The 70,628-nt window shown below is 51.7% G+C and overlaps 1 protein-coding gene across 1 annotated transcript; it reads left to right on the top strand.

The window, feature by feature from the left end:
• The first annotated feature begins 41,151 nt into the window (after positions 1 to 41,151).
• LOC119950905 (peptidase inhibitor 16-like) lies at positions 41,152 to 68,043 on the top strand. Its single transcript, XM_038773822.1, has 10 exons — positions 41,152 to 41,204; positions 53,667 to 53,792; positions 54,856 to 55,018; positions 56,460 to 56,584; positions 56,705 to 56,784; positions 57,190 to 57,308; positions 58,666 to 58,701; positions 63,830 to 63,919; positions 66,054 to 66,152; positions 67,727 to 68,043. Exons 2-10 carry the CDS (start codon positions 53,781 to 53,783, stop codon positions 67,768 to 67,770), a joined length of 768 nt encoding a protein of 255 aa, XP_038629750.1. The 5' UTR covers positions 41,152 to 41,204; positions 53,667 to 53,780; the 3' UTR covers positions 67,771 to 68,043.
• The last annotated feature ends 2,585 nt before the right edge of the window (positions 68,044 to 70,628 follow it).

The raw sequence follows: 70,628 nt of genomic DNA, 5'->3' as shown, positions 1-70,628 counted from the left end.
GCAAGATCAAAAACAATAAAATCTTGAGGTGGAGGATCGACCTCTCCACCTACAATTACGAGATTTTGTATCGCCCTGGTAAGCTCAACGAGCCCCCCGATGCCCTATCCCGAGGTACATGTGCCAGCGCACAAGTGGACTGACTCCACACCCTGCATAATGATCACAGTCACCCAGGGGTCACCCGCTTTTATCACTTCATAAAGGCCCGCAATCTACCCTACTCCATCGAGGAAGTCAGGGCTATCACCAGAGGCTGCCAGGTCTGTGCGGAGTGTAAACCACATTTCTACCGGCCAGACCGTGCATGCCTGGTGAAGGCCTCCCGCCCCTTGGACGTGGACTTCAAAGGGCCCCTCCCCTCCACCGACTGCAACACGTATTTTCTCAATGTGGTCGGCGAGTACTTGAGTTTCCCCTTCGCCATCCCATGCCCTGATATGATGTCTGCCACCATCATCAAAGCCCTCAACACCATCTTCGCTCTCTTCGGCTTCCCCGCCTACATCCACAGCGACCGGGGATCGTCATTTATGAGCGATGAGCTGCGCCAGTACCTGCTCAGCAGGGGCATTGCCTCGAGCAGGATGACCAGCTACAACCCCAGGGTAAACGGGCAGGTGGAGCGGGAGAATGGGACGGTCTGGAGGGCCGTCCAGCTGGCCCTACGGTCCAGAAATCTCCCGGCCTCCCGCTGGCAGGAGGTCCTTCCCGATGCCCTGCACTCCATTCGGTCGCTCCTGTGAACTGCGACTAACAAAACCCCCCATGAACTCTCTTTGCCTTCCCCAGGAAGTCCACCTCCGGGGTTTCATTCCCAACGTGGCTGGCAGCTCCAGGACCCGTTCTCCTCCGTAAACACGTGCGGCTATACAAGGCAAACCCATTGGTTGAGAGGGTACAGCTACTCCATGCAAAACCGCAGTACGCCTACGTAGCGTACCCCGACGGCCACCAAGACACAGTCTCCCTTTGGGACCTGGCACCGGTTGGGTCCCCCGCACACCCCCCCCCCCCCCCCCCTCTGCCCCAGCACCCCCCCTTCCTTACTGCGGCGCATCCTGCCACAGGAATGTCCGTCCTCCCCTTGGTCCCACCCGGGGATGAAGAGGATGTCGACACGTTCCCAGAGTTACCGATGACCGAGCCGACGTCTGACTCGCCACCAACACTGCGGCGCTCTCAACGCCCGATTGTCTAAATTTGTAACCTCCTCTGAAATTTTAATGACAACCTGTATGTAAATAGTTTTCCACTACCCCGCTGGACTCATTTTTAACAGGGGGTGAATGTGGTAGTCACTACTGTTTTATTATATTGTATGTGCTGCACTGCATACGAGGGTATTATGGTAAGGCCCCTGTACTACAGGTACGGGGGTAGATCCCTGCCTGCTGGCTCCGCCCAGTAGGCGGAGTATAAATGTATGTGCTCTCTGAACTGCAGCCATTTCGGCAGCTGCTGTAGGAGGCCACACATCTCAGTGTAATAAAGCCTCGATTACTCTCTACTCTCGTCTCATCGCAATTGATAGTGCCTCACTGTGTGTTAGGTTCAATAAATCAAATTGAACTAAGTTCGAGGTCTGGAGTCTATTTCAGTTATAGCTGCATCCGGTTGCAGATCGTGTTATCTCAGTGTGCTCTACACGACATGGTACCAGTGGACTGCTATCCTTAGGTGGTTTACCTCAACTGTTCTGTGAATACCAGCAAAGGCATCCCGGCACAATGGGGAAGATCCAGCCTTCTCAACAGCTGCGGACCTCCGGCAATCTCAGTGCAACTGGCGGACTTTCAAACAAAGGTTTCTGCTGTACATCGAAGTCTCAGACCTCGAGGGTGAGTCTGATACAAGAAAGATCGCACTTCTCCTCTCAACTGCAGGATCCAGCAAGGTTTACAGAATTCTGATCCTGGCAGCATTATGGATCCAGAGGACGATTGCATGGAGTCCCCATACCATGTGGGCATCATTACCACACGTGAACATGCCTCACCGACATCATCATGGAGCCTGCCCATCCTCACTGTGGATTCTGCGGGTGAATGACGTGCGGTGATGCGAGTAAATCAATGCTCGATCCAGTTCAAGCTGGACACAGGGGCTTCTGCCAATCTCCTCTCACAGGCAGATTTCAACCACATCAAGAAGCCACCCAAGCTCCTTCCAGCAGCCTGCCAGCTCCTGGACTATAACGACAATGCCATCACAGCACTGGGATCCTGCCATCTGCTCGTCTCCAACAGGAGCATTCACGCAAGGCTAAGGTTTGAAATCGTCAAGCCAGACAGGGCCTCCCTGCTTGGCGCACATGCCTGCAAGCTGCTAAACCTTGTGCAGTGGGTCTACACAATGACCTCCACCAATGTGGATCTTCAGGCCGGCATTGACGACATCCTAGCTCAGTATCCGGCTGTGTTTGATGGGATGGGCACTCTGCCATATTGGTACAAGTTAGATGCATCACGTGGATTCTGGCAAATCCAGCTGGATGAGTCCAGCAGAAGGCTCTGCACCTTCAACACACCGTTTGGCAGAACTGCTATAATCGTAAGCCATCCGGCATTGTTCCGGCCTCGGAGATCTTCCATAGAATCATGCAGCAGATGATGGAGGGCATTGAAGGGATTCGTGTGTATGTGGACGACGTTATCATTCGGTCCACAACCCACGAAGAGCACATCTCTCGTCTCCAGCAGGTATTCCGCCATGTTCATGCCAATGGCCTCAAGCTGAATAGGGCAATGTGTTACTTTGGCATGTCAACATTGAAGTTCTTGGGTGACCAGTGTTGCTATCTTTTAGTGGCTATAAATAGGGCGGTCAATAAGGTCGCCTTTCTTAATCTTAATTATGTGTGTGCTTTCAGAGTCGCCAGGTATCTCTCGATAACGCCACAAGGTTCAACCGAATACCGATCAAAGAGGCAATCCACCAGTTAGTTAGTTCAAAGTCAATGGTACTTTATTTACACACAGTATGATTTACTCATGCACAATAATACTACAAACTAAACTATCTCTATCACTAACACCTATACTTAACTTCGGGTACCCGCTTAGGTCAGAAGAACAGTGTCCGTTGTTTGGATCTGAGGCTGTTGGGTTCGAAGAGGTAACAGGAGTACAGCTAAGGTTGTCCACCTGGTAGCGAGCGTTGACCTTGAACTTACTGGCTTCTAGTGGTGCAGGTGGAGGGGTCTCTCCAGTTGAGAGCCGATTCCAAGAAAGGGAACACATGGCGAGGGTTCCTTCTTATACTTGGGGGCTTTGCCCGCTTTTAGGCGGGCCTTAAACTTGGACCCAATTAATTGGGCCGCTTCTCGATCACTGCCATCGATCTAGGCCAATAAAGGGGCTGGTGCCTTGATGGCTGGGCGTGTCCTAAGCGGCCGTTGGCCTTGCTTTGTTTGTGTCTCCTTGCTGGTGTAGTGGCGCCGGAATGTCTGGTACAGTATCGGCTACCTGAGCACCAGCCTTTGTTCATCGGAGATGGGCCATCAATGTACAAATCGGCCAAGAGTTTCGATTCTGTCTGCAGTCTGTCTTTTAAATACACATTCAGGCTCTGTGCCTGCTTGTTACTTTGCATTGTCCATTTTCCCTGTATGATTTGCGAGTGTCCATTTTGTATTCTGGAAGTGGCCATCCCAGGTGGCTACACTCCCTCCTTATGATCCTCAACGCAAAGCGTGAAGGATCACGTTACTGAATCTTCGTTGTTCTCTGCCTAAGTCGAATACCCGCAATCAAGGACAGGTCCTATCCTACTCTGTCCTATGGATTTGAACCTTTACCTAAATTGCTTTTATTTACATCATATCATTATAAAATTCTAAGGGGCACTATAACATTCAAGCATGCATTACATTTATTTTTCTTTTAAACACGGGAACCTCTAACTATCTTTCTCTAAACTATCTTCAGGCTGTTTAGCCAATAAAAAGAATTTACAAACAGAATAAAACTATACAATAGCAGCGTTACATTTCTCTGTATCTTGGCGGTCAAGTACAGAAAATTCAAATCCTTTCTTTTATTAGAGCAAAACAAAAAATAATCGATGCGCTTTATTTATTTAGAGAGAGTGGGGGGGGGGGGTTTGCTGGAATCCGAAAATAGGGGGTCTGAGTGTATATACCGGAGTGCGGGAGGCTTTCCTTCGCCATTTCCGAAGTCTGTGTCTGAACGACACTGCAGAGTATCGCTATCACTAATGGGGCTTCCACGATGTATGAAAGGGAATACCATTTTATAAGGTTGTCATACCAGGTTGGCGTGTCAGTGGCTGTCTCTGGGTGTGGTGTGTGGCAGGGTTGGGAAACATTCTCAGCCTGTGGAGTAGGGGTCAGGGGGTGTCGTGTCTGCGCGCAACTGTAGTGATCCCACGAAAATTAAAATGTCGGTCATGATGTCTGTCTTCACGTTCTCTTTTTCCTTCTCGGTCTTCCTCTGTCTTCTGTTGTTTTGGATTTCCTGTGGACACAAGCGTAATATCTGTTATTACCTTGTTTAAGATCTCGTATGTCTGTCTGTCTGCTTTTATCATCAATTGCCCATTAAAAATGTCACCATATGCGACTCCCTCATTTTTTTTAAAAAACCAAATATTTTTGGGGACAAGACATCCGAAAAGAAAATACTGCCACAGCGCGAGCAGTCTCGCAGCCTGTGTGATACTGTCACAGTGCGAGCAGTCTCGCAGCCTGTGTGATACTGTCACAGTGCGAGCAGTCTCGCAGCCTGTGTGATACTGTCACAGTGCGAGCAGTCTCGCAGCCTGTGTGATACTGTCACAGTGCGAGCAGTCTCGCAGCCTGTGTGATACTGTCACAGTGCGAGCAGTCTCGCAGCCTGTGTGATTGATGCGGTGAGTGGATGGACAATGAAATGAAAATGAAATGAAAATGGCTTATTGTCACGAGTAGGCTTCAATGAAGTTACTGTAAAAAGCCCCTAGTCGCCACATTCCGGCGCCTGTCCGGGGAGGCTGGTACGGGAATCGAACCGTGCTGCTGGCCTGCTTGGTCTGCTTTAAAAGCCAGCGATTTAGCCGAGTGAGCTAAACCAGCCCCTTTTTTGGGGACAAAGGGTCCTGTATTGTGCTTGGTGGTAATGATCTCACACTCATGTGGGATGCCTGCGTACTGTAAATTGTCTGCTAGAAACGTGTGTGTCTTAGTCCGTTTAACCGTAATGTCCCGTCCTTGTAGGAGTAGGGTCCATCGTGCTGCGCGAATTTGGCTGACTTTGCCGTCCTTTAGTCTACCGTCTAGTAGACGTTGGGTTGGGGCGTGCTCTGTTAAAATGGTTACGGGGTTGAGTCCTGTTATGTATGCAAAGTACTGAATAGCCCAAAAACTGCGAGCAAGTGCCTTTCGCAGGCAGAAAATCCTTGCTCTACCGGATCGAGAACTCGTGAGGCGTATGCTACGGGGCCTAAATGATTGTGTCTTTCCTGAACGAGCATGGCCAAAAGGGTTCGGTCGGTGGTTGCAACTTCTATTGCGTATGGGGCGAGAGTATCTGGTACCTGTAAAGCGGGAGCTGTGCTCAGGGTTTTAATGCATCCACGGCATCCGTGTGCTGTGGAAGCCATTTCCATGGGCTTGCTCTTTTACGAGCACGGAAAGAGGGGCCGCCTTTGTGACAAAACCGTCTATGAGGTTCCTGCAGTAGCCAACCAGTCCTAGAAATGACCAGAGGGCTGTAACATTATCGGGCAAGGTAATTTGACAATGGAGTCAATGCGTTTCTGCTCAATCTCACATTTGCCATGGGTGAATACTGTGCATAAATAAATGACCTTTTTCTGGAGAATCTGGGCCTTTTTGGGGTTAACTTTACATCCGATTTCGTTAAGGAGTCCTAATAATTCGGAGAGAAGCGAAATGTGCTCTCCCTTAGTGTCCGCCTGTAGGAGTAAATCGTCTACATACTGGACGAGGCAATCGGGTCGGAAAAATTTAGCTAATCCATTTGCCAGCTGTCGATGGAAAATGGAGGGGGAGTTGTGGATTATGATTAGACAACGGGCCGCGGGGCGTGTGGTTGGGGGGGGGGGTTTGAGAGGGATATGGGGGGGTGAGGGTCTGTGAGTTGCGGGGGGTGTATGGGGGGAGGGGGTATCCGCACATGTGTCATGGGGAACTGCAACTAAGCAGGGTCTCACTTCCTCGCCCGCTGTCAAACTCCGCCTCGGTGACCTCCCTTTCCTCTGGGCCGCTGACCACGTCCAATGCCCTCTGCTCGGGATGGTGAGGGGCCGCAGTTTTGCTTGTTCCCCTCTGGTCTTCTCCCACTCCCGGCGGTTGTGCGTGGTCTTCTCCTAGGAGGGGCAGGGGGGAGGGGGGGGGGGGGGGGGCGGGGAACACAAAAAACAACACTGTCAGACGTGCCGACGCATGCAGCCCAGTGGTTGGGTAGATGGTGGCCTCAGTGGCTAGGGCATGGCAGCTGGCATGGGTGCTGGCATGTGGGGCAGGATGTGGGTGTCTCCTGGGTGGGAGGGACTGGGTTGCGGGTGTGTGGGGGAGGGGTTAGTGCCAGGGGCACGGAGCAGGCAACTCACCTTGCCGGCCCTGCAGAGGTCATGAAGTTTCTTGCGGCATTGCATGCTAGTTTGGGCGACGTTGCCCACTGCGCTGACTGACTCTGCCACCTGTCTCCAGTATCATGTGAGAGTATCTTTAAGAAATGGTGTTTATCAAATAGCTGCAGTGATGTCAGAGTGCGGGTGGAGCTGGGCTGTCTGTTTTACTTTTGCTTTCGGTTGGCAGCTACAGGGTGTGTTTTAGTTTCATTTTGCAGATTAGGAGCTGCATCCAGCAAAACAAGGTATAATTCTGATTTCTCTCTGTATGAAAAGAATGCCTTCAGATCATTTGCTAATTTAACAGTGATAACTGCTCTCAGTAGAGAATTTAAACCTGATGTCTTTCTGTCAAAATGGTCTTTTGTCTTATGGATGTTGCAAGGAAATATTATGGGTTACTTATAGAGTACTGTATTCTTTGGGGGGAGTATTTGAGTTGATAGTTGCTAAGATGTTTACTGTGTGTGTTTAAAAATGTTAACTGGATTCAGAGAATAAACATTGTTTTTGTTCAAACATACTTTAGCTCTCTGTTGCATCACACCTGTAAAGTAGGCTCCTGTGCCCCCAATAACCACAATCTATTCAAAGTTATGGGTCAGGTGAACTCCATGATACACTTTGGGGTTCTCTAAACCCTGGCCTGTAATACCAGGCATGGCGAACGGCAGCACCTGGCGGCCTTCCTGGGTCATCCTTCTCTTCTCCACGGTGTCCATGAGAATCTCCAGCTCAGTGTCCCTGAACCGTGGCTGCTCTCCTTGCAGCCATCCTGTTGGCTGGGGCGGTGTGTGTGGGGGGAGGATTGTTTAAGTGCGGCTGCGGCGTGTGAGCCTCATTTAGATTTAGATTTAGAACAGTACAGCACAGAACAGGCCCTTCGGCCCTCGATGTTGTGCCGAGCCATGATCACCCTACTCAAACCCACGTATCCACCCTATACCCGTAACCCAACAACTCCCCCTTAACCTTACTTTTTAGGACACTACGGGCAATTTAGCATGGCCAATCCACCTAACCCGCACATCTTTGGACTGTGGGAGGAAACCGGAGCACCCGGAGGAAACCCACGCACACACGGGGAGGACGTGCAGACTCCGTACAGACAGTGACCCAGCCGGGAATCGAACCTGGGACCCTGGAGCTGTGAAGCATTGATGCTAACCACCGTGCTACCCTGCTGCCTCATGTGCGTCAATCACGGACCCGGCTAATCCGGCACCATTTTCTGTGGAATTGACTGCGTTCCACGTGGTGACGGTGCGAGCCCATTTAAAGTAGCTGAATCGGGGCAACCGTTTTTACTGTCGCAAAACACTACGGCTCCCACGCCGGCATCGTCACTGAGCCTCAGAATCGGAGAAAACAGCCCAATGTGTGTGAGAGAGAGGCTGCCCGCCTGGGGATTGGTTTAAGAGCTGCTCTTCCGCGCTAGCGGGGAGCTGGCGGGCGCGGTCTGGGCGAATCAGCTGGCAGGCCAGCCAGTTCTGGCGTGAAGCCCGGGGGGCATCATTAAGTGCCCTAATTAACATGAGATACCGGTGACGGCCTTCACTGTGTCAGCTGTCGGGAAACACCCGGTGATTTCCACCCTCCATCAAACTTAGAACGAATTTGGTTAGATCGCATGGCCTTGTGAGGGGCAGGTCATGTCTCACAAGCCTCATTGAATTCGTTGAGGATGTGACTAGATGAAGGTTGGGCAGTGGATGTGGTGTATATAGGTTTCAGTAAGGCATTTGGTAAGGTTCCCCATTGTAGGCTCATTCAGAAAGTTAGGGAGCATGGGATACAGGGAAATTTGGCTGATTGGATACAGAATTGTCTGGCTGGAAGAAGACAGCGAGTGGTAGTGGATGGAAAGTATTCCGCCTGGAGGTCGGTGACCAGTGGTGTCCCGCAAGGATCTGTTCTGGGACCTCTGCTCTTTGTGCTTTTGAGAAATGACTTGGATGAGGAAGTGGAAGGGCGAGTTAGTAAGTTTGCCGATGACACAAAGGTTGGGGAGTTGCAGGTAGTGTTGAGGGTTGTTGCAGGCTACAACAGAACATTGACAAGATGCAGAGCTGGGATGAGAAGTGGCAGATGGAGTTCAACCTTGATAAATGTGAAGCGATTCATTTTGGAAGGTCGAATTTGAATGCTGACTACAGGGTTAAAGGCAGGATTCTTGGAAGTGTGGAGGAACAGAGGGATTTGGGGTCCATGTACATAGATTCCTCAAAGTTGCCACCCAGGTTGATAGAGTTGTTGAGAAGGCATATGGTGTGTTGGCTTTCATTAACAGGGGGATTGAGTTTAAGAGCCGTGAGGTTTTGCTGCAGCTTTATAAAACTCTAGTTAGACCACATTTGGAATATTGTGTCCAGTTCTGGTCGCCTCATTATTGGAAGATGTGGATGCTTTGGAGAGGGTGCAGAGATTTACCAGGATGCTGCCTGGACTGGAGGGCATGTCTTATGAAGAAAGGTTGAGGGGGCTGGAGCTTTTCTCACTGGAGCGAAGAAGGCAGAGAGGTGACTTGATAGAAGTGCACAAGGTGATGAGAGGCATGGATTGAGTGGATAGTCAGAGACTTTTCCCCAGGGTGGAAATGGCTGTCACGAGAGGACATAATTTTAAGGTGATTGGAGGAAGGTATAGGAGAGATGTCAGAAGTAGGTTCGTCACTCAGAGAGTGGTGGGTGTGTGGAATGCACTGCCAGCAGAGGTGGTGGAGTCAGAGTCATTAGGGATATTTAAGTGACTCTTACACAGCACATAGACAGCAGTAAATTGAAGGGGTGTAGGTTAGGTTGATCTTAGATTAGGATAAATGGTTGGCACAACATTGTGGGCTGAAGGGCTTGCACTATGCTGTACTGTTCTATGTTCTATCGCGCCCTCAGGTCTCTCTCTCTCCCTCTCGCTCTCCCCCTCCCTCTCTCTCTCTCCCTCCCTCACTCCTCCCTCGCTCCCCCTCTCTGTCGTTCTATTTTTTCTCTCATTGTATCTGTCTCTCTCTCTCCCTATCTCTCTCTCTCCCTCCCCCTCTCTCTCTCCCCCCGTCGTTCTCTTTTTCTCTCATTGTCTCTGTCTCTCTCTCTCTCTGTTTCTCTCTCTGTCTCTCTATCTCCCTCTTTCTGTCTCTCTCTGCCTCTCTTTCTGTCTCTCGCTCTGTCTCTCTCTCTCTCTCTCTCCCTGTCTCTCTCTCCTGTCTCCCTCCCTCTGTCTGTCTCTCCCTGCCTCTCTCTCTGTCTCTCTCTCTCCGTGTCTCTCTCTGCCTCTCTCTCTGTCTCTTGCTCTGTCTCTCTCTCTCTTCCCCTGTCTCTCTCCCTCTGTCTGTCTCGCTCTCTCTGTGTCTTTGTCTCTCTCTCTGGCTCTCTCCCTCTCTCTGAATCTCTCAGTCTCTGTCTCTTTCCCTGACTCTCTCTGTCTCCCTCTCTGACGCTCTCTCTGTCTCTGTTTCTCCCTCCCTCTGTCTCTCTCTCTCTCTGTTTCTCTCTCTCTCTGTTTCTCTGTCTCTGTCTCACTCTCTCTTTGTCTCTCTGTCTGTCTCTCTCTCTGTCTGTCTCTCCCTCTCTCTCCCTCTGTCTCTGTCGCTCTCTCTGTGTGTCTCTCCATCTCCCTGTCTCTCACTCTATCTCTGTCTCGTTCCCTTGGTCTCTCTCACTCTCTCTCTCCATCTCTCAAGCTCTCTTTCACTATTTTTTTCTTGTTGTTTCTGTGTCTCTCTTCGTTGCTCTCTCTCTCTGTCTCCCTTGCTGACTCTCTCTCTGTCCCTGCGCTCTCTGTTTCTTTCTCCCTCTCTCTCTGTCTCTCACTGCATCTCTCAGTCTCACTCTCCCTGTCTCTCATAGAACATACAGTGCAGAAGGAGGCCATTCGGCCCATTGAGTCTGCACCGACCCACTTAAGCCCTCACTTCCACCCTATCCCCATAACCCAATTACCCCTTCTAATCTTTTTGGTCACTAAGAGCAATTTAGCATGGCCAATCCACCTAACCTGCATGTCTTTGGACTCTCTCTGTCTCTCTCTCTGTTTCTCGCTCTATCTCTGTCTCTCTCCCTGTCTCTCTCCCTCTGTCTCTCTCCCTCTGTCTGTCTCTCTCTCTGTCTTTGTCTCTCTCTATCTCTCGCTCTGTCTCTCCCTGTCTCTCTCCCTCTGTCTGTCTCGCTCTCTGTCTTTGTCTCTCTCTCTGGCTCTCTCCCTCTCTCTGAATCTCTTAGTCTCTGTCTCTCCCTGCCTCTCTCTCCTGTTTCTCTCCCTCTGTCTCTGTCGCTCTCTGTGTGTTTCTCTTTGTCTCTGTCTCACTCTCTCTTTGTCACTCTGTCTGTCTCTCTCTGTTCCTGTCTCACTTCTGTCTCTCTGTCTCTCCCTCTCTCCGTCTCTCTCCCTCTGTCTCTGTCTGTCTCTCGCTCTGTCTCTCTCTCTCTCCCTGTCACTCTCTCCTGTCTCTCTCCCTCTGTCTCTGTCGCTCTCTGTGTGTTTCTCTGTCTCTGTCTCACTCTCTCTTTGTCACTCTGTCTGTCTCTCTCTGTGTCTCTCCCACTGCCTGTCTCTCCCTCTCTCTCCGCCTCTCTCCCTCTGTCTCTGACTCTCTCTCTCCCTGTCACTCTCTCCTGTCTCTCTCCCTCTGTCTCTCTCTCTGTGTCTCTCTCCGTGTCTGTCTCTCCCTCTCTCTTTCCCTGTCTCTCTCCCTCTGTCTCTCTCTGTCTCTCGCTCTGTCTTTCTCTCACCCTGTCTCTCTCTCTCTCTCTGTCTCTCTCCCTCTGTATCTCTGTGTATCTCTGTATCTCTCTCTCTGTCTCCCTCCCAGCTCTCACTCCTCCCCCTGGAGAGTTCTGCACAGCAGCGAGGGTTCATAGAGAGGTGTAGTTGGGTGGATCACAGGGTCAGTGACGGGTCGTCCCTTATCTCACCTTTCACTGTGGTATTGTTCTGTGAGTCACTGCAGGCCCCCTCCCCATATTAAGTGGCACAGTAATGGTACACACGCCCAGCAGATAAATGTCAGTGTTTACAAAGCAGACCAACCAGCTCCCACACCCTCCTCACCTCTGACATCCCTCCCATCAACATTCCTTCTGTTCCTGTCTCACTTCTGTCTTCATTCAGTTTACCCTGTCCCCCTGAATCACCCTCAATCCCTGTGGGAGCGAGATCCACATTTCCCCCCACTCTGTGGAAGGGAATTCCACATTCCCCCCAATCCCTGTGGGAGTGAGCTCACAATTTCCATCCACGCTCTCTGTGGGAGTGAAATCCACATTCTCCCCACTTCCCATGGGAGAGAAATCCACATTCTCCCCACGCCCCGTGGGAGCAAAATCCACATTCTCCCCACTCCCCGTGGGAGCAAAATCCACATTCTCCCCACTCCCCGTGGGAGCGAAATCCACATTCTCCCCACTCCCCGTGGCAGCGAAATCCACATTCTCCCCACTCCCCGTGGCAGCGAAATCCACATTCTCTCCACTCCCCGTGGGAGCGAAATCCACATTCTCCCCACTCCCCGTGGGAGCGAAATCCACATTCTCCCCACTCCCCGTGGGAGCGAAATCCACATTCTCCCCACTCCCCATGGGAGCAAAATCCACATTCTCCCCACTCCCCGTGGGAGTGAAATCCACATTCTCCCCACTCCCTGTGGCAGCAAAATCCACATTCTCCCCACTCCCCGTGGGAGCAAAATCCACATTCTCCCCACTCCCCGTGAGAGTGAAATCCACATTTTCCCCACTCCCCGTGGGAGTGAAATCCACATTCTCCCCACTCCCCATGGGAGTGAAATCCACATTCTCCCCACTCCCTGTGGCAGCAAAATCCACATTCTCCCCACTCCCCGTGGGAGCGAAATCCACATTCTCCCCACTCCCCGTGGGAGCGAAATCCACATTCTCCCCACTCCCTGTGGCAGCAAAATCCACATTCTCCCCTCTCCCCATGGCAGCGAAATCCACGTTCTCCCCACTCCCTGTGGGAGCGAAATCCACATTCCCACCCACTCTCTGTAGGAGCGAGTTCCACATTCCCACCCACTCTCTGTAGGAGCGAGTTCCACATTCCCGCCCACTCTCTGTGGGAGCGAGTTCCACATTCCCACCCACTCTCTGTGGGAGCGAGATCCACATTCCCACCCACTCTCTGTGGGAGCGAGTTCCACATTCCCACCCACTCTCTGTGGGAGCGAGTTCCACATTCCCACCCACTCTCTGTGGGAGCGAGATCCACATTCCCACCCACTCTCTGTGGGAGCGAGTTCCACATTCCCACCCACTCTCTGTGGGAGCGAGATCCACATTCCCACCCACTCTCTGTGGGAGCGAGTTCCACATTCCCACCCACTCTCTGTGGGAGCGAGCTCCACATTCCCGCCCACTCTCTGTGGGAGCGAGTTCCACATTCCCGCCCACTCTCTGTGGGAGCCAGATCCACATTCCCACCCACTCTCTGTGGGAGCGAGTTCCACATTCCCGCCCACTCTCTGTGGGAGCGAGTTCCACATTCCCACCCACTCTCTGTGGGAGCGAGATCCACATTCCCACCCACTCTCTGTGGGAGCGAGTTCCACATTCCCACCCACTCTCTGTGGGAGCGAGTTCCACATTCCCACCCACTCTCTGTGGGAGCGAGATCCACATTCCCACCCACTCTCTGTGGGAGCGAGATCCACATTTCCCCCCCGTTCCACGTGGATATCAGGTTCACATTCCTCCCAACTACTTGAGGGATTGAGTTCCACATTCTCCCACCCCACTCCCTTTGGGGGCGACTTCCACATTTTTCACCCCAACTCCCTGTGGGAATGAGTTCCACTTTCCTCCCCACTCGCTGTGGGAGCGTGTTCCACAGGGCGGCACGGTAGCACAGTGTTTTGCTCTGTTTCTTCACAGCTCTGGGGTCGCAGGTTCGATTCCTGGCTTGGGTCACTGTCTGTGCCGGATCAGCATATTCTCCCCGTGTGTGCGTGGATTTCCTCCGGATGCTCCGGTTTCCTCCCACAGTCCAAAGATATATAGGTTAGGTGCATTAGCCATGCTAAATTGCCCTTAGTGTCCAAAAAGGTTAGGAGGGGTTACTGGGTTACGGGGATGGGGTGGAGGTGAGGGCTTGAGTGGGACGCTCTTGACCTCCGGAGGTGAACATGGAGTGAGTGGTCACACATTTGGTGGCTCCTGCTCCATGGTGGACATTTTGGACCTTTTCCCCGGCTAATGGCAGAGCTGAGTGATGGTATTTCATAGAAATTTCATAGAATTTACAGTACAGAAGGAGGCCATTCGGCCCATCGAGTCTGTACCGGCTCCTGGAAAGAGCACCCTACCCAAGGTTAACACCTCCACCCGATCCCCATAACCCAGTAACCCCACCCAACACTAAGGGCAATTTTGGACACTAAGGGCAATTTATCATGGCCAATCCACCTAACCTGCACATCTTTGGACTGTGGGAGGAAACCGGAGCATCCGGAGGAAACCCACGCGCACACGGGGAGGATGTGCAGACTCCACACAGACAGTGAGCCAAGCCGGAATCGAACCTGGGACCCTGGAGCTGTGAAGCGATTATGCTATCCACAATGCTACCGTGCTATAAAGTGCAGGAGAGGTGGAAGAACAGAGTACCCCATCGGTGTATGGAATCGTGGACCAGAAGTGGTCTAAAAAGAAGAGATCGTTTGTCGAAAATTGGTGTGGAGCCTGTGACACAGGGGAATATGGCGGAAGCTCAGGGTTCGGTGCTGCCGGCCCAGTGGTCGATGGAGAAACTTGTGGCCTTTCTCCATGAGAAATTTGCTCAGTAGAGGAAGGAATATCTGGGAGACCTGGCCAGGGTGGTGGATCTGATAAAGGCGGGGATTGATCGCATGGAGCAGGGACTGGAAACCCAGGGCCAAGCAATCCAGAAGGTGGACGAGGTGGTGGCTGATGTGTTGGGTACTCTGGATCTGTGGAGACTGCGTTTACCTTACCTTACCTTAACATAGATAGGCTACCAACACTTGTAGAAGTACAACTCTATTTTATTTAACTAAGAGCTGTTAAACATACTTGCACTGTGGGTCGACACTATGAAATGAAAATGAAAACCGCTTACTGTCACAAGTAGGCTTCAATGAAGTTACTGTGAAAAGCCCCTAGTCGCCACATTCCGGCGCCTGTCCGGGGAGGCTGGTACGGGAATTGAACTGTGCTGCTGGCCTGCTTTAAAAGCCAGCAATTTAGCCCAGTGAGCTAAACCAGCCCCTGTTATGTTAGATTGGCTGAAGACCTATGTCCAAGCTGACCAGCCTATACTGCTAGCACATGGTGGATGTTTGCGCTACTGACTGCGGGCTCTGTCTGTCTCAGAGGCTGCATCCCGAATGAGCGGGAAAACTAGTGCCCTCTGGCTTTATAGTGAGCATGCCCCAACTGGTGATAGGCTGCTGTGTTGTGTGTGTTGATTGGTCTTGCAGTGTGTCAGTCAGTGTGTGTCTCTGCACCATCATATACTTGTGTGTATATTATGACATCCTCCCTTTTTTTTAAAAATGTGTGTTCGTGGCAATAGATAATGTAGTATGTGAATGTTCCTAACTATGTGGGGCATATGTGAGCATATTTACAGGACTACATACAGAAACTAGGATGGTGTCTAGTGCAGATGGACAGTATGTAACACAAAGCATAACTAGAATAACAGTATGTACAAACCAGTGAGTTAATGAACAGGGTATCGAAACAATCAGCTCATGAGTTCAAAGAGTCCATGAATTTAGGCAGTTCATAAATTCAGTCTCTGTGGTGGGCGACGAATTCTGGTTGACCGCCTCAAGGGTGGGTCAGGGGCCGCCTGTTCTGGAATGGGCGGGACTGTGTCAGTCTCAGTGGGTGGCAGAGCGAAAGGGAGATCTGCAAACTCCGTGACGGGCTCGTTGTGAGGGCGAGGCAGGACATGACGATCTGGCGGCGAGCGAGGAAGGAGTCGTAGTGCCCGCCTATTCGGTGAAGAAGCGAGCCGTCTTGTAGACGAACCAAAAATGACCTGGGGGCCATTTGTCTGAGTACCACAGCGGCGGCGGACCAACCCCCTTCGGGACGTTAGACAAGAACCTTGTCATCAGGAGCCAGAGCAGGGAGATCCGTGGCACGGGCGTCGTACGCCGACTTGTGTTGGGCCCGAGACAACTGCATTCGACGAAGGACCGGAAGGTTGTCCAAGTCCGGGACATGAATGGCCGGCACCGTTGTTCGCAACGTGCGGTTCATCAACAATTGAGCCGGTGACAGGCCAGAGGACAATGGAGCTGACCTGTAAGCAAGCAGGGCGAGGTAAAAGTCGGATCCCGCCTTGCACAAGAATCGTTTGACAATGTGCACCCCCTTCTCAGCTTTGCCATTGGACTGGGGGTAATGGGGACTGGATGTGACATGCGTGAAGTTATATCGTTTGGCAAAATTGGCCCACTCCTGACTGGCAAAACACGGGCCATTGTCGGACATGACCGTGAGCGGGATGCCATGACGAGCAAAGGTTTCCTTGCACACACGGATGACCACTGTTGATGTGAGGTCGTGTGGCCTAACTACCTCCGGGTAGTTGGAGAAATAGTCCACTATGAGGACGTAGTCCCAGCCTAGTGCATGGAACAGGTCGATGCCCACCTTGGTCCAGGGGGATGACACCAGCTCATGGGGCTGCAAGGTCTCCCTTGGCTGAGCCGGCTGGAATCGCTGGCATGTCGGGCAGTTGAGAACGGCGTTGGCAATGTCCTGGTTGATGCCAGGCCAGTACACTGCCTCACGGGCCCGTCAGCAGCAGTTCTCCACTCCCAGGTGACCCTCATGGAGCTGCTCAAGGACGAGGTCCCGCATGCTGTGCGGAATGACGATCCTGTCCAACTTTAGTAGAATTCCATCTACCACCGCCAGGCCATCTTTAATGTTGTAGAATTGTGGGCATTGGCCCTTGAGCCACCCGTCTGTCAGGTGGCGCATGGCACATTGGAGCAGGGGATCGTTGACCGTCTCACGACGAATCTGGATGAGTCGTTCATCCGTGGTGGGCAGATTGGATGCGGCGAATGCCACCTGAGCATCAATTTGGCACACGAAGCCCGACGGGTCGCAGGGTGTGGTAACAGATCAGGACAGTGCATCGGCGACGATGAGCTCCTTACCCAGGGTGTAGACGAGTTCGAAGTCGTACCGCGTGAGTTTAAGGAGAATGCGCTGCAGGTGCGGCGCCATGTCGTTAAGGTCTTTTTGAATGATGTTGATCTGTGGTCTGTCTCGACTGTGAACTTTGGGAGCCCATAGACATAGTCATGGAATTTGACTACTCCGTAAGAAGGCCCAGGCACTCTTTTTCAATTTGCGCATAGCGCTGTTCGGTGGGCATCATTGCACGTGACACATATGCGACAGGAGCCCATGATGAGGCCTCATCACGTTGAAGGAGCACTGCTCCAATGCCGGACTGACTGGCATCCGTGGAGATCTTTGTTTCTTTGGCCGGATCGAAAAATGCCAACACCGGGGCCTTGGTCAGCTTCGCCCTGAGTTCTCGCCATTCCTGTTCGTGGGCGGGGAGCCATTGGAACTCGTTTGTCTTCTTGACCAGGCTCCTGAGAGCCGTGGTGTGGGAGGCGAGGTTAGGGATGAACTTCCCCAGGAAGTTGACCATGCCCAGGAAGCGGAGGACCACCTTCTTGTCCTCCGGTGTCTTCATGGCATTAATGGCCGATACCTTGTCAGCATCTGGCTGCACGCCAAACTGTGAAATGTGGTCTCCGAGGAATTTAATTTCTGTTTGACCAAAGGAGCATTTGGCCCTGTTGAGGTGGAGGCCATGCTCATGGATTCGCCGGAAGACGCGTTGGAGGCGATCAATGTGCTGCTGTGGGGTGGTAGATCAGACGATTATGTCGTCCACATATACGCAAACCCCTTAGATGCCCTCCATCTATAATTCCATAATTCTGTGGAACACTTCCGATGCTGAGATGATGCCAAACGGCATCCGGTTGTAACAATACCGGCCAAAAGGGGTATTAAAGGTGCAGAGTTTCCGACTGGATGCGTCGAGTTGGATCTGCCAGAACCCCTTGGATGCGTTTAGCTTGGTGAAAAATTTGGAGCGAGCCATCTCGCAGGCGAGTTCGTTCTTCAGGCTTTGGAATGGGATAGTGTTCTCTCATAATATTGCGGTTGAGGTCCTTGGGATCAATGCATATTCGTAATTCGCCGGATGTGTTTTTTCACGCACACCATAGAGCTGACCCAGTCGGTTCTGTAACTTTAGATATTACGCCTTGGTCCTGGAGGTCCTGCAGCTGCTGCTTGAGGCGGTCCTTGAGGGGTGCTGGGACCCTGCGAGGTGCGTGCACCACAGGCGTGGCATTTGGTTTTAACAAGATTTTATAAGTGTATGGGAGTGTGCCCATGCCCTCGAATACACCGTGATATCGGGTGATGATGGCGTTCAGCTGTGTCCAAGTCACCGTCCTGAGATGCGGAAGCGTCAGCGGGTGACAGGGAGTGAACCCTTTGGACCAGGTTTAGGAGTTTGCACGCCTGAGCACCGAGCAGGGAGGCTTTAGTGGATCCCTCTATTTCGAATGGCAGGGTAGCCTTTAATGAACGGTGCAACACTACAAGTTGGCAAGAGCCACTGGCAGCAATGGCATTGCCATTATAGTCCAGAAGCTGGCAGGCTGATGGCAGGATGGTAGGCTTGACATGGAGGCTTTCGAGGTCACGCCATCCATATCTTCAACTCTCTCACATTCGCTGAAGGTGAAGACAAGTCCAAGTTCAAGACAGTCCTGCTCAAATTCGACAGTCACTGTGACATCGAGGTAAATGAAAGTTTTGAGTGCTACGTCTTTCAACAGCGTCTCCAGGGTAAGGATAAACCTTTTCAATCTTTCCTCACCCACCTTCACATCCTTGCGCAGTCCTGCAATTACGGCTCCACCTCCGATTCGATGATCCGTGACCCGATCGTTTTTGGTGTTCAGTCAGACCCCCTACGCCAACAACTCCTCAAAGTTAAACAGCTCACCCTTGCGATTGCCATCGAGACCTGGGTTCTGCATGAACACGCCACTAACCGATGTCAAGTCCAAGGATGTCAGGCAGGCCTTTAGGGAGCTAGGATGGAAGCTCAGAGCGAGAACAAACAGAGTTGTTATCTCTGGGTTGTTGCCCGTGCCACGTGATAGTGAGATGAGGAATAGGGAGAGAGAGCAATTAAACACGTGGCTACAGGGATGGTGCAGGCGGGAGGGATTCAGATTTCTGGATAACTGGGGCTCTTTCTGGGGAAGGTGGGACCTCTATAGACAGGATGGTCTACATCTGAACCTGAGGGGCACCAATATCCTGGGGGGGAGATTTGTTAGTGCTCTTTGGGGGGGGTTTAAACTAATTCAGCAGGGGCATGGGAACCTGGATTGTAGTTTTGGGGTACGGGAGATTGAGAGTATAAAGGTCAGGAGCACAGATTTGACTTCGCAGGAGGGTGCCAGTGTTCAGGTAGGTGGTTTGAAGTGTGTCTACTTCAATGCCAGGAGTATACGAAATAAGGTAGGGGAACTGGCAGCATGGGTTGGTACCTGGGACTTCGATGTTGTGGCCATTTCAGAGACATGGATAGAGCAGGGACAGGAATGGTTGTTGCAGGTTCCGGGGTTTAGGTGTTTTAGTAAGCTCAGAGAAGGGGGCAAAAGAGGGGGAGGTGTGGCGCTGCTAGTCAAGGACAGTATTACGGTGGCGGAAAGGATGCTAGATGGGGACTCTTCTTCTGAGGTAGTATGGGCTGAGGTTAGAAACAGGAAAGGAGAGGTCACCCTGTTGGGAGTTTTCTATAGGCCACCTAATAGTTCTAGGGATGTAGAGGAAAGGATGGCGAAGATGATTCTGGAAAAGAGCGAAAGTAACAGGGTAGTTGTTATGGGAGACTTTAACTTTCCAAATATTGACAGGAAAAGATATAGTTCGAGTACATTAGATGGGTCATTCTTTGTACAATGTGTGCAGGAGGGTTTCCTGACACAATATGTTGACAGGCCAACAAGAGGCGAGGCCACATTGGATTTGGTTTTGGGTAATGAACCAGGCCAGGTGTTAGATCTGGAGGTAGGTGAGCACTTTGGAAACAGTGACCACAATTCGGTGACCTTTACGTTAGTGATGGAAAGGGATAAGTATACCCCGCAGGGCAAGAGTTATAGCTGGGGGAAGGGCAATTATGATGCCATTAGACATGACTTAGGATGTGTTGGTTGGAGAAGTAGGCTGCAAGGGTTGGGCACACTGGATATGTGGAGCTTGTTCAAGGGACAGCTATTGCATGTTCTTGATAAGTACGTACCAGTCAGGCAGGGAGGAAGGGGTCGAGCGAGGGAACCGTGGTTTACCAAAGAAGTGGAATCTCTTGTTAAGAGGAAGAAGGAGGCCTATGTGAAGATGAGGCGTGAAGTTTCAGTTGGGGCGCTTGATAGTTACAAGGAAGCGAGGAAGGATCTAAAGAGAGAGCTGAGACGAGCAAGGAGGGGACATGAGAAGTCTTTGGTAGGTAGGATCAAGGAAAACCCAAAAGCTTTCTATAGGTATGTCAGGAATAAAAGAATGACTAGGGTAAGAGTAGGGCCAGTCAAGGACAGTGGTGGGAAGTTGTGTGTGGAGGCTGAGGAGATAAGCGAGATACTAAATGAATACTTTTCGTCAGTATTCACTCAAGAAAAAGATAATATTGTGGAGGAGAATGCTGAGACCCAGGCTATTAGAATAGATGGCATTGAGGTGCGTAGGGAAGAAGTGTTGGCAATTCTGGACAAGGTGAAAATAGATAAGTCCCCGGGGCCGGATGGGATTTATCCTAGGATTCTCTGGGAAGCCAGGGAAGAGATTGCTGAGCCTTTGGCTTTGATTTTTAGGTCATCATTGGCTACAGGAATAGTGCCAGAGGACTGGAGGATAGCAAATGTGGTCCCTTTGTTCAAGAAGGGGAGTAGAGATAACCCCGGTAACTATAGGCCGGTGAGCCTAACGTCTGTGGTGGGTAAAGTCTTGGAGAGGATTATAAAAGATACGATTTATAATCATCTAGATAGGAATAATATGATTAGGGACAGTCAGCATGGTTTTGTGAAGGGTAGGTCATGCCTCACAAACCTTATCGAGTTCTTTGAGAAGGTGACTGAACAGGTAGACGAGGGTAGAGCAGTTGATGTGGTGTATATGGATTTCAGTAAAGCGTTTGATAAGGTTCCCCACGGTCGGCTATTGCAGAAAATACGGAGGCTGGGGATTGAGGGTGATTTAGAGATGTGGATCAGAAATTGGCTAGTTGAATGAAGACAGAGAGTGGTAGTTCATGGGAAATGTTCAGAATGGAGTTCAGTTATGAGTGGCGTACCACAAGGATCTGTTCTGGGGCCGTTGCTGTTTGTCATTTTTATAAATGACCTAGAGGAGGGCGCAGAAGGATGGGTGAGTAAATTTGCAGACGACACTAAAGTCGGTGGAGTTGTAGACAGTGCGGAAGGATGTTGCAGGTTACAGAGGGACATAGATAAGCTGCAGAGCTGGGCTGAGAGGTGGCAAATGGAGTTTAATGTGGAGAAGTGTGAGGTGATTCACTTTGGAAAGAATAACAGGAATGCGGAATATTTGGCTAATGGTAAAATTCTTGATAGTGTGGATGAGCAGAGGGATCTCGGTGTCCATGTACATAGATCCCTGAAAGTTGCCACCCAGGTTGATAGGGTTGTGAAGAAGGCCTATGGTGTGTTGGCCTTTATTGGTAGAGGGATTGAGTTCCGGAGCCATGAGGTCATGTTGCAGTTGTACAAAACTCTAGTACGGCCGCATTTGGAGTATTGCATACAGTTCTGGTCGCCTCATTATAGGAAGGACGTGGAAGCTTTGGAACGGGTGCAGAGGAGATTTACCAGGATGTTGCCTGGTATGGAGGGAAAATCTTATGAGGAAAGGCTGATGGACTTGAGGTTGTTTTCGTTAGAGAGAAGAAGGTTAAGAGGTGACTTAATAGAGGCATACAAAATGATCAGAGGGTTAGATAGGGTGGACAGCGAGAGCCTTCTCCCGCGGATGGAGGTGGCTAGCACGAGGGGACATAGCCTTAAATTGAGGGGTAATAGTTATAGGAAAGAGGTCAGAGGTGGGTTTTTTACGCAAAGAGTGGTGAGGCCGTGGAATGCCCTACCTGCAACAGTAGTGAACTCGCCAACATTGAGGGCATTTAAAAGTTTATTGGATAAGCATATGGATGATAAGGGCATAGTGTAGGTTAGATGGCCTTTAGATTTTTTCCATGTCGGTGCAACATCGAGGGCCGAAGGGCCTGTACTGCGCTGTATCGTTCTATGTTCTATGTTCTATGTATAGCTGAAATCATTGTTTAAAGATTTTCCAGTTGGCACCGAGGTTACCGGTGATGCGGAGTGGCAGTGGGGGCGGACGCTGTCCATACTACCGGATGGCTGATTGCTGGTCGAAGGCAGATCACTTGAAGGTAGGTTTATTAAACTCTAACATCACGTACTGATACCATGATGTGTTGGGTACTCTGGATCTGTGGAGACTGCGTTTACCTTAGCAGTAACATAGACAGGCTACCAACACTTGTAGGAGTACAGCTCTATTTTATTTAACTAAGAGCTGTTAAACATACTTTCACTGTGGGTCGACACTATGTTAGACTGATTGAAGATCTATGCCTAACCTGACCAGCCTACACTGCTAGCACATGGTAGATGTTTGTGCTACTGACTGCGGGCTCTGTCTGTCTCAGAGGCTGCATCCCGAATGAGCGGGAAAACTAGTGCCCTCTGGCTTTATAGTGACCGTGCCCTAACTGGTGATTGGCTGCTGTGTTGTGTGTGTTGATTGGTCTTGCTGTGTGTCAATCAGTGTGTGTGTCTGCACCATCATATACTGATGTGTATATTATGACAGTGGCTGAGCACGATGACCAGTTCGCCGCGATGGCGGCGGAGATGGGGCTGATGAGGGACCATCAGAAGAGGCTGCTGGATAAAGTGGAGGATCTGGAGAACAGATTGAGTAGACAGAATCTGAGGATTGTGGCCTGCCGGGGGGCAGCGAGGGAACGGACGCAGGTGCATATGTGGCATGTATGTTTGAGAAGTTGCGAGGAGAAGGGGCGTTTGCTCGGCCCTTGAATGTGGACAGGGCGCACAGTGTTTAGCTCACTGGGCTAAATCGCTGGCTTTGAAAGCAGACCAAGCAGGCCAGTAGCACGGTTCGATTCCCGTACCAGCCTCCCCGGACAGGCGCCGGAACGTGGCGACTAGGGGCTTTTCACAGTAACTTCATTGAAGCCTACTCGTGAATAAGCGATTTTCATTTCATTTCATTTCAGTGTGCTTATGAGGAAGCAGCAGAGGAACGAGCCGCCTCGGGCGATGTTGGTACGAATGCACCGGTTCCTGGACAAGGAACAGATCTTAAGATGGGCCAGGCAGACGAGGCGCTGCATAGGGGAAGGCAGCGAGCTGCATGTCTACCAGGACCTGGATGCGGAGCTGGCCAAAAGAAGGGCAAGTTTCAATAAGGCGAAATCGGCCCTCTTTAAGAAGGGGGTGAAGTTCGGCATGCTGAACCCAACTTGTGTGGGTCACTTGCGAGGGCCAAGAACTTTACTTTGGATCACCAGATGAAGATTATCAGGGACAAGGGACTGGCAGGAGATGGAGGGCATTGAACTTGGGTGCAAGTTGTTGTGTTTTAGAACTTCTTCTGGTTTTGTATGTATCGTTTTGCACTAAGTTTGGAGCCATTGCTCAGTTTTGTTTGCGGGTTAACGTTGTTCTTAATGGGGGATGGTGGGTGGAATTTTTCTTCTTTGTGTTTGTTGGGGATTGTAATGTATGCTCGAGTGGGGGGGGGGTTGGAGATCAGTGGGGGTAGGATGCTAGGTGCCATGGGTTGGGGCTATCAAGTTAGCTGGGTGGGCTAGCTCACGGAATCACAGTGGGGGGGGGGGGGGGGCGAGCAGGTGATAAGTTTGCTGATGGGGCTTGAGTTGTTATTTTGTTAGGGCTTGGGGGGGGGGGAGGAGGGAGAGGGAGGGGGGTATAGACCTACTGACAGGGGAAGTATTGACAAATGGCGACCTGGAATGTGAGAGGGATGAATGGGCCGGTCAAGAGGGTTCGCACATCTGAAGAGTTTAAAGGCGGACGTGACAATGCTACAAGAGACACACCTGAGGGTGGAGGATCAGACTAGGATAAGGAAGGGGTGAGTTGGGCAGGTATTTCATTCGGGGCGAGACTCTAAAATTAGGGGGGGTAGTGATTTTGATTAATAAGCGGATGTCATTTAAAGTGGGAAGTATAGTGGCGGACTCGGGGGGCCATTTACGATAGGAAGTTGGAGGGGATGCCGGTGGTACTGGTGAACATTTATGCACCAAATTGGGACCACGCGGAGTTCATGAGGCGGGGGTTGGGGAAGATTCCTGATCTGGACTCACATCGGCTGATTATGGGGGGGGGGGGGGGACGACTACTTTAATACGGTTATAGATCCAAAGCTGGATTAGTTGTGTTCAAAGACAGGGAGGGTGCCAGCTGCTGCAAAGGGACGGCCGAGATCGAAGGAGTTTTATTTTTTCTCCCATGTCCGCAAAGTGTTCTCCCGGGTCGACTTTTTCGTTTTGGATAGAGTTTTCCTGGCAGGGGTGGTAGACACCGAGTACTCAGTGATTGTAGTGTCAGACCGTGCCCCGCACTGGGTGAATGTATGGGTGAGCATGGAGGGGGGCCAGTGCCCGCACTGGAGATTGGATGTAGGACTGCTAGTGGATGAGGAGGTGTGTGGGCGGGTAAGGGAGGCCATCCAGAACTATGTGGAGATAAATGACACGGGGGAAGCGTCGGCAGCAACGGGTTGGGAGGCGTTGAAGGTAGTGGTGAGGGGGAGTTTATTTTGATACGGGCACACAGGGAGAAAGTTCAGCGGGTGGAGATGGACAGAGTGATTAGGGAGATTCTCTAGGTAGGCAGGAGGTATTCGTAGGCCCCAGAAACAAGACTGTTGAAAGAGCCATGATGTGGAGATGCCGGTGTTGGACTGGGGTGAGCACAGTAAGAAGTCTTACAACACCAGGTTAAAGTCCAACAGGTTTGTTTCAAACACGAGCTTTCGGAGCACGGCTCCTTCTTCAGGTGAATGGAAAGGCTTGTTCCAGAAATGTTTATATAGACACAGTCAGAGATGCCCCGGAATGTGAGCACCTGCAGGCAATCAAATCATCAAAGATGCAGAGAGAGAGGTAACTCCAGGTTAAAGAGGTGTGAATTGTCCCAAGCCAGTTCAGTCGGTAGGCCTCTGCAAGTCCAGGCTTGTTGGTGGGGGCCGAATGTAATGCGACATGAATCCCAGATCCCGGTTGAGTCCGCATTCATGCGTGCGGAACTTAGCTATAAGTTTTTGCTCAGCAATTTTGCGTTGTCGCGTCTCCTGAAGGCCTCCTTGTAGAATGCTGACCCGGAGATCAGAGGCTGAATGTCCTTGACTGCTGAAGTGTTCCCCAACTGGAAGGGAACAGTCCTGCCTGTTGATAGTCGCACGATGCCCGTTTATTCGTTGTCGCAGTGTCTGCATGGTCTCGCCAATGTACCACGCTTCGGGACATCCTTTCCTGCAGCGTATGAGGTAGACTACATTGGTCGAGTCGCACGAGTATGCGCCGCGTACCTGGTGGGTGGTGTTTCCACGTGTAATGGTGGTGTCCATGTCGATGATCTGGCATGTCTTGCAGAGATTACCCTGGCAGGGTTTTGTGGTGTTGTGGTTGCTGTTCTGAAGGCTGGGTAATTTGCTGCAAACAATGGTTTGTTTGAGGTTGCGCGGTTGTTTGAAGGCCAGTAGTGGGGGTGTGGGGATGACCTTGGCAAGATGTCCATCCTCGCTGATGATGTGTTGGAGGCTGCGAAGAAGATGTCGTAGTTTCTCCGCCCCAGGAAAGTACTGGACGACGAAGGGTACTCTGTCAGTGGTGTCCCGTGTTTGTCTTCTGAGGAGGTCGGTGCGGTTTTTTGCTGTGGCGCGGTGGAACTGTCGATCAATGAGTCGAGCGCCATATCCCGTTCGTACGAGGGCATCTTTCAGCATCTGTAGGTGTCTGTTGCGCTCCTCCTTGTCTGAGCAGATCCTGTATATACGGAGGGCTTGTCCATAGGGGATGGCTTCTTTAATGTGTTTCGGGTGAAAGCTGGAGAAGTGGAGCATCGTGAGATTATCTGTGGGCTTGCGGTAAACCGAGGTGCTGAGGTGACCGTCCTTGATGGAGACGAGTGTGTCCAAGAATGGAACTGAATTTGGAGAATAGTCCATGGTGAGTTTGATGGTGGGATGGAACTTATTGATGTCATCGTGTAGTCGTTTCAGTGATGTCTCGCCGTGGGTCCAAAGGAAAAAAATGTCATCGATGTATCTGGTGTATAGCATCGGTTGAAAGTCCTGTGTGGTGAGGAAGTCCTGTTCAAACTTGTGCATGAAGATGTTGGCATATTGAGGTGCAAATTTGGTCCCCATGGCTGTTCCGTGCGTCTGGATGAAGAATTTGTTGTCGAAGGTGAAGACGTTGTGGTCTAGAATGAAACGGATGAGTTGCAGAATTGCGTCTGGAGATTGGCAGTTGTCGGTGTTGAGGACTGAGGCTGTTGCAGCAATGCCGTCGTCATGGGGGATGCTGGTGTAGAGTGCCGAGACATCCATTGTGACGAGGAATGTTCCTGGTTCAACTGGTCCATGGGTGCTGAGTTTCTGTAGGAAGTCCGTCGTGTCGCGACAGAAGCTGGGTGTACCTTGTACGATGGGTTTCAAGATGCCCTCGATGTGGCCAGAGAGGTTCTCACACAGGGTCCCATTGCCTGAAACGATAGGACGGCCTGGTGTGTTGGCCTTGTGTATTTTCGGGAGGCAGTAGAGATCTCCAATGCGGGGATTACGTGGGATGAGAGCACGTAGGGTGTTCTGAAGGTCTGGATCTAAGGTCTTGATCAGTCTGCTGAGTTGGCGGATGTGTTCCTTGGTTGGATCTGCGGGTAACTGCCTGTAGTGTTCCTGGTTGTCGAGTTGTCGGTATACTTCTTTGCAGTAGTCTGTTCTGTTCAGTATGACGGTGGCCCCTCCTTTGTCTGCTGGTTTGATGACGATGTTGCGGTTGGTCTTGAGAGTGCGGATGGCGTTGCGTTGTGCTTGGGTGACGTTTGAGGCTGCCTTGTGATTGCGAGTGATGAATCTGGCATTGACACGACTTCTGACGGCTTGAGCATACATGTCGAGTCTAGGGCAGCTGCCTTCCGGAGGGGTCCAATTTGACTCTTTCCTTTTCGGTTGCTGCACTGCAGATCTCGCGGTCTGCTGTTCCGGTTCATTGGTCGTGTCCCTGGGTTCGCTGTCGGCCTCTTGGGGTCTGTGGAAGAATTCCCGGAGCCTCATTCGCCTGATGAATTCCTCCGTATCTGCCGCGAGACTGATGGGGTCCATTTTGGTGGTGGTGCAGAAATTGAGCCCTCTGCTGAGGACTTCGATTTTGTCTGGTTGAAGGGTGTAGTCTGACAAGTTGACAATGGATTTCCCTGTATTGTTTTCGACTGTTGTACCGGGAGAAGCTTGATTGCTGCTGGTGGTGATGCCAAGTTTCTCAAGCTTCCTGTTCTTGGTGTGCATGTAGGTGGCATAGTATTGCTGTCTCATCTGTTTGGCGGTGTTCCGCAGCTGGTCTGCTGTGTCCTGAGCGCAAGTTGAGAATATGGCCTCTCTCTTGGTTTCCAGGTTGCGTCGACTGCTGTAGAGTTGGTGTACGAGGTGTTTGAGGAGTGTGACAGAGGTGCGGTGGCAGAGTCTTTCAGCGTAGTCTGTGTTGTAAGTCGACTTGAGTGGGTTTTTGATCTGTAGTCCTGTACCCCTGTAGTCCCGGGGCATCTCTGACTGTGTCTATATAAACATTTCTGGAACAAGCCTTTCCATTCACCTGAAGAAGGAGCCGTGCTCCGAAAGCTCGTGTTTGAAACAAACCTGTTGGACTTTAACCTGGTGTTGTAAGACTTCTTACTGTTGAAAGAGCGGCAGCAGTTGCAGATGGAGTTTAGTCTGCTATCTACAGGGAAGGTGATGGGGCAGTTGAAGAAGGCGAGAGGGGCGGTGTATGAGTATGGGGAGAAGGCCAGAAGGATGTTAGCACACCAGCTCAGGAAACGGGAGATGGCGAGAGGGATTGGAAGGGTGAAAGACAGAGGGGGGAACACGGTCTTGGACCCAGCGGGGTGAACGGAGTGTTCAGGGAATTTTATAGTCGGCTGTACGAGTCGGAACCACCAGCCGGGGTGGTGGGGATGAGGCAGTTTTTGGAAGGACTGGAGTTTCTGAGGGTGGAAGAAGAGTTGGTGGAGGGCCTGTGCGGAGTCTGCACGTTCTCCCCGTGTCTGCGTGGGTTTCTTCCAGGGGCTCCGGTTTCCTCCCACAGTCCAAAGACGTGCCAGGATGGCCAGGCTCGTGATCAGGGGCCACCGATTAGCGGGCGCGCGCGATCTGGGGAGGGCCAATATCTTGGGGCCGGTCCGCTATGTGGGTCCGCCATTTGCGCTGGACCGCGCATGCGTGAACCTCCGGCCAGAAGTGTAGGGCCCCGTATCAGCAGCCAGAGCTGCATGGACTACTCCCTGCTGGCCCCCTGCAAAACAGACAATCACTCTGGACTTTCTCCAGGTAAGTCCAGAGTGATTTGCGCCCGTTTTCCCGCGGGCGGGTGAACATAGGCCCATTATCAGAGAATTCCACCCCTATTTTCCCTGTAAAGAGCGGAACAGCTCCCACTCGAGAGAGATTACTCTCCCAGATCTTAAACAGTTAAACAGATGTCAGTCACTCTCCAGTGGGAGATTTTTCAGGTGGGTCACTCAAAGCTCAACCATCTACTTGTTCAGCGCGAACCCTTGTCATTTTCGAGATCCTAATAGAGTGTCTAGGACTTTAAACTTGCCCAATATAAAAATTCACAGTTTATATTTTAGTGGGGTTTTATTATAAACATTTCGAAACATAAAACAGAGTTACAGAGTCTTTAAATAAAAGCTGCCAACAGTTCATTATTATCTGTTAACGGGCAGCACGGTGGCGCAGTGGGTTAGCATTGTGGCTTCACGACGCCGAGGTCCCAGGTTCGATCCTGGCTCTGGGTTACTGTCCGTGTGGAGTTTGCACATTCTACCCGTGTTTGCGTGGGTTTCGCCCCCACAACCCAAAGATGTGCCAGCTAGGTGGATTGGCCACGCTAAATTGGCCCTTAATTGGAAAACATGAATTGGGTACTCTAAATTTAAAAAAAAAAATTATTATCTGTTAACTGATTATCTTCATTAAGAGAAAGATATATTTAAACATGGAAATCCGAAAGTATCTCTACCTAAAAGAGTAATAGACACATGGGAGGAGTTGTTTGGGAACAGAAATCTGACTCCTCTCTCTTGCCTTCTGGAGAACTGCAGGAAAGGAGTAACGAACCGTTCTGAATCTGTTCCTTATATAAATGTTTCTTTCTACTTCTGTAACAGTCCGATGGTCCCTCATCTCAATAATTTTTTAAAAAAATTTAGAGTACCCAATTCTTTTTTCCAATTGGCCAATCCGCCTACCCTGCACATCTTTGGGTTGTGGGGGCGAAACCCATGCAAACACAGGGAGAATGTGCAAACTCCACACGGACAGTGACCCAGAGCTGTGATCGAACCTGGGACCTCAGCGCCATGAGGCAGCAGGGCTAACCCACTGCGCCACCGTGCTGCCCTTCCTCATCTCAATAATGAGCAGTTACCTCATAGTGAGCACAGTAAGAAGTCTTACAACACCAGGTTAAAGTCCAACAGGTTTGTTTCAAACACGAGCTTTCGGAGCACGGCTCCTTCTTCAGGTGAATGAGTCTCCACATCATGACCTCATAGTGAAGCAGCAATGTTTGCAGTTTCACTTCACCTTATTGGCAGTCCCGTGTTTTCAAAATCGATTCATGTTTCTTTTAATGTTGGTTTGAGTGTCAAATATTTTAACATATGTTCAGTCACTAGTTCATTCTAAGGGTGACTTTATTCCGTTACCTCTGATGTATCAAGAGTTTTAAATATATACTTGGACAGAAAGTTATGATTGAGAGTGGCTCTATTTTGTTGTGTCCAAAAAATATATAGTAGAACGTAAAGTCACTTAAATAGTTCTATTCTGTTATCTCTTATCTAGACTCTTTCATTCAGCTATAGTTAAAGCTGCAGTGAGGTAATTCAAAGGGATTTATGTTCCGTTAAACCAAGGACCTTTTAAGTTAGGTATGTTATTTTGTTTTTATTGAGGCTACTGAATAGGTTGAGGGTGAGATACATGTCTTCTTCAATGTGTCTAATGGATTCTGAAAAGATACGTGTGGTCCAGTGATTTTGCTTGGATTAAGCACACTGTGTATCAGTTTTAACTCCTGATTCCGACCAAAGCTTCTTTGTTTTAATCTGAATCCTGTAGTCGGTGTGATATTCATCACATCCCCCTCTTGATGGACTTAAATTTCCTTTGAATTACTGAGTTGTTCTTACTCAAGCCCGTCCTCTTGTCTACACTAACATTAACTTCCTCCTCCTCTACCAAAGGAGAGCCTTCAGTCAGGACGGATAGTATATTGTGCATTCGTTTGGCGGGCTATCTTGGAATCCATTCTCAGTTCCTTTTTATATCGGAAGAAAATAGTCTCTGAGGAATTCCTCACATTCATTAAGGATTCCACGGGTGTGGTGAACCACTGTGTACACCTGTATTAGGGGATGTAAGGTAGGACCTGTACTACAGGTTCGCCAGTAGCCCCTGCCGGCTGGCTCCGCCCACTAGGAGCTGTATAAATATGCGTGTCCTCCATTGATCTGCCATTTCGCCAGCTGCAGCAGGAGGTCACGCATCTGACTGCAATAAAGCCCCAGTTGTACCCAATCTGAGTTTGCGCAATTGATCGTGCATCAACGGGTTTGCATTGAAAATCGTTGTTGGTCCATAAGGTATAATGATTCCATTTTCTGTAGAAAAGATGGTAACATTTGTTTTGCTGACCACTGTAGGAATTTCATTTGTCTGGTTGTAGTCAATGTATTTTTGTGTTCTGTTTCATGGCGGTTACAGCAGTGACTATATTTTGCATGTGGCCTAGCCTAGTAGAGCTGATTTTAATATTCCCACTTACATTTTTTTCTTGGATTTTATCTCAGCCTCTATTTCCTTTTCAGTTTGGTTGACCTCTTTTTGCATTTGGTCCATTAAATCATTGCAACTTATCCTAAATTTAACCGAACTGTTAAGGGTTAATATACTCGGCCCGGATTCTTTTTAGAGAGAGATCTCTGAGCAGCTGAAGGGTGCCCCCAGTGAAGAAATTAGAAAGTGTGAATGGCAGATCAAAGGTGAGCAGTGTGGTAAAGGCCAACTAGGAACAGGAAACAGGCGGCCCAAGCAGGGTGGGGAAGGGGGGGAACAATGGTGAGGGAAAATAAATCAATGGAAGAAATAAAGATAAATTAATAGAAATAAAACTGGGGTGAAGGGGAGGAAAAAGCTCACAGTCTGAAGCTGTTGAACGCAACACCCCACCCCACTTGGGCAATCTAGTTGTACTTCGACACACTGCTCCCCTTTGGCCTGCCATTCACACATTCTAATCTCTTTATGTGCCACTATCCGCACCGTAAGAAGTCGTACAACACCAGGTTAAAGTCCAACATGTTTGTTTCAAACACTAGCTTTTGGAGCACTGCTCCTTCCTCAGGTGAATGAGGCATCTTTGACTTTGTCTATATAAATGTTTCTGGAACATACCTCTTCATTCACCTGAGGAAGGAGCAGTGCTCCGAAAGCTAGTGTTTGAAACACACATGTTGGACTTTAACCTGGTGCTGTGAGACTTCTTACTCTATTATCAGCACCCGTCTTAGCCTTAATCATTCTTATTTACATTCCCTTTGTCTTTCTGTCCACAACATCTTTGTAAATCTGTACCCATCGCTGGCCCTCTATCCAGCCCCACCACTCCACACCGCCCCACCCACCCCCACAACTGCATATATCTGACTCCAATTCCAGTTCTGTCCAGCTTTGACAAACAGCCATCCAGACTCAGAACATTATCTCCTTTCTTTCTCCACAGAGGCTGTCAGACCTTCTGCGATTGTCCAGCATTTTCTGTTCTTGTTTCCTTTTTTAGACTGTGTGTAGGAGGTGCTGATGGTATTGGTCTCATTCCTATATAGCCACAGTCATAGTTTAGGTGTCTGATTAGTTCCGTATTTTCTGGTTTAAGAGGCTTGGAAGGTGAGAAGCCTCCAAATGTCTGGAGATTCTGCACTGAATAATTGGGATACCGAGGTAGAATAGATTTGGTTTGTACTCCCTTCTGAGATGCATACGGTCATTCAGTCTATCGGGTCTGCACCAACCCTCGGAAAAACACTCCACCAAGCTCACTCCCCTGCCCCTATCCCAATAGCCCTTAACACGTCTTTTTTGGACACTAAGGGGCAACTTAGCATGGCCAATCCACCTAACCTTCACATCTATGGACTGTGGGAGGAAACCCACATAGACACTGGGGAGAACATGCAAACTCCACACAGTCACCTAAGGCCGGAATTGAACCCGGGCCCTGGTGCTGTGAGGCAGCAGGGCTAACCACTGTGCGGCCACACCGGTGTTGTGATATTCTCGAACATAAGCTCATTCAGGTTGGCTGAGAGATTTCCCTTGGAGCTCTGCTCGATATTCAGCCTTCAGCCAAACTCCAGAGTTTGCTGCTGTACTTGGTGGTCATCCTCTACCAATCCCCATGTGGCACTTCAAGGATTCACTTTGTCCTTTCCTTGGGGAATGGAAGGATAACAGAAACCTCTCCAGGAGAATTCTGGGTGGGATTCTCTTAGCCTGGGATCGGGCCGCAGAATCCCCGCGACTGGCGCGAATCGCGCCATGCTGCCGGCACGCGATTCTAAGCAAAGCGTGATTGGCGTGGCGCCAGTTGGGGGCTGCTCTACGCAGCCGGCCGGCCAATTCTCGTCCCAGGATGGGGCGAACGGCCGTCGTGAAACCGCTGAGTCCCCCCGGCGCGTCCACACCTGCTCTCAGCCGGCGGGAACTCGGCGTGGAAGGGTCGGGGGGCGGCCTGTGGCAGGGGAGGGGGTGTCCGACCCCGGGGGGGGGGGGGCCTCCGATGTGGAGGGACTCCGCGATCGGGACCTACCTATCGGCGGGCCGGCCTCTCTGGCTGGGGGCTTCGTTTCTTCCGCGCTGGCCCCTGTAGTCCTGCGCTATGTTGCGTCGGGGCCGGTGTGTTGAAGGAAGGCACTGCGCATGCGCGTGTTGGCGCCGGCATCACTATGCATGTGCACTTTGGTGCCAGCGCCAACGCGCGCATGCACGGTTCCCGCGGCGCCCAGTTCACGCCGGGATCAGCAGCTGGAGCGGCGTGTACCGCTCCAGTGCCGTGCTGGCCCCTTTTGTGGGCCTAAATTAGTCGTCGGGTCGGCCCGTTCACACCGTCGTAAAACGTGATGGCGTTTACGAAGGTGTGGTCACTCTGCCGTGGAATTAGAGAATCCCGCCCTCGATATCACATTTATCATCTTTAAATTTCAGATGTAAGGCATTCATGTTTTTATTTCATTCTGGCCATTCTCTTGGTGACAAATTAAACATTTGGAATGGATTATCCGTTGTCATAGATTCATAGAATTTACACTGCAGAAGGAGGCCATTTGGCCCATTGAGTCTGCACTGGCCCTTGGAAAGAGCACCCCACTAAAGCCCACACCTCCACCTTATCCCCGTAACCCAGTAACCCCACCTAACCTTTTTTTGGACACTAAGGGGCAGCAGGGTAGCATGGTGGTTAGCATAAATGCTTCACAGCTCCAGGGTCCCAGGTTCGATTCCCGGCTGGGTCACTGTCTGTGTGGAGTCTGCACGTCCTCCCCCTGTTTGCGTGGGTTTCCTCCGGGTGCTCCGGTTTCCTCCTACAGTCCAAAGATGTGCGGGTTAGGTGGATTGGCCATGCTAAATTGCCCGTAGTGTCCTAATAAAAGTAAGGTTAAGGGGGGGCTGTTGGGTTACGGGTTACGGGTATAGGGTGGATACGTGGGTTTGAGTAGGGTGATCATGGCTCGGCACAACATTGAGGGCCGAAGGGCCTGTTCTGTGCTGTACTGTTCTATGTTCTATGTTCTAAGGGCATTTTAGCATGGGCAATCCACCTAACAGCACATCTTTGGACTGTGGGAGGAAACCGGAGCACCCGGAGGAAACCCACGCACACAGGGGGAGGACGTGCAGACTCCACACAGACAGTGATCCAAGCCGGGAATCAAACTTGGGACCCTGGAGCTGTGAAGCAACTGTGCTAACCACTGAGCTACAGTGGCGCCCAGAAATTCCATGTTGGGATTCTCCATTGTGCCGGCAGCCCGGAGTGTTCACGACGGCGTGGGGCTGCCCACAATGTGAAACCCCATTGGCCGGCTGGCGAGACGAAGAATCCCAGGGGCACGCTGCACCAGAAAAATGGGGCAGGATTCTCCTGCAATTGGCGGGGCGGCCCGTACCTGCGCCAAGAATGGCGTGAATCACTCCGGCGTCGGGCCGCCCGGAAGTTGCGGAATCCTCTGCACTTCCGGGGGCAAACCTGGCGCTGGAGGGGTTGCTGCCGCGCCAACCAGCGCCGAAGGGCCGGCGCCGGCTGGAGTGAGTTGGCGCATGCGCAGGACCGCTGACGTGTTTCCTGCACATCGCAGGGGGGATCTACTCCATGCCGGCCATGGCGGAGCCCTACAGAGGCCAGCACGGAGGGGAAGGAGTGCCCCCACGGCGCAGACCCGCCCACAGATTGGTGGGCCCTGATCGCGGGCCAGGCCACCGTGGGAGCCGCCTCCGGGGTCAGATCCCCTTCGCTGTGTCGAGGACCCCACTAGACGGCTGACAAGCCAGGTCCCGCCTCTATAGACCATGTCCATTTCACGCTGGCAGGACTGGCTGAAAATGGCCCATCGGGGCCCGGAGAATTGCCAGGGGGGCCGCTGCCAACGGCCCCCAACCGGCACGGCACGATCCCCGCCCCCGCCCAGAAACCGGAGCCGGAGAATGCGGGGGACGGAGAATCCGTCCTTGGTAAGTTTCATGGCCGGGATTCTCAGCTACCCGGCGGGGCGGGTTGTGCCGGCGCTGAGGAGTGGTGTGAACCACTCCGTGTCGGGCTGCCCGGTAGGTATGGAATCCTCCGCACCTTCAGGGGCTAGGCCAGCGCTGGCGGGGTTGGCGCCGTGTCAACCGGTGACGAAGGACCTCCGCCAGCCGGCGGCGTTGGCGCATGCGCGGGAGCACCAGCGTGTGCTGCCGTCATCCCAGCGCATGCGCAGGGGGTTCATCTCCGCACCGGGCATGGCGGAGTCCACAGCAGCCGGCGCGGAGGAAAGAGTGCCCCGACGGCACAGGCCCGCCCGCGGATCGGTGGGACCCGATCGCGGGCCAGGCCACTGTGGGGGCACCCCCGGGGCCAGATCTCCTCCCCCCCCCCCCCCCCCCCCCCCGAGGATCCCGGAGGCCACCCGCAGAGCCAGGTCCCGCCGGTAAGTACCAGGTCTAATTTACGGCGGCGGGACTGGCCTAAAACGGGCGGCCGTTCAGCCCATCGCGGGCCGGAGCATCGCCGGGGGGGGGGGGGGAGGGCGCTACCAGCTGCCGCCGACCGGCGTGGCACAATTCCTGCTCTGGCGCCGGAGAATTCGGCAGCTGGCGGGGGCGGCATTCATGCTGCCCATCGGCGATTCTCCAGCCCGGCAGGGGGGGGGTTGGAGAATCCCGTCCATGATGTTTTGGTCTGTTTACCTCAAAAGGAACATATGGACATAAGAATTGGAGCAGGCGTAGGCAATTCAGTCCTTCGAGCCTGCTCCCCCATTCATCAGATCATGGCTGATCTCTTCCTGGTCTCAAATCCACCCCCCCCCTCCCTGTTCCCCATATCCCTTTAAACCCATTTTTCTTATCAGAAATATATCTATCTGCTTCTTGAAACCATTTAATGATTCAGATTCCACCATACTATGGGGCAGCGAGTTCCACAAATTCACCACCCTCTACGAAAAGTAGCTCCTCCTCAACTCTGTCTACAAGATGTGGCCGTCGCTGGTTAGGCCGTTATTGCCCATCCCTAGTTGCCCTTCAGAGGGTGGTGGTGAGCTGACTCCTTGAACCGCTGCAGTCCCTGGGGTGTAGGTACACCCACGATGTTGGAGAGGGAGTTCCAGGATTTTACCCCAGCGACAGTGAAGGAACGGTGATATATTTCCAAGTCAGGGTGGTGAGTGACTTGGAGGGGAACCTCCAGGTGGTGGGGTTCCCTGGTATCTGCTGCTCTTGTTCTTCTAGATGGTAGAGGCCGTGGGTTTCAAAGGTGCTGCCGAAGGAACCTTGGTGAGTTACTGCAGTGCATCTTGTAGATACTGGTGTGAGTGGTGGAGGGAGTGAATGCTTGTCGAAGGGGGAGCAATCAAGCGGGCTGCTTTGTCCCTGGATGGTGTCGAGCTTCTGGAGTGTTGTTGGAACTGCACTCATCCAGGTACCTGGAGAGTATTTCTGTACACTCCTGGCTTGTGCCTTGTAGATGGAGGACAGGCTTCTGTAGGGGGGGGGGTGGGGGGGGGGGGCATCAGGAGGTGAGTCACTTGCTGCAGGACCCCTCACCTTTGACCTGCCCTGGTAGCCACAGTATTAATGTGACTAGTCCAGTTCAGTTTATGATCAATGGTAGCCCAGGATGTTGATTGTGGGGTTTCAGTGATGGTAATGCCATTGATTGTCAAAGGGCGGTGGTTAGATCCTCTCTTGTGTGGTGTGAATGAACTCGAAGTAACATGACTCGAGACGTGGATTTCTGCAGTGCCTTTAACTACTGACTAGTACAGAGATTATTTAAATACGGCCGAAAGAAAGGGATTTGAAAAGTTCTCCTTTAAGTATTTGGTGTATGGTGTTTTTAATGGTGTCAGCCATATAGTTTGCCTTGGTGAAATTATTATTTGCCAATTTTTGATCTCAAAGCAGCACAAGTAGATAGTCGGACACTTTTCCCCAGGGTGGGTAAGTCAATTACTAGGGGACATAGGTTCAAGGCGCAAGGGGCAAAGTTTGGAGATATGCGAGGGAAGATTTTTACACAGAGGGGAGCGGGTGCCTGGAACTCGCTGCTGGAAGAGATGGTGGAAGCAGTTATGATTTTGAGGTTTAAGGGGCATCTTGACAAATACATTAACAGGATGAGAATAGGGGGATACGGACCCCAAAAGTGCAGATGTTTTAGGTTAGACGGGCAGCATGGTCAGCGCAGGCTTGGAGGGCCGAAGGGCCTGTTCCTGCGCTGTACTTTCTTTGTTCTTTGTCCTGGTCAGACTCGCCGTTACGGTTACATAGGAAGATATGTTGTGTAGTTCATTTAACCACTGGGAGAAAATTTCTACGGTCCGTACTACTAAAACGTGGCTGAGGTTAGACGTTTTGTGTTTTTTCACTGTGCCCCCTTCAGCCTCTGTCTCTTCTTGGCAGTTCGTGATACCAAATATTTTATTTTTTAAAAATAAATTTAGAGTACCCAATTCACCTTTTCCAATTGAGGGGCAATTTAGCGTGGCCAATCCACCTACCCTGCCCATCTTTGGGTTGTGGGGGCGAAACCCACGCAGACACGGGGAGAATGTGCAAACTCCACACGGACAGTGACCCAGAGCCGGGATCGAACCTGGGACCTCAACGCTGTGAGGTAGCAGTGCTAACCCACTAGGCCACCGTGCCGCCCGTGATGCCAAATATGTTGGGCTGGATTCTCCGCTGTCAGGATTCTCCGTTACGCCGGCAACGCCACCATGTCCATGTATTTCCTGACGGCGTGAGGCTGCCCACCATGGGAAATCCCATCGGGCACCTGGCGGGACAGAGAACCCCGCTACCAGCGGGCGTGCACCTCACCTCGAAACCGTTGCTGCGGGACAGAGAATACTGCCCGTTGTGTTTGTTTTCTTTGATACTGTGGTCACAAAGTTTTTCCAAGTGTTATTTCTCATTGTGACCCATAAGGGTGGTGGAGCCTCAGTAGAGAAATCAGAGAAGATTTCCGTGCACCATCGGTTAATGAGGTATTATTTCCACAGCTGGGGATGCGACATAATCATCCTCGCAGTCTATTGGTGTAACTGACCTTCAGCTTCAGCGAGATTTGGACAGGCTGAGTGACTGGGCATATGCATGGCAGGGGCAGTATAATGTGGATAAATGTGAGGTTATCCGCTTTGGTAGCAAAAATAGGAAGGCAGATTATTATTTGAATGGGTGTAAATTGAGAGGTGGACACTCAGCGAGACCTTGGTGTCCTCATGCATCAGTCGCTGAAAGTAAGCACGCAGGTACAGCAGGCAGTAAAGAAGACAAATGGTATGTTGGCCTTCAAAGCGAGAGGATTTGAGTATAGGTATAGGGATGTTTTACTGCAATTCTATAGGGCATTGGCAAGGCCACACCTGGAGCATTGTGGGCAGTTTTGATGCCCTGTCTGAGGAAGGGTGTTCTTGCTACGGAGGGAGCGCAGCAAAGGTTTATCAGGCTGATTCCTGGGATGGCGGAACTGTCATATGAGGAGTTATATTCTGTTATATGACTGTCGGTTATAGACTGTTATATTCATTGGAGTTTAGAAGAGTGAGAGGGAATCTCATTGAAACTTATAAAATTCTAACAGGGTTAGAATGTTCGTGATGGTGGGAGAGTCCAGAACTGGGGGTCATAGTTTGAGGAGAGGGGGTAAACCTTTTAGGATTGAGGTGACGAGAAAATTCTTCACCCGGAGAGTGGTGAATCTGTGGAATTCGCTAGCAGAAAAAGTAGTAGAAGTCAAAATGTTGTGTAGTTTCAAGAAGGAATTAGATATAGCTCTTGGGGCTGAAGGGATCAAGGGATATGGAGGGAAGGCGGGATCAGGGTATTGAACTTAATGATCAACCATGATTAAGATTTCTATGGATTAGTGCAGGGAGATATGAGAAGGTTTCTGAACAAATCTGCCCTCTGACCGAGGCGTTCTGTTTAAAATACCATCTTATGAAGTAGACAGTTGATGGTGTGACTGGAATGATTAGCAGGTTGCCAAACATAAATGGAAAAGCTATTATAGGCCCAGGCCACATGTTGAGCATCTTTGCTAATCTGCCACCCAGCTCTGTCACAGGGACATTTCTGGAATGTCCCTCAATACTTTGCCTTACAGAAGATCGAATATCAGTTGGGTCAGACGTATTGGTATAGCAAGAACTCTCATAAATGGTCTCATTAGGGCAGCACGGTGGCCTAGTGGTTAGCACAACCACCTCACGGCGCTGAGGTCCCAGGTTCGATCCCGGCTCTGGGTCACTGTCCGTGTGGAGTTTGCACATTCTTCCCGTGTCTGCATGGGTTTCGCCCCCACAACCCAAAAATGTGCAGAGTAGGTGGATTGGCCACGCTAAATTGCCCCTTAATTGGAAAAAATAATTGGGTAATCTAAATTTATTTAAAAAAAAATTTTTTTTTTTAAATAAATGGTCTCATTGACTCCAAATACCATATCATCCAGGGCACATGTCTGTTTTGGTCCCAGTGTGTGAAACAGATACAAGACAGTGGCCCCATTTTGTTGACTGCTGTTAACATTACTCTTTGGTGTCTCGACTGGATCTGTGAGCTTGACGTCAGTGGTAGGCAAACTGTTGGAGAAGATACTGAGGGATAGGATCTATTCACATCTGGAAGAAAATAGACTTATCAGTGATAGGCAGCATGGTTTTGTGCAGGGAAGGTCATGTCTTACAAACCTAATAGAATTCTTTGAGGAAGTGACAAAGTTAATTGATGAGGGAAGGGCTGTAGATGTCATATACATGGACTTTAGTAAGGTGTTTGATAAGGTTTCCCATGGCAGGTTGATGGAAAAGGTGATGTCGTATGGGGTTCAGGGTGTACTAGCTAGATGGATAAAGAACTGGCTGGGCAGCAGGAGACAGAGAGTAGTGGTGGAAGGGAGTGTCTCAAAATGGAGAAGGGTGACTAGTGGTGTTCCACAGGGATCCGTGCTCGGACCACTGTTGTTTGTGATCTACATAAATGACCTGGAGGAAGGTATAGGTGGTCTGATTAGCAAGTTTGCAGATGATACTAAAATTGGTGGAGTTTCAGATAGCGAGGAGGACTGTCAGAGAATACAACAAAATATAGATAGATTGCAGAGTTGGGCAGAGAAATGGCAGATGGAATTCAATCCAGGCAAATGCGAGGTGATGCATTTTGGAAGATCAAATTCAAGAGCGGACTATATGGTCAATGGAAGGGTCCTGGGGAAAATTGATGTACAGTGATCTGGGAGTTCAGGTCCATTGTACCCTGAAGGACTTTGGTTAGGCCACATTTGGAATACTGTGTGCAGTTCTGGTCGCCACATTACCAGAAGGATGTGGATGCTTTGGAGAGGGTGCAGAGGAGGTTCACCAGGATGTTGCCTGGTATGGAGGGTGCTAGCTATGAAGAAAGGTTGAGTAGATTAGGATTGTTTTCGTTGGAAAGACGGAGGTTGAGGGGGGACCTGATTTAGGTATACAAAATTATGAGAGGTATGGACAGGATGGATAGCAACAAGCTTTTTCCAAAAGTGGGGGTGTCAGTTACAAGGGGTCACGATTTCAAGGTGAGAGGGGGAAAGTTTAAGGGAGATGTGCGTGGAAAGCTTTTTACGCAGAGGGTGATGGGTGCCTGGAACGCTTTACCAGCGGAGGTGGTAGAGGCGGGCACGATAGCATCATTTAAGATGCACCTGGACAGATATATGAACGGGCGGCAACAGAGGGAAGTAGACCTTGGAAAATAGGAGACAGGTTTAGATAAAGGATCTGGATCGGCGCAGGCTGGGAGGGCCGAAGGGCCTGTTCCTGTGCTGTAATTTTCTTTGTTCTTTGCATGCATTTTTTAGTGGATGGTGCAAAAGTGAAAAATGAAACCATCTTGAAGTTGATGGTTTATTTGTTTTTCTTGGGGGGAGGTGTCATGTGAGAGTGCCTTTAAGAATTGGATGTTTAAGAAACGTACCTTTAAGAAATGAAGCTGATCATATTACTGAAGTGATGTCATGGGGGGGGGGGGGGGGGAGCTCACTTCTACTTTTTGGGAGTTTTAGTTTCAGTTTGAAGAAAGCTTGGGTGTGGCTGTGAGCTGCATTGCTGGTGATTTCTGCCATGAACGACCATCTCTTAATCCTTTGGTGAAATTGTAAAAAGGTCTCAGTATTGAATATAAATCTAATGTGCTTCTGTTTGAAGGATTCAATGAAGTTATGTGAAAAGCCCCGAGTCGCCACCTTCCGGTGCCTGTTCGGGTACACAGAGGGAGAATTCAGAATGTTCAATTCAGCTAACGTCTTTCGGGACTTGTGGGAGGAAACCGGAGCATCCGGAGGAAACACACGCAGACAAGGGGAGAACGTGCAGACTCCGCAAGGTCGGTGACCCAAGTTGGAAATCGAACCTGGGACCCGGGTGCTGTGAAGCAACAGTGCTAACCATTGTGCTACCATTGTTCTGCAAAGTTTTGATATTAAGTGCAAAATTTTCAATAAAAATATTTTCAAAAAACAAAATTTTCTCTAACTGGTTGGTCTTAGTTCAGTTTCTGATCAATGGTAACCACCAGGATGTTGATAGTGGGGGGAGTCAATGTTAGTGATGCCATTGAATGTCATGGAGGGGGGAGATGGTTAGATCCCATTTCTGTAGGGGATGGGCATTGTCTGGCAATTGTGTGGTGCAAATGTTACTCGCCCTGGTCAGGCCTAAGCCTGGATATTGTCCATATCTTGTTGCATTTGGACACGGACTGCTTCAGTGTCACGACTGGTGCTGAACATTGTGCAATCATCAGTGAAAATCCCCACTTGTGACCCTAACGTGCACTCACCCCATTAGCTGATGGGAGAGGGACAATAGGGGTGTTTGCAAAGGGGGCCAGAAGCAGGGCGCACAAATTGGTCAAGGGTGGGGGGCGGGGAGGGCAGGCAGCTGAGGAAGACCTGTTTTTACAGAATGACCTGGAACTCATTGCTTACAAGGGTGGGAGCAGAGATGATGCACAAATTCAGAGGAAAATGGGGACCATGGAGAGAGAGAGAAAGAGAGGGAAGGAGAGAGGGGGCGATAGGCAGGGAGAGAGAGAGAAAGAAAAGGGGAGATATAGACGGGGACAGAGAGAGAAAGAGAGGGGGAAGAGTGAGAGAGGGAAAGAGAGAGGGGGAGAGAGGGAGCGATAGATGAGAGAGAGAGGGAGAGATCAAGAAAGGGAGAGAGGGGGCAGGAGAGGAGGGGGAAAGAGAGAGGGGAGGGGGTGAGAGAGGAACAAGGAAAGAGATGGAAAGAGAGGGAGAGAATAATTGGGAGAGTGGGAGGTAGGGATAGAGAGAGGGAGAAAGAGGGGGGGGGAGAGAGAGAGAGAGAGTGGTAAGTAGGGAGAGAGGGAGACCGAGAGAAAAGGAAAGAGAGAAAGGGAAAGAGTGAGGGAGAGAGAGAGAGAACGAAACAGGGAGATAGAGAGACAGAAAAACAAAAAAATAGAGACACAAAGAGAGACAGAGAGGGAGAGACCCTGGCCATAGTGTCTTTGGGGAGCACAGTAAGAGTTCAGAGATATGTGTGTGTGTGTGTGTGTGGGGGGAGGTGGGGTGTATCATTAGGTCAGGGAGAGGCCGTTCCTTATCTGATCCCTCGCTGCTATTTCAGGGTGTGTTAGTTACTGCAGGACCCTGGGCTCTCCATAATGAGCCAGTGTTTAACACAAACGCAGCCAGAGGGTAATCGTCAATGTTTACACAGCGCACCAACCACCTCCCATTCTCCCTTCATCTCCCCCACATCACAAACACCCCCTCGCTCTACCCCACCCCCAGTCAGCATCTTCCCAAACTGCAACAACGTCACACCTGTCATTTACAGAGCACAATTCCTGCTGGATTTAACCTCCCCTGGTGTTTGGCCTGAGTGTTCATGGGGCAGATTGACCCCAGGAAACAGAGGGGGGACATTAGTGACAAGTTAGCAGCCACCCGGACAAAACGGTCGGTTGGAAGGAGCTTTCTAAAGTCGGAGAGACAGAGAGAGATAGAGAGAAAGAGAGAGAAGGAGACAGAAAGAGAGAGAGCGAACCAAAGAGAGAGAGACAGCAGCCAGAGAGAGACGGGGAGAAAGAGAGAGACAGACAGAGAGAGAGAGAGAGAGACCGCAGCCAGAGAGAGACGAAGAGAAAGAGAGAGACAGACAGAGAGAGAGAAACAGAGAGAAAGATAGAGAGAGTAAAAGAGTGATAGAGACAGAGGGAGCAATTCAATGGCTGCCTTGTGCTTAAGCGAGAGGCCAGAATTGAGCACTGTGCCAATGTGGTTGTGATCAAACCGGCCTGCTCCCGTTGGCTTCATTAGGATCTGACCTTTATGGCCAGAAACCAATAATCACCATTTAAGCCCGATCTCCACAACTAATGGTAGCTCTCTCACAGCCTCCTGTCATCTCACCCCCTCCCCAGCAAGTGGTCACGCTGATGCAGATTAGTAGTCCTTTTGAAAAATGTGAAGGCAAGGTAGCAGGGTGGCGCAGTGGTTAGCACTGCTGCCTCATAGCGCCAAGGTCCCAGGTTCGATCCCGGCTCTGGGGCACTGTCCGTGTGGAGTTTGCGCATTCTCCCCGAGTTTGCGTGAGTTTCGCCCCCACAACCCAAAGATGTGCAGGGTAGGTGGATTGGCCACGCTAAATTACCCCTTAATTAGTGAAAAAATGAATTGCGTACTCTAAATTTATTTTAAAAATGTGTAGCTGGCAGAAGGGCTTTTGTGGGGTCCCGAGGAGGTGAATAGCGAACTTCACTCCCAAGGATATGGGTTGCTGCACCAGTGCTCAGAGAGGGTGGATGAGCCATTAAGGGGCCAGCCTCAGTTGCGGGGGGATGGCGGGGGGTGGTGGCAGGAGAGAGGGGGTGGCCGTCTATGGCATGGCCTTGGGCTGGGCAGGAGGGAGGGGGAGATGGGTGTCCCATCACAGGTCCACCATGCCAACCCCTGGACCATGTGCAGCCCCAGCCCCTGCCCACCTTCCCATCCGGCCACCCGTACCCCCACTGACCACGGAGGCCTCTGGCCGCGTGGCTGAAGGTTATTACTAATTGGGAATTGGCAAACGTGGTTAAATGAGCACTTAACACATCCCAGGTTGATCCCAGTGGGCGAGCGTGCCATGGGAGTTATTGCCTCACATCTCAATCAGACTGTGATACCTGAACACTGCAGGAGGCAACATCACAGACGCAGCGGGCAACATCTGAACACCAAGGGGCCGGGCTCCTACACCGGGGGCATCTCCATGTCCAGAGGGTGGTGTATGCACCGGGCAGGGAACATGCTCCCTGTCCAGGTATCGTCATGTACAGGTGTCTGGGGAACATGATCTAGGGTCTGGTGACCAGGGCCCCACTGCAGCCTGGAGTGCGTCGGCACGGCGTGTCAATGGGAGCGGGGGGGGGGGAAGGAGCAATGGAGGGTCCCGGGGTGGAAAATACCACTGATTGTCAGACCCTCTCTAATACTGTACATATATTCCACGGGATGGACGATATCTTGGACCCCGCAGTACTTGCCCTAGTGGTGCTGCTGGTAGGCTAGGCGGCCAGAAGGCCCCACGCCACACCCTGAGGACCCGGCTGTCTGTCAGGCTTGGGAGGGACCCAGAGGGGGAGGCCCCAAAGGGCGGGGGGGGGGGGGGGGGGGGGGGTGATGATAACCCGCAGAAATCTATGTCTGACCCCTGCTCACACCCATCACGTGCATGTGATGTGCCCAGGATGGGGGGTTGGAGCAAGGGCCTCCCATGACGGAGGAGCTGGAGCATGGGGTTGGTGCGTGGCCCGCATTGGTCGAGACCAACAGAATTTAATGGTTTACAAGAGTGTCCCCAACTAATCCACTCTCCCTATGGTGCTGCCCCACGCTTCCCACCGCTCCCAGACCCTTCCCCCACCCTTACCCCCTACCCACCAGTGCCCTCTCAGTGATCTTCGACCTGCTTAGTCTTCCGTGCCCTACCGCTGTGTCCAGGTGTGTCCCCAGCATGGACATCACAAGTGGAGGCAGCCTGCTGCTTACCATGTTCTGTGCCCTTGATGCCCTTGGCGGGCACCATCTGGGGTCTCTGGGACCAGAGGGTCCCAGCGCACTTTCTGGCGGCACATTCCTAACCATGCCGCACTGTTCCGGGTACTGACTGCAAGAGACAGCATTATCTTTTTTTAATAAATTCAAAGTACCCAATTCATTTTTTCCAGTTAAGGGGCAATTTAGCGTGGCCAATCCGCCTACCCTGCACATTTTTGGGTTGTGGGGGCGAAACCCACGCAAACACGGGGAGAATGTGCAAACTCCACACGGACAGTGACCCAGAGCCAGGATCGAACCTGGGACCTCAGCGGCATGAGGCAGCAGTGCTAACCACTGCACCACCGAGCTGCTCTCAAGACACGGCATTATCAAGGGTGGAACTCGGGGGAGCTGGTGGCCACCGTCGCCACTCCATAGGATGACTCCGCGTTGACACCCAGCCCATAGGTTGGTGCCCATAGAGCCCTGGGGTTCACCTCGGGACAGATAGGGTTGAGCCCCTACTGCCCTAGTACCATCTGGCTCTGCCAGTCCTGGTGGCTCCCCGATGTCTGCACCACAGTGCCGACGCCACCGGCAATGCCCACCTACAACTGGGACCCCAGTGACCAGGACATGCTCTGCAAGGCCCACCTGGGACTGGGACATTCTCAAGATCAAGATCAAGCCTCATCAAGATCCACCTGGTACTGGGTGATGTCCCCCAGTGGCTGGGACATGTTGTCGAAACCCTCAGCCATGGCTGTCATGCAACAGGCTCTCCACTGCGGTCATCACCTTAGCAGTGTTGGCCTCAGTGCCACTCATTACCGGCACCATCTCCTGTCCCTGTCACCTCTGGGACTCCTCCAATAGGCTGTGGACCTGCTGACCTCTCCCTCTGAATGTCCCAGCCGCTCCCTAATGTCTGCATCAGCTCCGGGTAAACCTGGTCCACGGGCTCGGCATCAGGCTGGGACCCAGCTGGGTCCTGGGATCCAGCATCCCTCCCTGACTGCTGTCTCGACCGGGGATTCCTGCCTCCGCTTAATGTATATCTGCAGCAGCGTGGTGCTCACCAGATTGTGCCCCAGAAGCCTGTCCACTACTATCACCCACCATGTAGGTGTGTGTCTCTGCGCTGGTAGAGGGTGGGGATGACAGCTGTACTGTGACTGTCATGGTAGCATCCTCAGAGCCCACCTCCAATGAGTTCTCTTGGGAGTGGGGTGGGCCACCCCAAATGGGCCAGTGCCATTGGCTGCAGGTCCGGCGGGAGGGGGGGCCCGGTATCACAGTGGTTAGCACTGTTGATTCACAACGCCAGGGTCTCAGGTTGAATTCCCAGCTCGGGTCACTGTCTGTGTGGAGTCTGCACGTTCTCCCCATATCTGCGTGGGTTTCCTCCGGGTGTTCCGGTTTCCTTCCAAAGTCCAAAGATGTGCTGTTAGGTAATTTGGACATTCTGAATTCTCCCTCAGTATACCTGAACAGGCCCCGGAATGTGGCAACTGGGGGCTTTGCATGGTAACTTCATTGCAGTGTTAATGTAAGCCTACTTGTAGCAATAGTAAAGACTATAAAAAAGAATGGACATGTGGTCAATGGGAGAGATGGGTCAGTCGGTATGTCATCAACAACCCATGTTTGGCAGGTCATCTGGGTGGGGGCCGATGGATCTTCACCTGTGCACCGACCTCTATGGTGGTCACTGCTTCATCCTCGGCCAACTTCGCGACCTCCAGGCTCCGTTCCTCATAGGGGGTGAGTACTCTGATGTAAGGCACCCTGCCGCCCGTTTGGGCCCTCTCCCATCGATTATGGGCCAACTTCTCCTGCAGGGACACAGTGGGGGTATCGTTAGCCGCATGCGTGTTACTCGCAGGAGGGGCAGGGAGAGGGGCTTTGGGGCTGTGGAACGGGGCTTGGGGAGATGGGCCATATTGGGGGGGGGGTAGGGAGCATGGGGATGGGATTGTGGAGGGGGGGGGTGCAGTTGGGGGTCCAGTGCAAACTCTCCCGAGCGGCCGATGGAGGTCGTTGACCTTCTTGCGGCGATGGGTTCTGGTCCTCTGGGTCACGCTCCCCGAGCTGACCGCTGCCACTTTACCCAGGGGGCAGTGGTTGCCTTGTGGCTGACCCTCCGAGACCCTCGGGTGAACAGGGTCTCCGTCTGGCCTCCACCACATCCAGCGGTCCAGTTGGCGTCACAAAAGCATGGGGCTGGTTCACTCAGCAGCACGGCTGCGAGCTGTGTGGGGTTGGCTGTGTGGGGTTGGCTGTGTAGGATTGCTGCACTCCCTTGTTAGCAGGGGGCTGGCGAGCGGGGTCCTGGTGAATCAGTCGGCGGGGCCATGATTTGCGGTGATAAGCTTGTGGGGCCTCGTTAAGTGAATCATAGAATTTACAGTGCAGAAGGAGGCCATTTGGCCCATCGAGTCTGCACTGGCTCTTGGAAAGAGCACCCTACCCAAGCCCCCACCTCCACCCCATCCCCACAACCCAGCATCCCCACCCAACACTAAGGGCAATTTTGGACACTAAGGAAAATCTGGCATGACCAATCCACCTAACCTGCACATCTTTGGACTGTGGGAGGAAACTGGAGCATCCGGAGGAAACCCACGCAGACATGGGGAGAACGTGCAGACTCCGCACTGACAGTGCCCCAAGCTGGGAATCGAACCTGGGACCCTGGAGCTGTGAAGCAATTGTGCTAACCACTGTACTACCGTGGGCCTATTAACGTTTTACAGCAGTGACGGCCTCACTGGGCCAAGCGTCAGGAAGCTAGCAGCATTTCCTGCTCGCTACCACACTTAGAAACCTTATGGTTAAATCACGCCCAGAGAGTGAGCAATAGAGGCAGAGAGAAATTTAGAGAGAGCAAGACGGACAGAGCGGGTGAGACAGACAGAGACGCAGAGAAAGAGAGGGATAGTAGAAAGACACACAGAGAGAAAGACATGTATAGAGCGAGGGATAGAGAGAGAGACGACAGAGGGAGACAGAGAAAAGACACAAAGAGGGAAATACAGAGAGCAAGAGAGAGAGAAAGATAGAGCGAGAGAGAGAGAGAAAGATAGAGGGGGTGATTCTCCGAGCCCCGCCCCGAGCCGGAGAATCGCCGCAACCACGCCATGACGCCGGCACGCGATTCTTTGAGGTGTGGTGAATTGGCGCCATTTGCACCGTCGCGTTTGGCGTGGCGCTGGCTGCGGGTCACTGGATTCTCCGGCCCGGATGGGCCGAGCGGCCATCCCGATGTGACAGGGTCCTGCTAGCGTCATTCACCCATGGTCGCTGCCGGTGGGAACTCTGCTGGAACGATCGGGGCGCGGCCTGTGGGAGGGGAGGGGGGCTCCTTCACCGGGGGGGGGGGCCTCCGAAGGGGTCTGGCCCGCGATCGGGGACCACCGCGCCGGCCTCTTTCCCCCCCCCCCCCCCCCCCCGGGCCTACTTTCCGCCGCGGCCGGCCCCTGAACACCGACCAAGTGTTGGGTCGGGGCTGGCGCGTGCAACAAGTTCCCCGCGCATGTGCAGGATAAGGAGGCTGGGGCGACGTAAACCGCTCCAGCGCCGTGCTGGCCTCCTGTGGGGGCCAGAATCGGTTGTGCCCGAGCCCTGTTCGCGCCATCGTGAAACGCGACGGCGTTCACGACGGCACGGACACTTGACCTCAATATCGGAGAATTGCCCCCAGAGAGGGATAGAGAGACAGAATGAGAGAGAGGGATAGAGAGACAGAATGAGAGAGAGGGATAGAGAGACAGAATGAGAGAGAGGGATAGAGAGACAGAATGAGAGAGGGGGATAGAGAGACAGAATGAGAGAGAGGGATAGAGAGACAGAATGAGAGAGAGTGAGAGAGATACAAAGAGAGATAGAGAGAAACAGTCAGAGAGAGGGCTAGAAAGAGACAGAGAGAGACAGGCAGAATCAAAGAGGGAGAGGGATAGAGTCAGAGGGACAGAGTGAGATAGAAAGAGCCAGAGAGAAACAGGGAGATACAAAGAGAGAGAGAAAAAGTGACACAGAGACAGACAGAGAATGTGACAGAGAGAGAAAGGGAGAGACAGAGAGGGAGACAGACAGAATCAAACAGGGAGAGAGAGAGGCAGTTTTGATTTGAGAGAACGATTAGAGAGAAAGAGAGATATTAACAGAAGAGAGAGAGGTCAACTGAGGAGAGAGGCAGAGAATCAGAAAGAGAGATAGATAGAAAAAGAGAGTGACATAAGAGAGAGAAGCAGAGATAGACGGAGCTGAGAGACAGAGAGAGAGAGGCGTAGAGACAGAGGGAGCCAGAGACAGAGACAGAGAAAGTCAGAGAGAAAGAGTGAAAGAGAAAGGGAGAGAGAAAGATAGGTGGGAGAGAGATCGAAAGCGAACGAGCGAGAGTCAGAGAGACCAAAAGAGAAAGAGTGAGAGACAGCGGAGAGACAGAGAGGGAGAGAGAGGGGGACAGGGAGGAAGGGATTTAGACCAAAGGGAGAGGGAGAAATGAAGGGACAGGGAGAGAGAAAAAGAGAAACATACAGAGAGAGAGAGGGAGTTAGTGGGAGTCAGATAGATCGAGGTTTAGGGAGGGAATTCCAGAGTATAGGGGTGCCCCAGGTAGCTGAAGGCACGGGAGCCAATGGGGGAGCGATGGGAATCGGAGGATGCTCGAGAGACCAGAATTGGAGGAGCGCAGAGATCATCTCAGAGGGTTATAGAAGGTTAGATAGGGAGGGGTGTAGGGGCTGGAGGAGGTTACAGAGATAGGGAGGGGTGTAGGGGCTGGAGGAGGTTACAGAGATAGGGAGGGGTGTAGGGGCTGAGAAGGTTACAGAGATAGGGAGGGGTGTAGGGGCTGGAGGAGGTTACAGAGATAGGGAGGGGTGTAGGGGCTGGAGAAGGTTACAGAGATAGGGAGGGGTGTAGGGGCTGGAGGAGGTTACCGAGATAGGGAGGGGTGTAGGGGCTGGAGGAGGTAACTGAGATAGGGAGGGGTGTAGGGGCTGAGAAGGTTACAGAGATAGGGAGGGGTGTTGGGGCTGGAGGAGGTAACTGAGATAGGGAGGGGTGTAGGGCTGGAGGAGGTTACAGAGATAGGGAGGGGTGTAGGGGCTGAGAAGGTTACAGAGATAGGGAGGGGTGTAGGGGCTGAGAAGGTTACAGAGATAGGGAGAGGTGTAGGGGCTGAGAAGGTTACAGAGATAGGGAGAGGTGTAGGGGCTGAGAAGGTTACAGAGATAGGGAGGGGTGTACGGGCTGGAGGAGGTTACAGAGATAGGGAGGGATGTAGGGGCTGGAGGAGGTTACAGAGTAAGGGAGGGGTGTAGGAGTGCTGGAGGTTACAGAAATAGGGAGGGATGTAGGGGCTGGAGGTGGTTACAGAGATAGGGAGGGGTGTAGGAGTGATGGAGGTTACAGAGATAGGGAGGGGTGTAGGGGCTGGAGGAGGTTACAGAGATAGGGAGGGGTGTAGGGGTTGGAGGTGGTTACAGAGATAGGGAGGGGTATAGGGACTGGAGGTGGTTACAGAGATAGGGAGGGATGTAGGCCGGAGGAGGTTACAGAGGTAGGGAGGGGTGCAGGGGGCTGGAGGAGGTTACAGAGATAGGGAGGGGCATAGGGGCTGGAGGAGGTTACAGAGAAAGGGAGGGGTGTAGGGGCTGGAGGAGGTTACAGAGATAGGGAGGGGTGTAGGGGTTGAGAAGGTTACAGAGATAGGGAGGGATGTAGGGGCTGGAGGAGGTTACAGAGATAGGGAGGGGTGTAGGAGGTTGGAGGAGGTTGCAGAGATAGGGAGGGGTGTAGGAGGTTACAGAGATAGGGAAGGGTGTAGGGTCTGGAGGTGGTTACAGAGATAGGGAGAGGTGTAGGGGCTGGAGGAGGTTACAGAGATAGGGAGGGGTGTAGGGGCTGGAGGTGCTGACAGAGATAGGGAAGGGTGTAGGGTCTGGAGGTGGTTACAGAGATAGGGAGGGGTGTAGGGGCTGGAGGAGGTTACAGAGATAGGGAGGGGTGTAGGGACTGGGGCAGGTTCCAGAGATAGGGAGGGGTGTAGGGGCTGGAGGAGGTTACAGAGATGGGGAGGGGTGTAGGGGGCTGAGAAGGTTACAGAGATAGGGAGGGGTGTAGGGGCTGGAGGAGGTTACAGAGATAGGGAGGGGTGTAGGGGCTGGAGGAGGTTACAGAGATAGGGAGAGGTGTAGGGGCTGGAGGAGGTTACAGGGATAGGGAGGGGTGTAGGGGCTGGAGGAGGTTACAGAGATAGGGAGGGGTGTAGGGGCTGGAGGAGGTTACAGAGATAGGGAGGGGTGTAGGGACTGGAGGAGGTTACAGAGATAGGGAGAGGTGTAGGGGTTGAGAAGGTTACAGAGATAGGGAGGGATGTAGGGGCTGGAGGAGGTTACAGAGATAGGGAGGGGTGTAGGAGGTTACAGAGACAGGGAGGGTTGTAGGGGCTCGAGGAGGTTACAGGGATAGGGAGGGGTGTAGGGGTTGGAGGAGGTTGCAGAGATAGGGAGGGGTGTAGGGGCTGGAGGAGGTTACAGAGATAGGGAGGGGTGTAGGAGGTTACAGAGATAGGGAGGGTTGTAGGGGCTCGAGGAGGTTACAGGGATAGGGAGGGGTGTAGGGGTTGGAGGAGGTTGCAGAGATAGGGAGGGGTGTAGGAGGTTACAGAGATAGGGAGGGTTGTAGGGGCTCGAGGAGGTTACAGAGATAGGGAGGGGTGTAGGGGTTGGAGGAGGTTGCAGAGATAGGGAGGGGTGTAGGGGCTGGAGGTGCTGACAGAGATAGGGAAGGGTGTAGGGTCTGGAGGTGGTTACAGAGATAGGGAGGGGTGTAGGGGCTGGAGGAGGTTACAGAGATAGGGAGGGGTGTAGGGACTGGGGCAGGTTACAGAGATAGGGAGGGGTGTAGGGGCTGGAGGAGGTTACAGAGATGGGGAGGGGTGTAGGGGGCTGAGAAGTTTACAGAGATAGGGAGGGGTGTAGGGGCTGGAGGAGGTTACAGAGATAGGGAGGGGTGTAGGGGCTGGAGGAGGTTACAGAGATAGGGAGAGGTGTAGGGGCTGGAGGAGGTTACAGGGATAGGGAGGGGTGTAGGGGCTGGAGGAGGTTACAGAGATAGGGAGGGGTGTAGGGGCTGGAGGAGGTTACAGAGATAGGGAGGGGTGTAGGGACTGGAGGAGGTTACAGAGATAGGGAGAGGTGTAGGGGCTGGAGGAGGTTACAGGGATAGGGAGGGGTGTAGGGGCTGGAGGAGGTTACAGAGATAGGGAGGGGTGTAGGGGGCTGAGAAGGTTACAGAGATAGGGAGGGGTGTAGGGGCTGGAGAAGGTTACAGAGATAGGGAGGGGTGTAGGGGCTGGAGGAGGTTACAGAGATAGGGAGGGGTGTAGGGGCTGGAGGAGGTTACAGAGATAGGGAGGGGTGTAGGGGCTGGAGGTGCTGACAGAGATAGGGAGGGGTGTAGGGGCTGGAGGAGGTTACAGAGATAGGGAGGGGGTAGGGGCTGGAGGAGGTTACAGAGATAGGGAGGGGTGTAGGGGCTGGAGGTGCTGACAGAGATAGGGAGGGTGTAGGGAGCTGGAGGAGGTTACAGAGATAGGGAGGGGGTAGGGGCTGGAGGAGGTTACAGAGATAGGGAGGGGTGTAGGGGCTGGAGGTGCTGACAGAGATAGGGAGGGTGTAGGGAGCTGGAGGAGGTTACAGAGATAGGGAGGGGGTAAGGGCTGGAGGAGGTTACAGAGATAGGGAGGGGTGTAGGGGCTGGAGGTGCTGACAGAGATAGGGAGGGGGTGTTGAGCGGTTTCAGAACACATAGGTTGAATTCAGGAGTTGGTAGAAGAGGTCCAGTGTGGGTCAGCGATCACGGTGGGGGGGGGGGGGGGGGGGGGGGGGGGGGGGGCATGGGGTCAAATGGATCTGGGTGATCTCAGGTTGACAGAAGATAGAATGTGAACGCTCCCTGAACAATCTGAGCATCTCAAACCTTTCAGAGCCAGACATCCCTCAGGCAACCAATTGAATGGAGCAACTCCCCTTCATCAGAACATTTAAACCCTGGTATCTGTGGACAGAAGGAGTGTGAGAGAGAAAAACAGAGAGACAGTGGGAGAGACAGAGAGAGAGAGTAAGACAGGGAGGGAGAGAGACAGAGAGAGGGACAGAAAGACCGAGAGAGGGGCGAAGAGACGGAGAGCGGGACAGAGAGAGAGTGAGACAGAGAGGGAGAGAGACAGAAAGAGAGGGTGAGACAGAGAGGGAGAGAGAGACAGAGAGAACATCAGAGAGGCAGACAGATACATAGAGAAAGAGATAGAAAGAGGGACAGAAAGACAGAGTGTAGGACGGAGAGAGACAGACAGAGAGTACGAGAGAGCGACTTGAGAGCTGGAGAGAGAGAGAGACAGAAGGTGAGTCAGTGTGACATAGAGGGATACAGAGAGTGAAAGACGGAGTGTGTCGAGGGACAGTGAGGGCAAGCGAAAGAGAGGCAGCGACAGAGAGAGAGACAGCGGGAGAGAGATAGACAGAGAGACATAGAGAGACAAAGAGGTCAGCAGGCAGAGAAATACAGAAAGGCAGATAGAGGAATAGAGAGTGAGAGACAGAGAGCGAGAGAGATCGAGAGAGAAAGGAGCGTCTGAGTGAAACGGAGAGAGAGACAGAAGAAAGTAAGAGACAGAGAGCGACGAAGAGAGAGAGAGAGAGACAGAAAAGGTATTGGGATTGACGATGCACGCTCAGAGCACCACCTCCCTTCTCCTTTTCATTCTGTTCCCTCTATCCCAGGGGCATAGGCTGACGATCCAGGAGAAGGATCAGTTATTGAAAAGTCACAACTGGTTCCGTGCCAATCTCCCTGGACTTGATGCCAAGGGGCAGCCGTTACCAAGAGCAGCAGATATGAATCTACTCGTGAGTAGTCTGGCTGGGTGCAAACAGGGGAATTGATAACGCGGAGCGCACAGCTTCAGAATTAGAGGGTCACTCCTACTGTAGACGGATAGGAGAGGAGATGTCTTCCCTCAGAGGTTGGTTAGTCTGTGCAAATCTCACCCCCCAAGCAGCAGTACTGGGGGCTGGCGTCACTGAATATATTAAAAGCTGGGTAAGCCAGATATTTGATCAACAAGGGAGACGAGGGTAGTGAGTTCTGTACTGTCAGAGGGTCAGTACTGAGGGAGTGCCGCACTGTTGGAGGGTCAGTACTGAGGGAGCGCCGCACTGTCGGAGGGTCAGTACTGAGGGAGAGCTGCACTGTCAGAGGGCCAGTACTGAGGGAGTGCAGCACTGTCAGAGGGTCAGTACTGAGGGAGTGCCACAGTGTCAGAGGGTCAGTACTGAGGGAGTGCTGCACTGTCAGAGGGTCAGTACCGGGGGAGCGCTGCACTGTCACAGGGTCAGTACTGAGGGAGCGCTGCACTGTCGGAGGATCAGTACTGACGGAGTGCCGCACTGTCAGAGGGTCAGTACTGAGGGAGTGCCGCACTGTCAGAGGGTCAGTACCGAGGGAGTGCCGCACTGTCAGAGGGTCAGTACTGAGGGAGTGCCACACTGTCGGAGGGTCAGTACTGAGGGAGTGCTGCACTGTCAGAGGGTCAGTACTGAGGGAGAGCTGCACTGTCAGAGGGCCAGTACTGAGGGGGTCCCGCACTGTCAGAGGGTCAGTACTGAGAGGGTGCCACACTGCCTGAGGGTCAGTACTGAGGGAGTGCCGCACTGTCAGAGGGTCAGTACTGAGGGAGTGCCGCACTGTCAGAGGGTCAGTACTGAGGGAGTGCTGCACTGTCAGAGGGTCAGTACTGAGGGAGTGCCGCACTGTCAGAGGGTCAGTACTGAGGGAGTGCTGCACTGTGGGAGGGTCAGTACTGAGGGAGAGCCGCACTGTCGGAGGGTCAGTATTGAGGGAGACTCGCTCTGTCTGATGGATTGTTTGCTGTTCTCTAACTCCCTCGCCCTCTTGATCTCTCCTGCACAGGAATGGGACGAGGATTTGGAGGCGATCGCACAGGAGATGGCTGACAGATGCAACACTTCTTTTGATTATCGAGACTGTCAGTCCTATGAGATCTGGAGAGGGAAGGTGGCACGGACATTTGAGCTGGCCAACCTCGGCCAAAACATCCTGGTCTACAAGAAGAGTGAGCGAGGGAGGGAGGGGGAGAGGGAGGGAGTGAGGGGGAGGAGGAGGAGGAGGTGGAGAGGGATGGGAGAGGGAGGAACGGAGGAGAGTGGGAGAAGGAGGGAGAGGGAGGAGAAGAGGGAGGGAGGGGGAAGGAGAGAAAGGGAGGGGGAGAGGAAGAGGGAGGGAGGGAGAGAGAGGGAAGGGGAGAGGAAGAGGGAGGAAGGAGGAGAGGAAGAGGGAGGGAGGGGGGAGATGGAGGGAGGGGGAGAGGAAGAGGGAGGGAGGGGAAGGAGAGAAAGGGAGGGGGAGAGGAAGAGGGAGGGAGGGGGAGAGGAAGAGGGAGGGAGGGGGAGAGGGAGAGAGAGAGAGAGGGAAGGGGAGAGGAAGAGGGAGGGGGGAGAGGGAGGGAGGGGGAGAGGAAGGAGGGAGGGGAGAGGGAGGGGGAGGGAGGGGAGAGGGAGGGAGGGGAGAGTGGGAGAGGGAGAGGGAAGGAGGGGGCGAGGAAGGGGGAGGGAGGGGGAGAGGAAGAGGGAGGGAGGGGGAGAGGAAGAGGGAGGGAGAGAGGGGGAGAGGGAGGGAGGGAGGGAGAGGGAGAGGATTGGAGGGATGTAAGGGGGTGGGTCACTTTGGGAGAGAGTGAGAAAAAAATTGAGGGGGAGGAGGAGAGAGGGAGAGAGAGAGATTGAGAGAGCAACAGAGAGAAAGAGAGAGAGAGGGACATAAATAGAGAAAGAGGGTCAGAGAGAGACCGAGAGAGAGTTGGACAGAAAAAGAGTGAGCAAGGGATAGAGACACAATGAGAGAGACAGACAGAGCGAAAGGGAGAGTCAGAGAAAGACAGACAGACAGGAACAGAGAGAGAGATAGAGAGTCAGAGAGAGATACAAATAGAGACAGCGAGAGAGAGCGAGAATCAGGGAGAGACCGACAGGAACAGAGAGACAGCAACAGAGACAGGGAGAGAGCTAGAGAGAGACAGACAGAGACAGAGACAGGCGGACCGAGAGGAACAGAGAGACAGAGAGAGAGAGACAGCAACAGAGACTGAAAGAGAGAGAGCGAGAGAGACGGACCAACAGGAACAAAGAGACAGAAAGAGCGACAGCAACAGAGACAGAAAGAGAGACATTGAGAGAGGGACAGAGAGAGACAGCAACAGAGATAGAGAGAGAGAAATACAGCAACAGGGACAGAAAGAGAGACATTGAGAGAGGGACAGAGAGAGAGACAGCAACAGAGATAGAGAGAGAGAAATACGGCAACAGGGACAGAAAGAGAGACAGAGAGGGACAGAGACAGAGTGAGATAGACAGGAACAATGAAACTGACATTGAGACTCTTATGTGTAACAGTGTTGTCAGACTGTGTGATATGGTGTTGTAGGGACTGATCTCTCACTCTGTTGCCTGGGGTTTGACTATCTCCTTTCTCACCCTCCCTCCCACACCAAACTCCAGACCTCACAGGTACAGCTCTGGACGTGAGCTCGGCTATGAATAAGACGTACTCGATGCTAGCTTACTATAATTACAGTAACACACAGTGTACATCACATCCAGCGCTCTGCGACTCAGTCACACAGGTATGTGTCTGCCTACAGTATCTCCCATCGGGTACAGAGACAGCATGAGGGACCCCTGTAAAGAGGGAGTCATTCGTTCTCCGCCAGCGACCCTGACGAATCATTCCTCTTCATTGACAGATGGTGTGGAGTAAAACGCAGAAACTTGGATGCGCCATGGGGAAAAACTGCACCTACCTCGTCTGCAATTATCACCCCCAGTGAGTATGTCTGCTTTGGCTGTCACAGACATTATTGCCCTCTCCCTCTCTCTTGCGCACTGCTGTATCTAAGCAGATTACCACATCGCTAGCTGTGGGATCTTGCTGTAAGTATGCACATTCCCTGCATTGCCAGAACATACTCCCTGTTATGTATTTTCTTTTGTTCCCTTTTCTTCCCATGTACTTAATGATCTGTTGAGCTGCTTGCAGAAAAATACTTTTCACTGTACCTCGGTTCACGTGACAATAAACAAATCCAATCTGATCCAATGGGGAGGAAAGGTGCAGCGTGCAGGGGAATGGGAGTGGCCGTGAGAGCGGTCGAGGTTACCTCACTGTACAGTCACTAACATTTTTGCCTTTCCTCATTCGCTGTTCACCCCCCCCCCCTCCCTCTCCCAGGGGAAACGAGGTGGAGTTCCTGCCTGCCACTGGTTGGCACAAGAAGCAGTTTGCCCAGCCCGGTGTGCCCTGTACCAAATGCGACACAGGCAGAGGATGGTGTTGGGACAAGTTATGCGGTGAGTATCTGCCTGCTGTACCTGTCCTGGGAGTGTTTGATGGGGACAGTGTAGAGGGAGCTTTACTCTGTATCTAACCCCGTGCTGTACCTGTCCTGGGAGAGTTTGATGGGGACAGTGTAGATGGAGCTTTACTCTGTATCTAACCCTGTGCTGTACCTGTCCTGGGAGTGTTTGATGGGGACAGTGTAGAGGGAGCTTTACTCTGTATCTAACCCCGTGCTGTACCTGTCCTGGGAGTGTTTAATGAGGACAATCTAGAGGGAGCTTTACTCTGTATCTAACCCCATGCTGTACCTGTCCTGGGAGTGTTTAATGAGGACAATGTAGAGGGAGCTTTACTCTGTATCTAACCCCGTGCTGTACCTGTCCTGGGAGTGTTTGATGGGGACAGTGTAGAGGGAGCTTTACTCTGTATCTAACCCCATGCTGTACCTGTCCTGGGAGTGTTTAATGAGGACAATGTAGAGGGAGCTTTACTCTGTATCTAACCTTGTGCTGTACCTGTCCTGGGAGTGTTTGATGGGGACGGTGTAGAGGGAGCTTTACTCTGTATCTAACCCCGTGCTGTACTTGTTCTGAAAGTGTGTGATGGGGACAGTATAGAGGGAGCTTTACTCTGTATCTAACCCTGTGCTGTACGTGTTCTGAGAGTGTTTGATAGGACAGTGTAGAGGGAGCTTTACTCTATATCTAACCCCGTGCTGTACATGTCCTGGGAGTGTTTGATGGGGACAGTGTAGAGGGAACTTTACTCTGTATCTAACCCCGTGCTGTACCTGCCCTGGGAGTGTTTGATGGGGACAGTGTAGAGGGAGCTTTACTCTGTATCTAACCCCGTGCTGTACCTGTCCTGGGAGTGTTTGATGGGGACAGTGTAGAGGGTGCTTTACTCTGTATCTAACCCCGTGCTGTACCTGTCCTGGGAGTGTTTGATGGGGACAGTGTAGAGGGTGCTTTACTCTGTATCTAACCCCGTGCTGTACCTGTCCTGGGAGTGTTTGATGGGGACAGTGTAGAGGGGAGCTTTACTCTGTATCTAACCCCGTGCTGTACCTGTCCTGGGAGTGTTTGATGGGAACAGTGTAGAGGGAGCTTTACTCTGTATCTAACCCAGTGCTGTATCTGTCCTGGGAGTGTTTGATGGGGACAGTGTAGAGGGAGCTTTACTCTGTATCTAACCCAGTGCTGTATCTGTCCTGGGAGTGTTTGATGGGGACAGTGTAGAGGGAGCTTTACTCTGTATCTAACCCCGTGCTGTACCTGTCCTGGGAGTGTGGGAACCGGATTAATCAACCTTTCTGCTCTGTAATGATGTGATATTTTTTATTCACAATCTCCTTTCAATTTATCGCAGTTCGCAACCTGACATCTGATGAAGGCCTGAATGCCAGTAAGTGTGTTTATTAATTTAGCAAGTTCTAGTTAATATGCGTTTGTCAACGTAGAATGTTGGTCAACACAGTGAGTGAAAGGTTATCGGCGGGGGGGGGGGGGGGGGGCTAGGCAGGGTTGTGAGGTTGATGTTACAATGAGATTAGCCAGGATCTTAGTGAATGGCAGAGAGCAGGCCTGAGTGGGCGTCTGGCCTACTCATGCTCCTAACTCTCACAGTCGTACCGGGTCATGGAACCCTCACGCAAGTCGTGGGGTCAATCTCGGCCTCTGACTGAGTTGGACGAGGGCCAAAGGTGTGAGCTGTCGCTAGGCTCGGTCCAGACGTTTATTTACCATTCCTCATTGTCCTTCGGGAAGGTGGCGGGTAGGCTGCCATCTTGAGCCAGGGTGAGCTGCCATCTTTAACCGCTGCAGTGTTCCGACATGTGAGGATCCCAAGAATTTGTCAGACTGCAAGGGAAGACCACTAAACCACAGGAGCCACTGACCAATAGGTAACTGTTTAAGTCAAACAACCTTTAATTTCAACATAGAATTAACCACTTAACACCAAAGAAGTACCTTCACATTTAACAGTTCAAACATTTCTTAAATAAAAGGAGAAAGTAAACTTTAATTCACTATCGACACCTGCCTACTGTATATTCCAATAAAGCAACTCAATACAGTTCAAATGCTACTGATAAATAAAGTTAGCAATCGGGGTTACTTGCTTCTCTGTTCTGACTTTTGGAGGAGAGACTCTGGCCGGAGATCTCTGGCCATTGGGATTCCCTTTTCCTGCTGGCAGTGCACTCCTGCAGGATTCCTAACAGCGTGGGGTGACTTCAATGAGAAATCCCATTGACAAGCTATGGGAGGATAGAAGCCCATCGCCAGCAAACTATCTTGTCGGACACTTCTGTTCAGCTTAAAATCCTGGAGCAGGCCACCAAACTGCAGATAGACCTGGCTTCTCCTCTGATTGACATCATCCCTATCCCGAGCATTAGGCGTTCTTCAGTCTCCACCCACTAAGATGTCCCATGGCTTACTTAGCTAGAGCTAAATGCAATCCCTCATAAATTATCGACACCCCAGAGATCTTCCAAAATCAAAAAAAAGTCCCATCAGCCATCTCTCTGTAAACAAGTAAATGGTTAAAGTCAATGATGACCTCACCTTTATCGCCCCATAATCACAGCTTTAGCAAATACATACTGCCTGCGTGTATTTAAAAAAATATATTTTCAGAAAATATTTTATTGAACATTTGTAATTTTCAGTTTAACACATTAACATTTCTTAAAAGGAAAACCCATGTGGGCGATGCACGCAAAAAACCTAAAAAACAATGTCCCCTACTGCCCTCGCTCTATTCCCCAACTATCCGTATACTGAGTTCCCTGTCCTTATCTAACACTGCCATGCCTCCTAGTTTCTTCCCCCCCCTACCCCACCGTTACTGCTGACATTCAATTTTCTTTGAAGAAGTCGATGAACAGCTGCCATCTCTGGCCGAGCCCCTGAGTTGATCCTCTCAAGGCGAACGTGATTTTTTTTCCAGGCTGAGAAACCCTGTCATTTTGCTGACCCACACATCCGACTTCGGGAGCTCCAAGTCCCTCCATCCCAGCAAAATCCGTCTCCGGGGCACCAGGGAGGAGAAGGTCAGGACAATGGCCTCCCTCACCCCCTTGGCCCCCGGATCATCCGATACCGCAAATATTGCCAGTTCTGGACTCGGGGTTACCCTCCCTTCCAGGACTTCTGACATAACGCCCACAAATCCCTGCCAGAATCCCCTCAATTTCGGACAGGCCCAGAACATATGTACATGGTTAGCCGGGCTACCCCCACACCACCCACATCTATCCTCCACAACCTCAAAGAACCTACTCATCCGGGTTGCCGTCATGTGAGCCCTGTGGACCACTTTGAATTGAATCAGGCTAAGTCTGGCACAGGACGAGGATGAATTCACTCTCTTCAAGGCTTTTCCCCACTTTTCCATTTCCAGCTCTTTTCCCAGCTCCTCTTCCCACTTCTGCTTCAACTCCGTGATCGGGGGCCCCTCCCACTCCTTGTATATCTCCAAAATCCTCCCCTCTCCAACCCCCATTTTTGACATCACCTTATCCTGTAGTCCCCTCAGGGGGAGGCGAGGGAAGCTTGGAACCTGCCTCCGGACAAAGTCCTGGACCTGAAGGTATCCAAACCCATTCCCGCCCGGTAGCTCAAGCTTCTCTAGTGCGTTCAAAGTCGGAAAGCCCTCCTGGATAAATAAATCCCTAAATCTCTCGATCCCTGCCTGCTACCACCTCCTGAAGCCCCCATCCAGCCTCCCTGGGACAAACCGGTGATTGTTACAAATCGGAGACCACACTGACCCTCCCCCCCCCCCCCCCCCCCCCCCCCCCTCCAATCCCTTGTGCTGCCGCCAATGCCCCCACACCCTTAGGGCTGCCGCCACCACAGGGCTTGTAGAGTACCGAGCTGGCGGGAACGGCAGGGGCGCCATTAGTAAAGCCTCCAAACTCCTACCCTTGCAGAATGCCGCTTCCACTCGCTTCCAGGCCGACCCCTCCCCCACTACCTGACCATCGATATGTTGGCCGCCCAGTAATAATTAATAAAGCTCGGGCGGGCTAGCCCCCCCTCTCCGCGACCCCACTTCAGGAGTGCCCTCTTTACTCTCGGGGTTTTCCCCGCCCACACAAAACCTGTAATCGCCACTTCTATTTTCTAAAAAAAACCTTTGGGACAAAAGTCGGAAGGCATTGAAAAAAGAAAAGCAGGTTTGGGAGGACTGTCATCTTCACCATCTGGACCCTTCCCGCTAGCGTCAGCGGGAGCATGTCTCATCTGTGGAAACCCCTTTTCATTTGGTCGACCTTTTTTATATATTTAGAGTGCCCAATTCATTTTTGCCAATTGAGGGGCAATTTAGCATGGCTTCAATGGGAAATCCCATTAGCTAGCTGCGGGAAGATCGAATCCCGCTGCCAACAAACCCACGGGTAGGGGTGCGCTACCAGCGGGAAAAGGGAAACCCAATGATCGGAGAATTCCAGCAAATATCTGTCACAATTTCCTACATTAATCATAGTAGGTACACCCACGGCGCTGTTAGGGAAGGAGTTCCAGGAATCGGACCCAGCGACAGTGAATGATCGGCCGATATATTTCCCAGTCGGTATGGTGTTTGTGGGGCTCGGAGGGGGAAATTGCAGGCAGTGGGTCTTCCCCACGTGTATGCTCTCGCTCTCCCTCCCATCCCTTGTTCTTTAGACAGTAGAGGTGGCAGGTTTGGAAGGTGCTGTCGAACATTCCCACTCTGTGCGATATGTTGGAATCTCACCCACTGTCTCCATGTGAAGAGAGATTTGATCAAAGCTTCCTCTTTTGCAGCCTGTGCCATCACGACCTGTGAGGCAGGGGGGACAGTCAATGGCTGCACCTGTCAGTGTCCCCCTCATCGCCTGGGCAACCGCTGCGAATGTGAGTGCCCGAAAATGTCACCGTCCCATCCTCTCTAAACTGTACCTCAGAGATACTCCCTCCCTCAGTTTCACTCTCTCTCTGTCTCTATGTGTGTCTCCCCTCTCTGTCTCTCTTGCTCACCCTTTCTCTCTGTCTGCATCTCTCTCACAATCTTTCTGTTTTCCTCTCTCTATTTCTCTGCCCATCTCTCTCTCTCTTTGTCTCTCTTCCGGTTTCTTTTCCTCTCTGTCTCATTCCCTGTCTTTGTCGCTCACCCTCTCTCCGTCTTTGTTTCTCTCACCCTCCCACTGTGTGTGTCTTTCTCTCTGTCATTCTCTGACTTTCTGTCTCTATTTCTCTATCCATCTCTCTGCATGTCTGTTTCACTACCTCTCTCCATCACTCTCTCTGTCTCACTCATTCGGACTCTTTCTCTGTCTCCCTGTGTCTCTGTCTTGTCTCTGCCTCTCTCTGTCTCTTGTCTGTCTCCCTCTCTCACTTTGTGTCTCTTTCTGCCTGCCTCCCTTTGTCTCTCCCCCGCTCTGTCTTTCTGTCTCTCACCCTCTCTGTCTTCCATTCGGACCCTCCATTAATCCACTTGTCTCTCCAACTCTCTCCCTCCATCCCTGACTCTCTTTCTGTTTCCTGTATCACTGCGTGAGTATGTGTGAGTGAGTGTGTATATGTTCGTGAGTGTTGATGTGTGTGAGTGAGTGTGTGTGATTGTGTTCGCGATTGTGAGTATGTGTGAGCGAGTGAGAGGGGCGCCATTAGTAAAGCCTCCAAACTCCTACCCTTGCAGAATGCCGCTTCCACTCGCTTCCAGGCCGACCCCTCCCCCACTACCTGACCATCGATATGTTGGCCGCCCAGTAATAATTAATAAAGCTCGGGCGGGCTAGCCCCCCCTCTCCGCGACCCCACTTCAGGAGTGCCCTCTTTACTCTCGGGGTTTTCCCCGCCCACACAAAACCTGTAATCGCCACTTCTATTTTCTAAAAAAAACCTTTGGGACAAAAGTCGGAAGGCATTGAAAAAAGAAAAGCAGGTTTGGGAGGACTGTCATCTTCACCATCTGGACCCTTCCCGCTAGCGTCAGCGGGAGCATGTCTCATCTGTGGAAACCCCTTTTCATTTGGTCGACCTTTTTTATATATTTAGAGTGCCCAATTCATTTTTGCCAATTGAGGGGCAATTTAGCATGGCTTCAATGGGAAATCCCATTAGCTAGCTGCGGGAAGATCGAATCCCGCTGCCAACAAACCCACGGGTAGGGGTGCGCTACCAGCGGGAAAAGGGAAACCCAATGATCGGAGAATTCCAGCAAATATCTGTCACAATTTCCTACATTAATCATAGTAGGTACACCCACGGCGCTGTTAGGGAAGGAGTTCCAGGAATCGGACCCAGCGACAGTGAATGATCGGCCGATATATTTCCCAGTTGGGATGGTGTTTGTGGGGCTCGGAGGGGGAAATTGCAGGCAGTGGGTCTTCCCCACGTGTATGCTCTCGCTCTCCCTCCCATCCCTTGTTCTTTAGACAGTAGAGGTGGCAGGTTTGGAAGGTGCTGTTGAACATTCCCACTCTGTGCGATATGTTGGAATCTCACCCACTGTCTCCATGTGAAGAGAGATTTGATCAAAGCTTCCTCTTTTGCAGCCTGTGCCATCACGACCTGTGAGGCAGGGGGGACGGTCAATGGCTGCACCTGTCAGTGTCCCCCTCATCGCCTGGGCAACCGCTGCGAATGTGAGTGCCCGAAAATGTCACCGTCCCATCCTCTCTAAACTGTACCTCAGAGATACTCCCTCCCTCAGTTTCACTCTCTCTCTGTCTCTATGTGTGTCTCCCCTCTCTGTCTCTCTTGCTCGCCCTTTCTCTCTGTCTGCATCTCTCTCACAATCTTTCTGTTTTCCTCTCTCTATTTCTCTGCCCATCTCTCTCTCTCTTTGTCTCTCTTCCGGTTTCTTTTCCTCTCTGTCTCATTCCCTGTCTTTGTCGCTCACCCTCTCTCCGTCTTTGTTTCTCTCACCCTCCCACTGTGTGTGTCTTTCTCTCTGTCATTCTCTGACTTTCTGTCTCTATTTCTCTATCCATCTCTCTGCATGTCTGTTTCACTACCTCTCTCCATCACTCTCTCTGTCTCACTCATTCGGACTCTTTCTCTGTCTCCCTGTGTCTCTGTCTTGTCTCTGCCTCTCTCTGTCTCTTGTCTGTCTCCCTCTCTCACTTTGTGTCTCTTTCTGCCTGCCTCCCTTTGTCTCTCCCCCGCTCTGTCTTTCTGTCTCTCACCCTCTCTGTCTTCCATTCGGACCCTCCATTAATCCACTTGTCTCTCCAACTCTCTCCCTCCATCCCTGACTCTCTTTCTGTTTCCTGTATCACTGCGTGAGTATGTGTGAGTGAGTGTGTATATGTTCGTGAGTGTTGATGTGTGTGAGTGAGTGTGTGTGATTGTGTTCGCGATTGTGAGTATGTGTGAGCGAGTGAGAGATGTGTGAGTGTGTGAGAGAGAGCGTGTGTGTGAGTGAGATGTGTGTGTGTGAGTAGATGAGAGAGTGAGAAGTGTGTGAGTGAGTTTGAGGAGTGTGTGAGTGAGTTTGAGGAGTGTGTGAGTGAGTTTGAGGAGTGTGTGAGTGAGTTTGAGGAGTGTGTGAGTTTGAGGTGTGTGTGAGTGAGTTTGAGGTGTGTGTGAGTGAGTTTGAGGAGTGTGTGTGAGTTTGAGGTGTGTGTGTGTGTGAGTTTGAGGTGTGTGTGAGTGAGTTTGAGGTGTGTGTCAGTGAGTTTGAGGTGTGTGTCAGTGAGTTTGAGGTGTGTGTGAGTGAGTTTGAGGTGTGTGTCAGTGAGTTTGAGGTGTGTGTGAGTGAGTTTGAGGTGTGTGTGAGTGAGTTTGAGGTGTGTGTGAGTGAGTTTGAGGTGTGTGTGAGTGAGTTTGAGGTGTGTGTGTATCTCTCCCAGTGTCTAAAAGCAAATTACTGTGGATGCTGGATTGCCGGATGCTGGATTGCCGGATGCTGGATTGCCGGATGCCGATGCTCAGCATTGACAAAGAGTCATCGGACTCAAAACGTTTTCTCTCCCTACAGATGCTACCAGACCTGCTGAGATTTTCCAGCATTTTCTCTTTCGTCTCCCAGTGTCTAACCGTATTTACATCTCTCTCTCTCCCTCCAACAGCACCCTGCCGCAACGCTGCGACCTGCTCCGGTTTGTGTGTGTGTGTGAATGAGATTGTGTGAGGTGTGTGTGAGTGAGGGAGAGTGTGTGGGAGGGAGAGTGCGTGTGAGTGAGTGAGTGTGTATGTGTGAGTGTGTGTGAGTGTGAGGTATGTGTGAGTGAGGGTGTGAGTGAGAGCGTGTGAGTGTGAGAGTGTGTGAGTGGGTGTTTGAGTGTGAAGTGGTGTGTGTCTGAGGTGTGTGAGTGAGAGGTGTGTGCGAGGTGTGAGTGAGTGTGAGGAGTGGGTGTGAGGTGTGTGTGTGAGTGTGAGTAAGTGTGTGTGTGAATGTGCGGTGTGTATGTGTGAGGTGTGATCTGTGTGTGTGAGTGTGAGGTGTGAGGTGTGTGTGTGAGGTGAGTGTGTGTGAATGTGAGGTGTGTATGTGTGAGGTGTGAGTGTGAGCTGTGTGTGAGAGTGTGAGGTGAGTGTGTGAGGTGAGTGTGTGTGTGAATGTGAGGTGTGTATGTGTGAGTGTGAGCTGTGTGTGTGAGTGTGAGGTGTGTGAGTGGGTGTGACGTGTGTGAGTGACAGTGAGATATGTGAGTGTGTGTGAGATGTGTGCGTGTGGTGAGGTGTGTGTGTGAGTGTGTAAGTGAGTGTGAGTGTTTGTATTTCTCCCAGTGTCTAACTGTACTCACTGCTCTCTCTCCGCTCTCCCTCCAACAGCACCCTGCCGCAATGCTGCGACCTGCTCCGGTCTGGGGTTCAGCTCTTGCTACAACCTCTACATCTTTGAAAGTTGCCCCTTGCTGTGCCGACGCTGCAGTAAGTCAATGTTACAACTGAATCTTCCTTGTGAGGCCTAAGTGCCTGAGAAAAGCCTTCCGCAAGCCCTGAGGATTGGCCTCGACTACAGATTGGGATCCAATATCCAGGCTGTCAGCATGATGCAAAGGACCTGGACAGGATGTGGAGGATTCCCAGGGACTCGGGGAGTTTGTTGAGGCAGTGAGAAGTTGGGATATTTCCCCCCACCTTAGAGCAGAGAAGGCTTGGAGGGAGATTAAATAAATGGAGGTACTTTTTAATCAGGAGGGTTTTCGACAGAATAAATAGCAGCGGATTCTATCGGAGGGAAGACGAGGAGCTAAAAAGAAACACAGATTGAAGAGAATCTTCGGGGCAGGAGGCTGAGGATGATGGTCGAAGATTGTTATTGTGACTGGAAGCCTGTGCCCAGTGGTGTTGTTCAGGGACCGGTGCTGAGCTCTGGCTGTGTTTGCGTACATTAATGATCCAGACGGGAATGTGGGGGATATGATCAGTAAGCTTTCAGATGACACGAAAATTGATGATGTAGCAAATCGCGAGGAGGAACTCCTTTGATTACAGGATGATATGGACGAGCTGATCAGACGGGCGGGACAGTGGCAAATACAATTTAACCCTGAAAAGTGTGAGGTGATGCATTTCGGGAGGTCTAACAAGGCCAGGGAATCCACAATGAACAGTAGGGTGCTGGGACAGAGGACCAGAGGGACCTTGGGGTGCATGTCCACAGATCCCTGAAGGCAGCAGGACAGGTAGATATAGTGGTTAAGAGGCCATATGGCATACTTACCTTTATTAGCCGAGGCACAGAATATAATCGCAGGGAGGTTATGATGGGAGCTGTATAAAACCCTGGTTCGGCCACAGCTAGAGTACTATGCGCAGTTCTCGGCGCCACACTATAGGATGTGATTGCACTGGAGAAGATGTAGAGGAGATTCACCAGGATGTTGCCTGGGATGGAGCGTTTCAGCTGTGAAGGACGGTCGGATAGGCTGGGATTGTTTTCTTTAGAGCAGAGGGGGGACCTGATCGAGGTGTCCAAAATAATGAGGCACATGGCTAGGGTAGAGAGAAACATTTCCCCTTAGTAGAGGGATCAGTAACTGGGCAAGGGGAGGGGGGGGGCATAGATTTAAGGTAAGGGAGCAGGAGATTTAGAGGGGGATTTGAGGAGAAACGTTCTCACCCAGAGGGTGGTGGGAATCTGGAACTCGCTGTCTGAAAGGGAGGTAGAAACGGGAATCCTCACAACACTGAAGAGGCGTTTAGATGAGCACTTGAAACACCACAGCGTACAAGGCAATGGGGCAAGTGCTGGAATATGGGATTGGAATAGATGGGCACTTGATTGCCGGCCCAGACACGATAGGCCAAAAGGCCTCTTTCATGTTGTAAAAACTCTATGACTCGCAGACTGTAATCGGTAAAAGAACGTGAGGGCAAGGCAAGGAGGAATATTTTCGACGGAGTGAGTTGTCACGTTCAGGGGCGCATTTGCCCCAAAGGGGCGTCGGAAACAGATGCAGGTCACGTAGCTAATGCCTCTTAACTTTTCTTTGTTGCAGGTGAGAAACCCAGCCCGGACCTGGATTGGTGGCAGCTCAGTTAGGTGTAAACGTGAAAGAGGTCGGCCCTGTTCGCGATGGGGGAGGCCGTGTGTCAGGTCTGGCGGATTATTGCATACCATGATGTCCGCAGGCTTTACACCACGCCAAAAGTGCTGAGCTAAGCCCGATCTTGACCGAAGCAGCCCCCTGCAAGACTCGGCCGGGATCAGGCTAACTTCGCCTGCCTTTCCTGCAAATCTGCTCTGTCATCGAAATTGCGAATTATCCTTTTTCTCTTTCATCTGAATAAATAAAAGAAATTCTGTTTGCATCAAGCTAAGTTTGTGGACCTTGCTTTCAAACACGTTGTCACTTGTCGTTACACATTCAGCCCCCCTCTTGAGTCTGGTTCTCATTCAGCCCCTCGGGCCTGTGACACAGAAACAGGAGGAGGCCCATTCAGCCCCTCTCAAGCCTCTTACACAGGAACAAGAGGAGGCCCATTCAGCCTCCCTCTTGAGGCCTGTAACACGGGATCAGAAGGAGCCTATTCGACCTCCCTCTTGAGGCCTGTTATGTAGGAACAGTAGGTCCATTTAGCCTCCTTCTCGAGTCTATTACACAAGAACAGGAGAAAGCCTATTCAGCCTCCCTCTCGAGCCTGTGACATGGAAAAAGGAGGTCCATTCAGCCCCACTCTTGAGTTTCTGTTACAGGAACAGTAGGAGTCCCATTAAGCCTCCCTCTCGAGTCTGTGACAGAAACAGGAGAAGGCCCATTCAGCCACTTTTGAGCATGTGACACAGGAACAGGTGGAAGCCCATTCAGCTCTTCTCTAGTCTGTTACACAAGAACATTGTCTACATTGACTTTAGCAAAGCCTTTGACGAGGTATCGCATGGTAGGTTGTTGAATAAGGTTAAATCTCACAGGGGTCCAGGATGAGATAGCCAATTGGATACAAAATTGGCTTGACCGCAGAAGACATAGGGTAGTTGTTGAGGGTTGTTTTTCAAACTGGAGGGCTGTGACCAACGGTGTGCCTCAGGGATTGGTGCTGGGTTCACTGTTATTTGTTATTTATATTAATGATTTGGATGAGAATTTAGGCTGCATGGTTAGTAAGTTTGCAGATGATACCAAGTTTGGTTGCACAGTGGACAGTGAAGAAGGTTATCTAGGATTACAATGGGACCTTGATCAATTGGGCCAGTGGGCTGATGAATGGCAGATGGAGTTTAATTTAGATAAATGTGAGGTGATGCATTTTGGTCGATCGAATCGGGGTAGGACCTACTCAGTTAATGTTAGGGTGTTGGGGAGAGTTATAGAACAAAGAGATCCAGGAGTACAGGTTCATAGCTCTTTGAAGGTGGAGTCGCAGGTGGACAGGGTGGTGAAGACGGCATTCAGCATGCTAGGTTTTATTGGTCAGAACATTAAATTCAGGAGTTGGGACGTCTTGTTGAAGTTGTACAAGACATTAGTAAGGCCACACTTGGAATAATGTGTAGAGTTCTGGTCACCCTTCTATAGAAAAGATATTATTAAACTAGAAAGAGTGCAGAAAAGATTTACTAGGATGCTACCGGGTCTGAGTTATAATGAGAGGCAGGTAGACTGTGATTTTTTTCCGGAAGCCCAAGAGGCTTAGGGGTGATCTTATAGGGGTCTATAAAATAATGAGAGGCATAGATAAGATAGTCAAAGTAGATAAAGTAGTGGGGTCTAAAACTAGAGGGCATAGGTTTACGGTGAGAGGGGAGAGATACAAAAGGGTCCAGACGTCTTCTGGTTGCGGCTCTGGTGTGAGTGGTTGCACACAGGGCAGCTCCTGCTTGAAGGCACAGAAAAAAGCTCTTTTAAACCGAAATTGGGTGTAACTTCGGCGGAAAAGTGTACCTGAAGGTGGGAAGAGAAGTCCCCCCCCCCCCCCCCCCCCCCCCCGCCCCCCACCAGGAGTGGCATGTCTGTTGGTTACCAAACCTGGCAGAAGAAGGTGAAAGACCTGGCCAAAGAGTTGAAAGAGACTTGTGGCGCAGCAGCTACTGGAAAGATGGCAGAGGGGGAAGGGTCAGTGCAAGTAGGAAAGCCCCAGCTGGAACAGTTGATGGCCTTCATCAAGGAAGAGTTCTGCCAGCAGAGGAAGGAGATGCAGGAGGATCGCTTGAAGGCCGTCGAAGGGACCCCTGAAGGGATCAATGGAGAGGGTGGAGAAATGTTTAGAGGCGCAGGGGTCGCAGATCCGAGAGATTGTGAGGGCAATGTCGGAACACAGCGATCGGGGCGGCACTGGAGGCGGAAGTGGGACTCTGAGGAAACCTTTGCAAGACGTTGAGAGAAAAGGTTGAGGAGCAAGAAAACAGGTCAAGGAGGCAGAATCTGCAAATAGTTGGCCTGCCTGAAGGAGTGGAAGGTGCGAGGGCCACAAGGTACATTTTGAGGATGCTGGCAGGGCTGGTGGCGGAGAGGGTGCTGGACAATGCCCCTGAGGTGGACAGAGCGCACAGGTCTCTGAGGCAGAAGCCAAGAGCAGGCAGTGATCATGAGAATCCACAAGTTTGTGGAGAAAGAGAAGATTCTGCAGTGGGCCAGGGGGGAGCGCAACTGCGACTGGAAGGGGAACAAGGCCCGAGTATACCAGGACATTGGAGCTGAGCTGGAAAAACGGTGTGCGGGGTTCAATAGAGCCAAGGCAGTGCTGTATCGATGGCAGTCCCCAACCCCTCCGTCCAAGTCCCAATCCCATCCCTCATTTCAGTCCCAGTCCTTCGGCCTTCACTAATGCCGTCTCTACCGTCTGAAAGTAGAAATCCCGCGAGTTGTACTTCACCCTCAGCTTCGCCGGGTAGACCCTGCCAAACCTCACACCATTACTGTAGAGTGCCACCTTCACCCATTCAAAGGCCGCCCGCCTTCT

The sequence above is a fragment of the Scyliorhinus canicula genome, chromosome 16 (genome assembly GCF_902713615.1).
Source record: "Scyliorhinus canicula chromosome 16, sScyCan1.1, whole genome shotgun sequence".
Taxonomy (NCBI): domain Eukaryota; kingdom Metazoa; phylum Chordata; class Chondrichthyes; order Carcharhiniformes; family Scyliorhinidae; genus Scyliorhinus; species Scyliorhinus canicula.
The sequence above is the reverse complement of the archived record's forward strand: the minus strand, read 5'-3'. Positions and strand labels throughout refer to the sequence as shown.

Excerpts from the sequence above, each read along its gene's own strand:
- LOC119950905 (XM_038773822.1), top strand. Across the intron at positions 55,019-56,459 it reads CATCCTGGTCTACAAGAAGA|ACCTCACAGGTACAGCTCTG; the intron begins GTGAGCGAGGGA and ends ACCAAACTCCAG. Across the intron at positions 57,309-58,665 it reads GTGTTGGGACAAGTTATGCG|TTCGCAACCTGACATCTGAT; the intron begins GTGAGTATCTGC and ends AATTTATCGCAG.